Source organism: Budorcas taxicolor, chromosome 25, assembly GCF_023091745.1.
Source record: "Budorcas taxicolor isolate Tak-1 chromosome 25, Takin1.1, whole genome shotgun sequence".
In the NCBI taxonomy this organism is placed as follows: domain Eukaryota; kingdom Metazoa; phylum Chordata; class Mammalia; order Artiodactyla; family Bovidae; genus Budorcas; species Budorcas taxicolor.
This window is the reverse complement of record NC_068934.1, coordinates 39,303,580-39,355,887: the sequence shown is the minus strand read 5'-3', so window position 1 is coordinate 39,355,887 and position 52,308 is coordinate 39,303,580. Positions and strand designations below refer to the sequence as shown.

The following is a 52,308-nucleotide window of genomic DNA, read 5'->3' as shown; positions in this document are numbered from 1 at the left end:
AATTTGAGTAGAGGTGATATCTCACTTCCAAACTGAAGCATTAATTTCTGTTCCACTAGCAGATGTAATGACAGGAGCTGGAGCAGCCATGTTAGACCAGAAGTAAGTAGCACAGGTGGAAGATATGACAAGAAAGAAGTGGACCCTCATCTCTGTGGAGAGACCTGCACTAACATTATATGAAAGAGAGTTGAAATTGTATTGTATTTAAGATAATGTTATTTAGGGTTTTATTGCAGTCGTTGAAGCTGTAATCTAACCCTCATAATAGAATAACTGACCTTTGTGTTAGCCTTGTCTTGGCATGAGGGTCTGAACGAGACAATATCTACTGACGAATAATTACAAGTGAGTCAAGTGACAGCCCTGCCCTCTGGGAGCTGTGCTCTAGTGTGGGATTCAGAAACTGAAGCAAGAACAAAGCCACATGGCAGGACAGCTTCAAGATCCTGTAGGAACCCTTGGGAGGGGAACCTCAATCAGTCCTGATCTCAGGAGGTTGCTTGAAGCAGGGGTAATTCTCTATCTGTCTCTTCATAAATAGGCCATGGTGCCAAGTTTCATGTAAAAGTTATTTATTTCAAATTTCTTTCAGAGTGTTTTCCTTTTTGATCCAGTGCTTAAGACCTGGTTTGGGAAGATTGCAAATGCCCCAGGGCAACTAAGCCTGTGGGCCACAACTACTGGGTCTGAGTGCCCTAGAGCCTGTGATCTACATCAAGAGAAGCACAGGATTGAAAGGCCAGTGCACTGAAATTACAGAGTAGCCCCTGCTTGCTGCAAATATAGAAGCCCTGAGCAGCAATGAAGACCTTGTGCAGCCAAATTAAAAAAAAAAAAAAAAGAAAGAAAGAAATTCTCCCAGAGAAACCAGTGAGGTTTCAAGAGAAGCAGTACATGAAAAAGGATGAAACCAGTCTTGGTCTGATTTCATACAAGTCATGGAGAGGGAAGCTACAGCCTGTTTCCACAGGGAACTTTGGATATAAGTTGTGCCTCAAATGTGTCCCAACCCAAGGCTAGGGAGCTGGGATTTCACTCTCCCGCTGGTGCCTCCCTCTCATCCTTCCACTAACACCCAGTTGATGTCTCCAAGCCCTTGTATTAGATTCTCCAAAGACAAATCAATGGTGCCACTAGAGGCAAAGGACACGAAAGCTCAGGAAAATATAACCTCAGAAAATGTCTAGATTTCTACACCTGTTCTGCCATATCCAGCATCATATCTGAAATCCTGAGAGTCTAAAGAACTCCATGGGTCTCTACAGGCAACCATTTGAAAAAAATCAGCTTTTAATCTATATAGGAGTATAGTTCAATTACAGCATTGTATTCATATTAGTTGTAAGAGAAATTAATTCCCTTTTACATAGACATGTATCCATTCTTTCCTAGATTCTTTTCCTATACAGGATATTACAGACTATTGAGCAGAATTCCTGTGCTGCTCAGTAGGTCTTTGTTTATTATCTATTAAATAAAATACTATACATATATTCATATCAATCTCTCAATTTATTCCCCTCCCACCTTTCTACTTAGGTAACTATAATTATTTTTTTGATGGAGGGAAGTGTCTAGGCACTCTTTGGATCAGGGTCTGTGCTTGTGAGAGTGCAGTGGCTAGGGAAAGCAAGCCTACAGAGACTCATTTGAGATGATGCTAAATGTTGAGAAGGACCTGACCATGAAAAAGCTGGGAGAAAAACATTCTAGATGTGGGAAGTAAGCCTGGCTAAGGACCAAGGTAACCAAGTTTAATAAGTGGCTACCCTTCCACTGCCAATCTTCCTTCCATGCTTGGAACTTGGCCTACATGTCAATGACTATGACCTCATCCCATGTTTCAGTTGTGAGTTAGCAGCAATGAGCCATGTCAGCCTTCCGAAGAAGGGATTACCTGGGGTTATCATGAGGTTGCATATGCTCTGGACTCAGGGACGTGTCCACAAACTGGTTATCACCAGGAGCATCAGGTGCCAGGCGCACCACCGATGCCTCTGACTATTTCCATGTACTTGTTCTCAGGAGTAGAAATGCCAAGGAACTGGTAGAGCAAAGAAACAAGTAATGACTCTTGTTTCATCTTGCCCTGTGTGATTCCCACAGCCCTTTGACCACACTGCTCTCTGACCAAAAACTCTTTCCTCTTTTGCTTCCTCAAAGGTGGCTTGTGAATTACATCAGCACCTGACTGTGAAGCCTGGTGTCTGGAACTCAACTCACAAGCAGCTGGGACCCAGAGATGTCCAGCCTTCTCCCGAGTTTCTGTACTTTTTCTCCAACCAGATTCATAAAGCAAAGTCCCTAAAAAAACATAAGGGTGATCCTAATTCTCTCAAGGCCTTTGAATCTCCAAGGTGTATTTGGAGTATCAAAGAGGGAACACATTTCCTTGCATCCAGGCTAGTTTCAGACCTCAGCCTCCCTCAGCCAGGGCTTCCCTGAGGAAACATAAGACACTTATCTAAGTTACCAGAAGGCTGAGAAGAGAATGCTTCTCACTGTGAATGCAGGTTCATGTTATCCAGTCACCCAAAGGTCTGTGTTGTCTGAATGAGGAGCAAAAGCTCTGGGGATTCTGAGTTGGGAGTGAGTCAGTCACCACCTGCACGACTGCCTCCTGGGGTCACTACAGCTGGGGCTCCCCCACTGTGCCTGGAACCCAGAAGAAACAGCCTGCAGTATTGCTTTCTTGCTGCTACAAGAAGGCAGGTCTGCTGACAAAATCAGAACCAAACTTGAGGGGCAACAGGAAAGGAACTTCCACTCTGGTGCTTGCAGATATCTGAGAGCTATCCAACAGTGGATGCAATGGAGTTTTCTCTCATCTTTCCCTTCCTGGAAGACTCCTAGTCTGAGAACCAGAGTTCCTGGATCCCAAGTCTTCACTAACATACCTGCAGCTTTAGAGTGAGTCACACACACCAGGGTTCAGTTTCCCACCTCTTGGATGAGGGAGACTGGACTCACTCCAGAACACTTGTTCCAGACTGAAGCTCAGTGCCAATCGATGGGCAAGAGGCTAAGAGGTGCATTTTGCTGAGGAAGCTGAGGCTGCCTCTGGTGGGCAGGGGGCTGTAACTGTCTGATGATGTTCTTGTGTTCTGGGCTCAGGCCTGGGAGTGGTAGACCACTTGGCACACAGCTGCTGTGAGACCAAGGACCTTAGAGGCCTTGCCCCCTCCAACTTACCATCATTTCTGTTCTGTGGGATGAGATCAGGTAGTTATAAGTCAGAAGTTACCAATGGGGAAGCTTGTAGATTCCTCAGCAGAAACCAAAAATAGGCTAACGAATCATCTCTCCTAAAAAACTCTGTGAACAAGATATGCCAGGACTCTTAGACAAATTTTGTATTATTTTAAATACTATTTAAAGTAGGTCATCTTGTGGATGACCTGCCATTTGCTCTCTGGCTTGAGATGATACCCATAGTTAGAGTGGAATCCAAGGCCTCCTGGGGGAGGCTGTCCATCTCCCCGTGACTCAGTAGCAGTGAGTACAGCTCTATTCCCTCCACATCTGGAGCAGGAATTAAAGCAGGAAGGATGTGACCTCCAAGTTTAACAGGAAGACTCAGATTGGTCTGGTCCTCTGGTAGGCACTATTCTTTTCCCAGTGCTTCTTCTTTCCCTCCTGGGTCCTGTGCAAGCTGCCCACCTCCTGGTTATTGGGTTGTGAATTTCTCCTCTCTTCTCTGGCAAATATCTATGCAGTCTCACTTGTGGCTTCCTCTCTACCCAGGCCCTATCCCTCACCTGCAGATAGCAATAAAGAAGGTAAAACCATGGAGGGGTCTGCCCAGATTATTCTTTCTAAAAATGCCTGCATTCCTTCTCCTTCCCGACCCTGTCCTGAATCATCAAGATCTTCAACTAGATGACTCAGTAACTTAGCAGGGGAGTGGTGATGCAGATAGGGTTGGAGGTAAGGTTGTCAGGTATGGGGGGGATGGTTTTCAGATGACAAGAGAAGAGCTGGAGTAAGGAGCATGTGGTCTTCCAACCACTCACTCATCAGGGACCTGCCTGAATCTGCTATCTTGGGCCCCTCAGGGTATCACTAAAACAGAAACATCATTCTATAAACTTCTCACTACAAAATGATTTCAAACATAACAAATATAAGAAAGAAGAGTTTCATGAACCCTATATTTCATCATTCAGCATCAATAACTACAAAACTAACCTCTTAGTCCCACAGGTTGTCATAGACAGGAGATTAAGCAACATCAAAGTGATGGCCAATAGAGTTCCCGGGGAAGGCATTCTTGACTTGAATCAGGTCTTTCTCTTCTTGCTATGTTCTCATTTGTAGTGGGGAAAAGGAAGGAGGAAGAAGGAGAATAAGAGAGAAAAAGAGGGAGAGGATAATGAGGGACTACCATCAAAACCCCATGTCAACCTGGATACCTCCCCAAAGCCCTACTTCCTAATACCATCACATTGGGAGTTGAGGGTGGACACAATGCAGTCCATAGCAGCTATGCAGATCTGTTTTTAGATCAAGACAGACCTTATTTCATTATCTCTTTTACTCCTTATTCATTTTTCCTTAAGTGTTTTATGGAGGAGATGAACATTTCACAAAATATACATAATGAGTATTTGGGATAAAATGATAGGATGTGAAAAAAAAATGCTCTTTTGCTCTCAATAAAATTAACATCTAATATCCAGTCCACGTACAAATTTCTCTGATTCTCAAAAAGCAGTTTTCACAGTTTATTGAAAGGAAGTAGTCATATGTTGCACTTGGTTGTTCTCCTTTAAAACTAAATAACTGTTCCTCTCCCAATTTTAATGCCATTTATTTGTTCAGAAACTGGGAGGAAGCAGGGTGGTTTGTCTTACAGAATGTCCCACTATTGGGTTTAGAGCACAGTGGGTCAGGACCAGTACCAGTCCGTGGTCTATTAGGAACCAGACCTCCACAGCAGGAGGTGAGCTGCAGGCCAGTGAGTGAGGCTTCATTTGTATTATAGCTGCTCCCCAACACTCTCTCATCACCCCCAGAAGTGACAGTCTAGCTTGTTTTCCTGGAACTGTTTGCAGTTATATAACATATGCTTAATAGGAAAAGAAATAGCATAAATATTGATGATTATTTTCCTACTCAGTGCTCAGAATGGTGAGTAGGTGCCCTAACAATCTATCACAGTGAAAATTAGATGTTGCCTATTAACATTTGGACATATTTGGCCAGCGTAAAATTCAATATTAAAACACTAAGATCATGGGATCCAGCCCCATCCTTCATGGCAAATAGAAGGAGAAAAGGTGGAAGCACTGACAAATTTCTTCATCTTAGCCTCTAAAAGCACTGTGGATGCTGCCTGCAGCCATGAAATCAGAGAATGTTTGCTTCTTGGCAGGAAAGCTATGAGAAACATAAACAGTGTGTTGAGAAGCAGAAACATCATTCTGCCCAACAAACTGGTAGATGTTTGGCCTTTTCATTTGGATTCCTAAACTTTCTCTCCAGTCCACATTGGTCTTTGAAGTCCCTCACTTTTCTGGTCCTTCATGTTTCCCAAGATTATTTTGTGCATTTCTTTACTTGGTCCTGAAATCAGTCATCTCTTTAAGAATCCAAGCATCGTCTGATGGGAAATGTATTTAGAAGCTACATATTAGACCTCAGAATAGTCACTGTTATCAAGTTGTCATTCCTTCTAAGCTTTACAGTTATTAGAGGAGGAAGTATGCATTTTCCTTAAAAAATAAAATTAAAATGAATATAATTAGTTGGTACAAACTTATGCTTTCAGTTTAAGATTTAAAACAGCAGGGTTTGAATTAAACTTCTTTATGTTATGTGGGAACCTCTTCTTCTAGCCATTCAAAGGCTTACTTCAACAGAACATTAGTTTTAATTATTGTCCTGCTTTTACCTGTTAACATGCATATGATTCTGTCACAGTAACAGAAGTTATGAGGAACAATAAGTTGTTGAATATAGTTTCAGATTTCTTTCCTGTTTTTCTTTGGTTTTGTTTTGGATGGGCAATATTTTTGTTTTTTGTTAGAAGATATTCGACTCTGAATGTAGTCATAATTATGAATTTCAAAGACACTTAAGTAATGTGTTGTTATGGGCAGCTAGTGGATGGAGGAGCCTGGTAGGCTGCAGTCCATGGGGTCGCTAAGAGTCAGGCACGACTTCACTTTCACTTTCACTTTTCACTTTCATGCATTGGAGAAGGAAATGGCAACCCACGCCAGTGTTCTTTCCTGGAGAATCCCAAGGATGGGGGAGCCTGGTGGGCTGATGTCTATGGGGTCGCACAGACTCAGACACGACTAAAGTGACTTAGCAGCAGCAGCAGCAGTCACCAACTTGATGCAATTAGATTTATCAGTCTCTTTGTTCTCAATTTGTTCAGTTCAGTTCAGTCCTTTCAGTCGTGTCCGTCTCTTTGGATCATCCTGGACTGCAGCATGCCAGGCTTCTCTATCCATCACCAACTCCCGGAGCTTACTCAAGCTCATGTCCATCGACTTGGTGATGCTACTGATCCATCTCATCCTGTCTTGCCCTTCTCTTTCTGCCTTCAATCTTTCCTAACCTCAGGGTCTTTTCCAATGAGTCAGTTCTTCACATCATATGGGCAAATAATTGGAGCTTCAGCTTCAGCATCAATCCTTCTAGTGAATATTCAGGACTGGTTTTATTTAGCATGGACTGGTTTGATCTCCTTGCAGTCCAAGGGACTCTCAAGAGTCTTCTCCAACACCATAGTTCAAAGTGCATATATGTGTGTCATTTGTTAGGAATATCATATTTCCCTGGTTGGGATTTAACCACCAGAGCTGAATTTAAACAACATGCAAATATGAGGGTTAAGTCACCGTGCCCCATCTAAACACACCTGACAATTGGAGAGGCTCCTGTTGTGCTCAAGGGACAGGCATGGATAGATGTCTTGCAGGAATAGGCCTTGGGAGTCCTGGATGAGTCATTAAACCGATTGTCTTTACTTTGGCTGCCACAGTAGTTTTGTCTTCTTTGATTGGGAAGACATTTCTAAATTATTTTTTTGTATGTTTGGTTTGGCAGACAAAATTTTTCATGACATAGACTCTATGGGGAAATTATATCAGAAATATATCCATTTATCTTTAGCAGTTACATTTTCTTGGTTTGTATGTCCCTGATGATCTTTCTTTATAAGTGGGAAGGAAACACACATGTTCAGTGTGCATTCAGTCTCTTTTAAAATCAACCAACATGAATTAAATTCCTCTCTGTCCCCACTGCACTCCCAACTCTAGGCAAGAAATAAATACCTGCAGAGACTCAAGGCTGATTCCAGCCAATCACTGTGCAGATTTCGTTCCCACTGTTTTCGGTGGAAAAAAAAATTAGTTGCTAACATTAAAATCAGTAGATTGTAGATAAATATCCAAACTTCCGATTCTCTCGAAAACATGGTCAATTGGCCTGCTTTCCAGCATGGGTGAAGTGGAGGAAAGGCTGCTCCCAGTGGTAAGACCTGTGTGGCCCAGGATTAAACATGGCCACCTAGTCCTAGTATCATATCTCCTGCCTCCAGGGACCATGACTTTGTGAGAACTAGACTGCTAGCTCTCTTAAGATAAAGACCACTTTTGTCTTCATCAGCTTTGACTTTGAAGGCTTTAACCCAGAACCTAGCACAGAGTTCTTCCTTGTACATTTGTGTGTGATATAAAATTCCTTGTGGATGCATATGGCATTTCTTTCAATGCTGAAACCATGCAATTTAAGTATTGCTCTGCCCTAAATCTTTGATGCAGACAGGCATCATAGGTGCCCCTGATGTCTGCCATTAGACCCACTACCTAAAGCCAGTGTGTCCCTGGGCTGTCCCTGAAGTCTTCGCTTTGCCATTTGATAACTTATCCTCCTAGCAATCCCCTCTCCAATGAAGATAGCAATGCATATCTCATGAAGTGCCTAGGAAGATGACACAAAACCACGAATGTCGAGCGTGGCCCTTGGTATCCATTTTTATGATGTTCTTAGTCGTTTGTTTTTTTTTTTTCTCCAAGTAGGCAAGGTTTCCCATCTTCTTAGATGTCCATACAGATCAGTTTGATTTTCCAGCCAAACTTCAAGGAAGAGATTACAGTTCAATTCTCTGTATTCTGAGAAGCTTCAAAGTACACTCACCAAGGACACTGATGAAGGTAAAGATTTTATCAAGACCTTTGTGTTTTTTCAGACCTATTATTGGCCTAAAGGGCTAAACTTGGGCATATCAGAGCATATATAACTAAGGGCTCCTGGTCACCACTACATGCTAAGAACCCGAACATTCCTGAGTACTTGGAGCCAGGAAAGAAGCGTGAAGTGGCTTGTGCTCCTCAGGCTGGTGGCCTTCTCAGATTGCATAGTCATGTAAGTATGGAGACTGTAAGCCACATCATATTCATTTCTGTGATTTTTCTTTTCATCTGATTATTCTATTCATCAGTTTTAGAAGGGAATGGAATATTTCCCTGACAATCTTAAAGTTCAAACCTTACTTATTGAAAAGTACTTTGCTATAGGAACTGTGGGTCCCAAGGGTCTTGATGTCGATTTGCATAGCTGCACAACTCTTGGGGTCCAGTCATGTCATGACCTATTGAAATTGGAACTCCTTGCAATTTTCAGAGCACAGTCAATGCAGATGTAGGTGTGCTCCTGTGGAATAGCACTTTTCTACCTTTTATTTAGCATGTCCTCTTTGTTCTCTCTCTACTTCAGTGTGTATATGTCTATGTCTGCATCTCTGTATCACTGTCATTTATCTCTCCATCTCTTTGGAAGGCTCTGAGTGTTTTTCTCTCTGTGTTGTTTCTTTTAATTTTTCATTTGACTCATCCTTCCTTCTTGAGCCTCTACATTTCCCTAACTTGTTCCCTATCTCCTGGATTCTTTTTTCAACTATCTCTTCTCTTTCAACTTGGAGAAAGGTTGGGAGAGTTATTTATACACTGTTTTATATATGACAAGCAGTGTGACCACAGCCAATTCACAAGCCTCTTGTATTTCAATTCCTCCCTTGTAAAAGAGGACAGGAATTCCCCTTCTGCCTCCTTCCCTGAGCTTCTATGAAAAGGATACAGTGGGATGGCAACAGCAGTGCTAACGGCTGTCATTGTTGAGACCTCCTATTTATCAGGCACCTTATATCCACCACTTCACTATCCCCAAAGTATTCTATTTGGAGGGTTTGAATCATTACATTCCACCATTTTACTGAAGGGACACTGAGACCTCACATGTTCATATGGCCTACCCAGCATTACAGAATAGAATCTTTATTCAAACCTATGTCTTTGCCATGGAATATGAATAAAATTCTGATAATAAGGTGACTCATGAAAATGATTGGAAAATACACAGTGCCATTACAATGACAGTTATACCTTAACACTGACAGTTAATTGTAGCTGCTTCTTTGTTTTCTTTGTCAAAAGCTCGATGAAGGAATACCTCTAACAAAAGTGAAGACCATGAGAAAAACCCTCAGTGAAAAAAACATGCTGAACAATTTCGTGAAGGAACATACTTACAGACTGTCCCAGATTTCTTCTCGTGTCTCAAATATAACTATTCACCCCCTGAGGAACATCATGGATGTGAGTGTTTTGGAAAGATGGTGCTCCACAGCGCCCCCTGGTGCTCTAGCCTAGCACTGGGGTCATCTCGAGGTGAAGGGTGGGATGTTGGGGCTGGGGCTCCAGGAGGTTTCTGCAGGAGGTAGAAACCCTGGGCAACAGAGGCCCCATCCAAAGGAGAAGGCTCTATCATCCTCACCTCTTGATCTTGGTGACTGGGTCCAGAAATTACTAGGTGGCAGGTAAATATCAATTTCTGTGTCAAAGATGTGTCATTAGTTTGATGGAGATAGTTCCTTCTGAGGAGAAGGCAACGACGACCCACTTCAGTCTTCTTGCCTGGAAAAACCCAAGGATGGAGGAGCCTGGTAGGCTGCAGTCCATGGGGTCACTAAGAGTCGGACACGACTGAGCGACTTCACTTTCCCTTTTTACTTTCCTGAATTGGAGAAGGAAATGGCAACCCGCTCCAGTGTTCTTGCCTGAAGAATCCCTAGGACAGGGGAGCCTAGAGCTCCTGTCTATGGCATTGCACAGAATCGGACATGACTGAAGCGACTTAGCAGCAGCAGCAGCAGCAGATCCTTCTGAACTAAGGGAGTCACTCAGTTACAGATGAAGAGTGAATCATCTCTGATGAAAAGGTAGAACCAACTGCAAAGCAACTGTGAATCCCCAGGCAGAGGAATTCAGTTTCCACAGATGCAAGAACCACAGCAGTGAAAAGTTATGGAACCTGTATTCCGTGTAAGGCCATCAGAATCTATCAAAGTGCTTACTGTTTTTAGATTAGAAAAGGGCTTATTTTGTCTTCAAGGATGCCCATGCCAGCCTGAGAGATAGGCAAAGAGTAAATACATGTCAAATGAAAGGGTCACCTGTGTGGTGTTGATTGGATGTGGTCTGAGTTTGGAGGGAGTGGCTGGGGTTGATCAAGAAGGACCTCCTGGAGAAGAGGGTGCTGTGGCTGGGTTTGAAGACACTACAGAGTTCTCAAATGAAGGCACCAGGACTTCCCTGGGTGCCCAGCGGTCCTGGAGGCCCAGTGGATATGCCTCTGGGCTTGCCATGAAGGAGGTATCACTTCAAAGCCTGGTCAGAGAATCAATATCTTGCATGCAATGTAGCACAGGAAAAATATATCACATGCAGACACCACTGTGATCAAAGGCTGTGAGCTGCACAGTGGTGAGAAAGTGATCTCAAGAGATATGTGACACCTAAAGGGAGGCAGCAGTGTGGGAATAGAGGGTAGCCAGTTCTACACTAACCCACTCCCTTCTTCTCCCTGTAGATGCTGTACATGGGTAACATCACCATTGGAACACCTCAGGAATTCCAGGTTGTCTTTGACACAGGCTCATCTGACTTGTGGGTGCCCTCCTTATTTTGCCCCAGTCCAGCCTGTTGGGAGTATAGACACCCCCTACCCAGACCATCTTTCAATTACCCTGATGCCCTGTTTTCCACCCTTAGCACCCGATGACACTCATCTCTTGTGTCTGCAGCTACACAAGTTAGGTTCACACATTAAAAGTCTTCCACCTTCCTGCCTACCCAAAAGACCTTCAGCATCGTCAATCGATCTGGGAGCATAAAGGGATTTCTTGCTTATGACACTGTTCGGGTAATCTGTAAACAGAAGCTGAGTCAGGACTGGCTTTGGAGTGACCTGTGCTTGCAAAACAGATGCAGGACCATCTGGCAGGACCCTTCCTAGCCTAACTCCCATAGATATTGGCTATCTTACGCACAGGATCATGTGTCTGGGGAGGCAGTGCCCATGGTGACACATGAGTAAACAGATTAGCTAACCCAGAGAGTGGTTTGAGGTGTGGGCTTGCAGCTCCTCTGCCCATGAGCACTTCAAGGTTCATTTTGCTAGGAGCGAGAAGAGGGGAAAAAAGCACCCCCTTTTATATTCACAGACTGTTCCAGGCACTTTCAGGTAATAATTGCTTTAATCTGCAACAACCCCACACAGCACGTGGTCTGATTAGCTCATGAGACATATGAGGAAACTGAGGTACAGACAGCAAGGGCCTTGCTGAGGGCATGCATACGATATGTGGTGGAGCTTGGCTGGCTTTTCAAGAATGCACTTGCTGTGGGATGTTTGGGACATGATAAAACTGATCTGGGCACTCTGGGGGCAGTCAAGGGCTTCAAGTATTCAAAGTGGGAAACTGGAGGCCAGAGATGTCAGAGACCTTGATAAATGAGTTCTCACTCTAGGAGACCTTTGAGAGTCTAATAAAACCTATGACCTGCCTCTCCAAAGTACTTGAATAGTTCCCCTCTCTCTCTTTCTCTTTCATACACACTCAAAGAAATACATACATATCCCCAAAAGTGAATTTCCCAGGCAATAATTTCATAGAACCATGCAAGTAAGATTGGGTTTTGAGCTTCTATCTTCCCTGACAGATGCAGAATCCACAGTTCCTTACATACAGAGAATGCAGTCCATTCCTGTCATTACATCATGCCAAAGAGAAGGCTATCTTGCTCTCGACTCATTTTGTCCACAAGGTAGGACCAATGGGTCATGGCCTGACTCTTGGTTGCCCCACCTGGACAGAAGACACAAGGCCAATTTGACTCACTCAGGTGGTGTTTTTCAGAGGGGCAGATGTTTTAAAATTCACAGCCTCACACAAATAGAACCCCAATTCCCCTCCAACCTTGTTCTAACTGTCTGAGGTCCACCAAAGACAAAGCCCAGCCTCAATTCTTCTTTGAGGATGTAATGGCAATGCACCCCAGCCCAGTCCTAGCACCACTTCATATATCTGTAAGTGGGACCACTCTTCTCTCCCACAGATTGGGGACCTTGTAAGCACTGACCAGCCGTTCAGTCTAAGCCTGGCGGAATCCGGGTTTGAGGGTATACCTTTTGATGGTGTCTTGGGCTTGAACTACCCCAACATATCCTTCACTGGAGCCATCCCCATCTTTGACAAGCTGAAGAATCAAGGTGCCATTTCTGAGCCTGTTTTTGCCTTCTACTTGAGCAAGTAAGTCAGAGATGGACAATCCCTTTCTCCAAATTAGCTGTGAGATGCTTTCAGTTGCATGAAAATTATAGAACACTTGATAATGAAGTATTCTGAGAGACAATCTAACCCAGGATAACTATGGCCCCAGGGCCCTACCTGGCACCACCACTTGTTTTTATGAATAATGTTTTATTGGAATACATACCTGCTCCTGGGCTCAAGACTAGTGACTTGGTCTAGGGGGCTGAGTGAGGAGGAAGACTAAAGGAAGACAACACAAAAGAAGTTGGAGGGAAAAGCAATAGGATTTTCTTATGAATTTGATAAGGAAGGAAAGAGAAGGATGTTGGATATCTTTCCTTCCTCATTAGCATTCCACTAGGAGCCCAGGACCAGCTACCCACTTTGCAGGAGCCAGTGAAAAATAAAAGTGTGGGACACAAAACAAAATGTGGGATCCCTTGTTCAATAAACAGTATTCATTTTAAGACAGGGAGAACAGAGGTGGCATCCCTTCTGAGTGTGGGACCCTTTAACAGTAGAGGTCACAGGCCAGTGGAGCTAACTCTGGGTGACCTGAACCCACATCCTTAGCACTCTCATGCTTTGATTTTCCTGAAAAATGACAAGCTGGACAAGGGGAAAGCAAACACTCTTCAGCACCCTGTCATCTGAGGGTTTCTGAGCACACAGGTAGCAGGAGGTCATGGGCCTCTTCAAAAGACATAGTGGGTGGAGCCCAGCCATGTGATTCAGCTTCTAACCTCCTCTGTGCCACTCATTAGCCAGTAACTGACCTCATTCTGGTTCTCAATCGTTCCTAGTCTTGATTTCTGCATCTGTAAATGGAGACTTTATTAGGGCCTTGATGGGTAGACAAGCACAAACCCAAGCTTTCCAATAGTGCTGTTGTTACTGTCCTCCACAGATCTCCCGCTCTTTTCTCTCTACCGATGCAGTGGAAAGGCAGCATGGTGATTTTTGTTGGGGTGGACAAGCCTACTACCAGGGAGTGCTCAACTGAGTACCATTGATCCAAGCGGGAGACTGGCCTGTACACGTGGACCGGTAAGCCTCTCCCTCTGAGGGTCAGCCCAACTGATGCTCCACATCTGTACATGGACATAGGCAGACACACACAAATGGATTCTCAGACACATAGTGACATAGACATATACACCACCCGCAACGACACAGACAGACACACAGACACATGGAAACACACAAGCAAACACATATAAACAGAGACACATATAAACATGCATGGCTAGTCAGAGACACAAAAGCACAATTAGAGTCACATACAAACACATATATAAACAAACACATAAACACATAGATATGCAAACAGCCATGGGTTCATAGTCCCCAGGCTTTCTGACCAGGGCTCTGACCAGGGTACTAAACGGGTCCAGAGAGGTCTGTGCAGCTGGGAGAGGGCTGCACCCACTGCCCTGTGAGGTGTGGAGCGTGGTTAGAGGACTCTACAGTGTGCTGAACAGAGGATCAGGGAGGATTACACCAAACTGAACAGAGTTATAAGATGACCAACTGTCCAGGGCTACCTGGGACCAAGGAAGTTCTCAGTACAGAAAAATGTCAGTTTAAAGAAAGGGAAATTCCTAAGCAAATGGGGAAAACTGGTCTTCTTAGGGAGCAGCTACCCAGAAGTGGAGAGAGGATGGCTGAGTCTAAAGACTTCAAAGCAACTACAAAAAAAAGACACCCCATGTACCTGGGCACATAGTGGGGCAGGGGCTAGAACAGAGAATCAGGAATGGGGGATCCAGCAGTGACCTGAGGACAAGAGGCATAATTGACAGGATTCTGTGTGATACCCTCAGACAAAAACTGACCTGTCCTTTGGAGTTTCTGTGGGCTAGTCATGTATTTCCTGGCCAGGGTGTCAGGGTCTGAGCTGGTTGTAGGAGCAGTGCTGGCAGACACCCTTTCTCAGAGGAGCCCCTCTCTTCCTCAACTATGAGAGTCTACTGTCCCTGCGAATCTCCTGCTTCATTCCGTGGTTGACCCATGATTTGTTTCCCACTAGATACAGCTCTCTGGATGTTTCACATTCATTATTTTCACATTCTTCATTCATTCACTAAACAGACAAGCATTGGGCACCCACCGTGTACCAGGCACTTTAGGGAGGCAACGAAAATAAAACTCGCCCTCACATCCAAGAAGGCAGATGCACGAGAAATGACACACAATGCTGTCTAGTGCATTGTGACTTTGGTGCACGCTCATGACACACACACATAGTCAATTTCACAATTGACTATGTGTGTGTGTCATTTCTCGTGCATCTGCCTTCTTGGATGTGAAGGCGAAATAGTGAATTGTGACTTTTGTACATGCTAGACATGAGAGGCACCCCACTCCAGTACTCTTGCCTGGAAAATCCCATGGACGGAGGAGCCTGGTAGGCTGCAGTCCATGGGGTCGCAAAGAGTTGGACACGACTGAGTGACGTCACTTTCATTTTTCACTTTCATGCATTGGAGAAAGTAATGGCAACCCACTTCAGTATTCTTGCCTGGAGAATCCCAGGGACGGGGGAGCCTGATGGGCTGCTGTCTATGGGGTCACACAGAGTCAGACACAATTGAAGTAACTTAGCAGCAGCAGCATACATGAGAAAGGGTCAACAGAAAGTGACCAAGACAGGAGACTGATAAACACCAGGGAAAGACTTCCCTGAATCAATGATAATTAAGCTGGAATCTGGAAGATGAGAAGAAATTTGCTAGTCAAAGGGGAGGGGACCTTTCTAGGAAGGAAGACCAGCTTGTGTAAGATACAAAATATCCTGGTGTATTCAAGTACTGCATTCAAGGATGTCAAGGAAGGTGCCATGTGGAGAGCAAAGGAAAAGAGTCAGCACAGAAGATGAAGGGCTGTTTAGGAGACAGTCGGGAAGGGGGCAGCTCTGGGGAGACTCAGAGCAGCCTTGATGCCTGCTTTGTCACACTGTCTCTCAGCAGCTCCATGAAAAGAAAGGTTATTGCTTGTTCTGGTGGCTGCGAGGCCCTTGTGGACATCACTGACCCTTGGCCCAAGAAAACTAGTCAGTAATATCCAGAAGCTCATTGGCACCACACCATAGCGTTCCGAGTGAAGGGTCATGCCCCACGGTCACTCCCAGTTTCCACACACAAGAAGGATCTCCAGGGCTAAGCTCTCTCCCTTTCTCTCTAACTACACTATGTTTCATGTTTTGCGTTCAATAACTTTCTCTCTATTATCTTCACTATCAACGGCATCAGATACCCAGTGCTAGCTTGAGCCTACATCCTCAAGGTGAGGGGAGAACCCTGAGGGATGGTTCTCAAATAGGAACTTGCAGGAACCCTTGTGCAGCAGCTTCTAGGAGGGCGCCCTCTGCAGGCTATCTTGCACTATTGCAGATGCTGCTGAGCCCTGTGGCTGGGCCAGAGCCTGCCACAAAACCAACCACTTGAGAGTAAAAGGCTGTCTGGGACACTAATCATCCTGAAATAAATGTGGAGACGCCACACCATGCTGGCATGGTGGGAGTCACAAGGAGAGGGGAACACTATGGTGCTCAGTCCTCAAAGAGCTTCAATTCAATATGAACCCTCAGATGAATGAACACGAAAGTCAGCTCCAGCGGGCACTGAAATAGGCCATACGAAAAGGAGAATGACTGGGGACACTCCCAGTGTGCTCTCCCACCATAGGGATAAACGGTTTCCCTTCCCTTCTCGCAGTTTTCCTGGTTTGGATGATAAATTTTACATGGTCACCCTAGTTCTCAGATGCATCTTCCCCTAGCTCTGGACAGTTGTCCCCTTTGTGAGTTGGGGTACCTGACCCCTCTGTGGGAAGCCTGGATGCTAATGTGAATAAAGACTGCCCAGTGACTGCTCAGCCCCGGCACAGGGTGGAGGCTTCATGTCAGCTCCCTAGGGGAGTTCAGAGCTGGCTGATTGGCTCAAAGAAGACTTTGAGGAAGGAAGGGAATTTCAGGAATTATAAAACTGCAAACTTATGGAGCCATGTGTAGAGTTGCTTGGTTCTGGGCAAAACTGCACTGTATTCCATGCAAATGGCATCCCAAGGTGCTCTGCACTGGGGCACTGGGGACTTACTGGGGGTTATGAGGACTATGGACTAACTGGTGGGGATGGGGAACCAGTGTAAGTTATCCAACCAAGCTGGAGTGGCCAAAGAGGGTGAGTGTGGGATGAAGGAGGCTTCTCAGAGTTCCTGAGTTAAGTTTTCAAGAACATGTTGTGGGCACTGCTCTATTTAAGATGGACAACCAACAACGAGTTGCTTTGTAGCACAGAGAGCTCTGCTCAGTTATATGACAACCTGGATTGGAGGGGTATCTTTGGGACCAGCATATCGGGATACATACAGTTGAGGACCTTTACTGTCCACATGAAACTCAGAATATTGTTAATCAGTTATACTCCAATACAAAATAAAGTTTTTAAAATAAAGTTCAGACTGTGGGGACGCAGGAGGAGAACCAGCATTGTCTGCAGAGAAAACAGGGAGCGGGAGTCAGAAGTACTGGAGTTTCAGCTTTAGCATCATTACTTCCAAAGAAATACCAGGGTTGATCTCCTTCACAATGGACTGGTTGGATCTCCTTGCAGTCCAGGGGACTTTCAAGAGGCTTCTCCAACACCACAGTTCAGAAGCATCAATTCTTCGGCGCTAAGCCTTCTTCACAGTCCAACTCTCACATCCATACATGACCACAGGAAAAACCATAGCCTTGACTAGATGGACCTTAGTCGGCAAAGTAATGTCTCTGCTTTTGAATATGTTATCTAGGTTGGTCATAACTTTTCTTCCAAGGAGTAAGTGTCTTTTAATTTCATGGCTGTAGTCACCATCTGCAGTGATTCTGGAGCCCAAAAAAATAATGTCTGACACTGTTTCTACTGTTTCCCCATCTATTTCCCATGAAGTGATGGGACCGGATGCCATGATCTTCATTTTCAGAATGTTGAGCTTTAGGCCAACTTTTTTGCTCTCCTCTTTTACTTTCATAAAGAGGCTTTTTAGCTCCTCTTCACTTTCTGCCATAAGGGTGGTGTCATCTGCATATCTGAGGTTTTTGATATTTCTCCCGGCAATCTTGATTCCAGCTTGTGTTTCTTCCACTCCAGTGTTTCTCATGATGTACTCTGCCTCATTCTTTAGTAATTTTAAACAGCTCAGCTGGAATTTCATCACCTTCCCTAGCTTTTCTTGTAGTAATGCTTCCTAAAGCCCACTTGACTTCATACTCCAGTATATCTGGCTTTATGTAAGTGACCTCAGCATCATTCCTATCCCAGTCATTATGACAATTTTTGTATAGTTCTTCTGTGCATTCTTGCCACTTCTTCTTAATCTCATCTGCTTCTGTTAGGTCTTTGACTTTTCTGTCCTTTATTGTGCCCATATTTGCATGAAGTATTTCTCTGGTATCTCCAGTTTTCTTGAACAGATCTATACTGTTTACAATTATATTGTTTTCCTTTAATTATTTCACTTTTCACTTATGAAGACGTTCTTATCTCACCTTGCTATTCTCTGGAAGTTTGCATTCCACTGGGTATATCTTTCCCTTTCTCCTTTGCCTTTCACTTCTCTTATTTTCTCAGCTATTTTTAAGGCCTCCTCAGGCAACCACTTTGCCTCCTCACATTTGTTTTTCTTGAGGATGGTTTTGATGACCACCTCCCATTCAATGTTACAAGGCTCCATCCATAGTTCTTCATTCTAACAGACCTAATCCCTTGAATCCAGTTTTCATCTCCACTATATAACCATATTGGATTTGATTTAGGTCATAGCTGAATGTTCTAGTGGTTTTCCTTACTTTCTTCTATTTAAACATGAATATTGTTTGCTTCTGCCTAAGCATTTCTTCCAGATCTCCACCCACCACTCCCAGTGGGTGTGGAGCAAAAACACACAATTTGAGGACTGTTACCCTGGGTTTGTGCTTGGCTTTTCATGTGCTTAGCTGTGTGAGCTTGATCAAGTCTCTTAACCTCAGTTTTCTCATCTGGAAAATGAACACCATGGTGATAATTCCACCTTTTAGGTCGCATGTGTGCCTGCAAAGAGCAAATGGCCCTGAGAGGGCTTTCTGGGTTTCTGAATCTGCAACAAATATGAATTATTCTGCCACCTGGGGAGAAGGAAATCTTCTGTTTCGAGGTTATGGCTGTCATCCCCATGGCTAAATATTGATTCAAGCCAAATAACATCCATTTCTGAACCCTGACCCAGAACTCTGACTGAGCCGATGCTTCTGTTTTCTGGGCTTACACAAGAGCTAATGATTACTTGCTCAAATTACTCCCTTCTTCACCCTTACCAGTCAGCCTTTCCTTGTCAACTACTCCCCTGAAATCACACTGCAAGGAAAATCGTAAAGACTCTTGCTCTCTTGTCGGTTTCCCACATGTCCAGCATAGCAACAAGTAGCTGTTGTGGCTACATGTCATAGCAACAACTATGGCTACTTGTATGGTCCAATCTCAGCCTGTTAAATGAATCTTTCCCCATTTGGCCCTTCATGTTTAAACTACCTACAGTTGCCTTAGTAACTTGCCAGGATCCAGTTTGAGGAACTCCGCCCATGGCAAAAGTCATGAGGAAGGAGGCTCGGCATATGCAAAGGAGGGATTAAGCCTCAGGAGGCCCCCTGTTCCCAAGCATCTACCCCCAAAACCCGAGTCTGCTTACTTTACTGCTTTATGCTCTCACCTACACCTCTGACTTTATGGGGGGCTGTCCCCCACCACCTCTCTCGGAAAAGGAGATTACTTCGGGTTCCAGCTAATAAAATTCCTGGGCTTGACAAGAGTGTTTCAGTTCACAAACTCCTCTGAAAGTTCTCTAGCCTGCCTGACAGGCTCGTTCAGCCACATGTGATTTTTCACAGCCTCCCAACCATTAGAGGCATGAGATGCTTTAAACTTTCTAAATACAGATTCTTTTGAGAAGCTAGAAAATTATTAGTGTAGTATAGTGGGTTGATTAGGAATTATATTGGTGAAGGGTTTTTCATTTGTTGGGCGAATATTTGCTGCTAAGTCTCCATATCCCCTGGCCTAATATACATATATAACTAGCATATAGGAGAAATAGATATTAACCTTTGATATTAATCATGTTAAACCTTAGGCTAAGTAAATTCCTTTCTTCATTATAACCCCCTCACCCTCACCCTATAGGAATGCAACTTTATCTGGTACCTTCGGAGGGTGGCGCTTGGTTTAAGAAAAATCACCCCTGGAAAATAGGTTTTCTGGTTGACTGACCGTTATCAGAAAGAAAGGGTCATAAAATGTTAGCAGACCTCTTGGCCAGAAGATGATGTAAAGCCACCTAAGACCTTTAGTATACATTTATATGAAACACCTGATTTTGATAAAGGTCAGGACTGCTGACCCCCGCATGACTTTGTAATTTCCATTTGTCTCTATGTGTAACAAAAGGTATATAAGCAAACCTGGAAAATAAAGAAAACAGATCAGTTCCTGGAAAGACTGGTCTCCTCTTGTAGTTCTTTCTCTCATTTTCAAGCTGAATTCCCATCTGGAGCATGGATGCCCACCAAGCCTGCTAATTATGCCTGGGCTTCTAAGATCTGACGGGGGAGGGCTTTGTTTCTCCACTTCTTCGGGAAAAGGGAAAGATGCCTGTGGCCTCCGTAAGTAGTGCAAACCTCTTGTCTCGAGGTTTTATTGGTATTCCACATAAACCAAGTTATTCAGCCTCTTTTCTCCACTAATTTTCCTACTACACTATTCTTTCCTAATCTCTCTTTATATCTCTGAGTAAATAAGTCTTTCCTCGCCGACTCCATCTCCCCTTCGAATTCCCTGGATCCACTGAGTCTGGACGCCAGCAAGTGGCGCCCAGAACAGGCTTTTCAAAGGTAGGTCCCTCAAAGCAATTACGGTTATCAGCCGTATTGACCGCCCCTCCCCCCCCACCCCCCCACCCCCCCCCCCCCACCCCCCCCCCCCCCCCCCGGCGCAGTATTGAGTTTTACGGATGGATAGGATCCCACTCAGGGTGCTGCAGACCCCCCTGTAGGATAGACAGGGTGAGTAGGAGTGAGAAGTGTTTTAAAGGTTGAAGGGAACCTGCTTTTTTAGTGTTGAAAAGAAAGACCCCCCTTGCCAAAGGTAAAAACTTTTACAAGGCAGACTTTTCTATAACACTTAAACTTTCTGACATGGGTAACAGTGAGTCAAAGGAAAGAGAGCTCTTTACAGGAGTAACTTTGCAGTTATTAAGTAAGAGAGGAATTAAACTTACAAAATCCAATATTCAGTCATTTTTTTTCATTTGTACAAGAACAATGCCCTTGGTTTCCAGAAAAGGGCACTGCTAATTTAGATACTTGAGTGAACCTAGGAAAACAGCTAAAAACTTATCATACTTTGCATGAGCTTGTAAATGCTTTTGCTTTGTGGAATATGATTAGAAATGTTCTGGCCCCCCATCATGAGGCTGTTAGATAGCCTATGGGAGGGGCTATAGCGGTGGATGGTGTTGGGTCTCCACCTTCTATGCAGATCATATTTTTTGCCATTGATGAACAAAAGGAGGGAGACTGTGCTCTACCTCCTGAAGGAAAGGGCTTACAGGACGCTGCAGCTGGGCGCCCTGGCGAGCCCCCAAGATGAAAGGTTGTTGTTGAATTACGAGGCTGGGATTCTTGGTCCCCAGAGAAGAATTCAATCTGGAGCCAGAGACGAGGCTTGATCGCTCAGAGATTCTGTGTAATAAAGTTTTATTAAAGTATAAAGGAGACAGAGAAAGCTTCTGACATAGGCATCAGAAGAGGGCAGAAAGAGTACACCCCTGCTAGTCTTCTGCTGGATGTTATATAGTCACAAGCAGCCTGTTAATGAAAGAAAGGAATGTCTCAAAACTTAGAATGGCACCAGGCCCCTGACCCATAAGATGTATTTCAGGATAATCTTGCACCAAATGGTTTATCTTGGGCCATAAAATGATTAACTTGAATCTTGAAGAAGGGCAGATCACCATATAAATAGTTTCATTTACATAGATTAGAGGAACAATATCAGAGTATAACATACTGGTTTATCAAGTAGGTTCTGAGCCCAAAAGGCGGAACTGACTTGAAGACAGAGTTTGAAGTAAATGCATAGTACATTAGCATAGCTTAAGATAAACATTTCCATAAGAAAAAGGCATTCGTTAACTTCAGGTGAAGCCAGGTGTCATTATGGCAACACAGAATTTTAAGAGAAACCTTCTTTTAAATTTGTATAGAGAAGGAAAAAATATTGCTAGTTTGTTTCCTCCTGCCGCTTAAGAGAGATTAAAATGTCTGACACTTGCAGGCTATTTCCTCCGTTAAGAGACCCCTGGCTTTCCTGCCTGTTACCCTCTCATTCCCCCCTTTTCTTTTAGGAGAATTATGTTGCCTAGGGAAAAGGGGCATTGTTTTCATTCCATAACTGCTTCTGAGCTGAGAAGGGGTGTTGTCCCTAAATTGGCGAGGCAACATCTTCTCCTAATCCTCATATTGAGGATATCTGATCCAGGGGCCCCAAATAGCAGTTGGAGGCAGCTGCAGCAGTAGCAGGAGTTTGAGCAACCATTTGTAACTTGAAAGCTTTCATGTGGCTAGAAACAAATCTAGTTATACAGTTACAGATGCAGGGAGCAAACAGTAAAACAAAACACTCAGAATTATTGTAATTAAGATAGTTGTCCATCATGGGGAACTAGTTAACGTCTCCCAAAGTGAGGCAATTGAGGCTTCAGGAGTATCCATGGCCCCAATCATCTTGTTTATGTGTTTAGTAAAATGAGTAACATTTGTGCTCATATCAGGTATATATGTACAGCATTGGGTATGAATAATATGAAAAGGATCCTCACGACCCAGATAATCACGATGGTGTGATCACTCATCTAGAGCACGACATCCTGGAATGTGAAGTCAAGTGGGCCTTAGAAAGCATCACTAGGAACAAAGCTAGTGGAGGTGATGGAATTCCAGTTGAGCTGTTTCAAATCCTGAAAGATGATGCTGTGAAAGTGCTGCACTCAATATGCCAGCAAGTTTGGAAAACTCAGCAGTGGCCACAGGACTGGAAAAGGTCAGTTTTCGATATTCTTTTCCTAGAGCTTTAGATACCCCCTGAGGTACAGCAGCTTTAAAGGCGGAGCCATTGTCACTCTGAAGGCTTCATGGCAGCCCAAACCTGGGGATAATTTAATGGATTAAAATCTTTATAACCTCCTTAGCATATTCACTACGACAGGGAAAAGCCTCAATCCATCCAGTAAAAGTATGTACCTAAATTTGTAAGCAAGAATATCCATTAGCTTTTGGAATATGAGTAAAATTAATTTCCCAGTCTTCTCCAGGATACTTCCCACTTCGTTATAATCCAGATTTTGTTAGCTTTTCAGTCTTTGGGTTATTTTTCTGACAAAACTCACACCTTTTGATAATTTTTTTTTTTTTTAAGTTTTCATTACATTTTTACCTTCATACAAACGAGAAACCATTTGGTAAGTACTCTATGCACCCAAATGAAAACTCTGATGCAAACCGTTAAGAATTTTCCATTGAGCATTTTCAGGAATTATTAATCGACTATCCTCAGACTGTAACCATCTTTTATCAGTAATCTGTGTTCCTCTTTTTTTATATCTTTCTAATTTTTTCTCAGTATATTTTGGTTTTTCCTGTTCCACAGGACCTGTCCAGATCAAAGTCGTCTGCAGTGAAGGGGTTTCCTCAAGTGCCACTTTTCTGGCTTGACAGTCAGCCAGCTGATTAGGCTACTTTACTTCCATGCCTGCTGTGCCCTTTGCAATGCATAACAGCTACTTCTTTAGGACAATATATAGCAGCTAAAAGTCTCTTGATCTCTCTGAAATGCTTAATAGGTTCTCTCCTTGCTGTTTTAAACTGTCTTTCTTTCCCTATTGCAGCATGAGCATGTAAAGTCAAATAAGCATACTTAGAATCAGTGTAAATATTTATCCGCTGCCCTTTGCTTAACTCTGGAGCTCGGGTCAGAGCCACAAGCTCTGCTAACTGAGCACTGGTTCCTTGGGGGAGAGATTTTGCTTCCAAAACCTGTTCAGCCTTCACCACGGCATAACCTGCTTTATGCTTTCCATCCCGAACAAAAGAACTGCCATCTGTAAATATTTCCATGTCAGGATTGTCTAATGGGGTATCCATTAGATCTTCCCGAGCTGCATAGTTTAAAGTTAGGAATTGAGAACAATCGTGATCAGGTGTTTCATTTTCCTTCTCAGGAAGGAAAGTGGTAGGATTTAAATTTCCATAGATTTTAAGTTTAGTGACTGGTCCTTCTAACAACAATGACTGATATTTAAGAAGCCTACTGTCTGTCATCCAAATATTAACCTTAGAATTTAAGATTCCACTCACATCATGAGAAGTCAGTACAGTAAGGTTTCATCCATTAATTATTTTTAAAGCTTCAGGTGCTAATAAAGCTGCTGCCCCAATTACTCTTAGGCAGTGGGGCCACCCACGTGAAATTACATCTAATTCTCTGCTTAGATAAGCAATAGGTTGCTGGTGAGGCCCTCGGGGTTGGGTCAAAACTCCTAAGGCCATACCTTTCCTTTCAGTGACAAACAAATTAAATTCTGACCCTGTGGGCAAGCTCAGGGCTGGAGCTTGCAGGAGAGCAGTCTGAAGAACCTTAAAAGGCTTTTGAGTTTCTGGAGACCAAACCAGTTTGTCAGTTTGGGCCTGCCGAGTTTCAGCTATAAGTTTATATAAAGGCCAGGCAAGTTCCCCATAACCTGGAATCCAAATGTGACAGTAACCTGTGATTCCCCAAAATCCTCTCAGTTGTCTCAAAGTCATTGATAGGGGTGATTTAGTATAGGTTTAATTCTCTCAGGGCCTATGGCCCTAGTCCGTTCTGATATGTTTAGGCCCAGATATCTAACTGATTGTTGACCAAGCTGAGCCTTGTCTCTTGATGCCTTGTAACCACAGCCTGCCAGAAAGTTTAAGAAATCTTCTGAGGCTCACGAACAAGCTTCCCCTGTCTCAGCACAGAGCAAAATATCATCTACATATTGTAACACCACTGCTTCAGAGCTATTAAAATTTTGTAGATCTCGTGACAAACTTTGTCCAAATAAGTGAGTATCCAAAATCCCTGGGGCAAAACTGTCCAGGTTAATTGAGAAGCTGGCTGCGTAGGTTCTTCAAAGCCAAATAGAAATTGACTTTCCTCTGCCAAAGGCACTGAATAGAAGCATCTTTTAAATCAATTACTGAGAAATATTTGGCTTGTTCAGGAATTTCAGACAATAGAGTATACGGATTGTACCACCATACAGCCACATTTGTTATACGTAAATCTTGAACTAGTTTCCATTTACCATTTGATTTTTTTATACCCAAAATAGGAGTGTTACAAGGACTGTTAAAGGGAATTAATAGTTCCTGTTCCTTTAAATTTTCAATGATGGGTTTTAATCCTTCCTTAACCTCATGTTTGAGTGGATACTGCTTCTTATGTGGAAATAAGTTTGAGTCTTTGAGCTTGAAAACTACAGGAATAGCATTTTGTGCTCGCCCCACAGATTTTCCGTCAGCCCATACTCTAGGATTTACATTTTGTTGAACTAGAGGGAGAGAAAGGGAGGGCTCCATATTCATGAAAAGAGAGGCACCCCAAAAGGGGTGAGGGAGATTCTGGCATGATCAGAAACTCATATGAAAATAGCAGAGAATCCCAGTTGTAAGATAAAGAATAACTTAAATAATGCCCTTTGGCTCATCCAGACAGTCCCATTATGGAAGTGGATCAGGAAGAAAGTGGGCCTAGGGGCTTCAGTAAACCCAGAGTAAGTTGCCCCAATATCTAAAAGCAAATCGATGGATTGGCCCCCCACAATTATTAATACCCAGAGTTCCTCAGGTGTAATTAGGACGGGAGCTTGTGTGGGGACCCCCGGGCACCTTCATTCCTGATTCTCTTGGGAGTCCGACCCCGGTGACCTACGCCTCTTAGGGCAGTCTCTCTTCCAGTGTGGTCATTTGCAGACCTGACATGGAGCCAGGGGCGGCTTAGATGCCTGAGGGCAATCCCGTTTGAGGTGACCCTCCTTTCCACAGTAATAGCAAGCTCATCCCTTTTCACCTGGGTCCCTCTGGGCATTTTTCTCTGGCTGTTTAAGAGCATTTTTCATAGCTATTGCAAAGGCTTCCGCCTTTTCCTTTGTCTTTTTTTGCATTTCTTTCTTTCCCTCATGTTCCCTACCATAATAGACTATCTGAGCCAGTTGTAACAGAGTATCTAAAGACTGATTTGGTTCATACGCCCGTTTTTGTAGCTTAAGGCGGACATCTGGAGCTGACTGAGTGAGAAATCTATCTTTTAAGATCACTTTTCCCTTGTTCCTTACAGAACCAGTCTAATTGTAAAACAGTATCATACTTAAGAGACCCTCCAACCTGCCACCGTTCGCTGTCCTCCAATGGATACTGTGGCCGTGCAGTATCACATAGGAAGACTAGGTGTGTCTTCTTTAAGCCCTGGGAGTAAAATCTATCCCAGTTTTTCAGGATACAGTTCAAAGGAGTGAGGCTGGAATTGTTAGCTCCCATCTGTAAGAGAGAAAAAAAGCGACCAGTGCCATTTTCCTACTGGAGGCGTCCTTCCCTGCTCTAGATGGGGGTGTAGAGAGATTTTACAGCAAAAGCTTTTCCTTCCTGGTCGGACTTAGTCTGTCCCTTACCGACGCAGGCACTGTTCTCGACCCTCCCGGTTCACTGAGATGGGGTGGGGATGTACGAGGGGTAGACCTGATAGCATCTCTACCTGATATCCAGCTCTTCACCTTTAACCTTGCTTGCCTCTGGTGCCACCTGCGGTGCAATCAGTGTAACCTTCGGAATGCTTCCCAAGCTAAGACCGCTGGGGGCGGGGGGCGGAAACATTCATCACCTGAGTGCCTGTGCACAACTCTGAGTATATTCCTGACCACAATAAGACCAATATGAACATGAAGCTGAGATGTCCTTTTCAAGCATCACCACACCAGTATGAGAGCCTCCTCTGGTCCACTAAGAGCCAGCGTTACCAAAGGAAAAATTTCCATTGCAGTCCCAATCTGAATAACCTTTAACCTCTGAGATGTTCTTGGGGCTAGAGCTCCATCTAGCTTCTGAACTTTTGATTCCTAGAGAGGCTAGCTGCTTTCTTGACTACCATTCAAAGTTTGGGACCTAAGCCACAGTACACAGTAACAGTATAGATCATAAGTCCCTTGAAAGTCTATGATCCGATAGTTTAGGTTAGTATTTCGAGTTATGAAATGGTCAGAGAGACCGAAAAGTTTGACCGAGAAAGGAGAGTTTGGTCCACACGCTTTGCCCATTTCTGGTCGGCTCCCAAAGGAGTCATTGGGTGCCTCTTGGCACTGGCAGGTCGGTATAAACCCCCGACAGGTTTCTGCCATAAGCTTATGAGATCACCATGGAACCTCAGAGCAGGGCTCCTCATTTGCTTCGTGCAGGGCATGTCATTCATTCACACGAGCACACCGTAGAGTTAGTAAAGCACAGCAGAAAACGTGTTCGCTAAGAGAACAAAGAACTAGAGCTCCAAGCATCATTACCTTGTCCTGAAGGATCCCGGACGAACCCCCAAGATGAAAGGTTGTTGTTGAATCATGAGGCTGGGATTCTTGGTCCCCGGAGTAGAAGAATTCAATCCGGGTCCAGAGATGAGGCTTGATCGCTCAGAGCTTTTCTGTAATAAAGTTTTATTAAAGTATAAAGGAGATAGAGAAAGCTTCTGACATAGGCATCAGAAGGGGGCAGAAAGAGTACCCCCTACTAGTCTTCAGCTGGATGTTATATAGTCACAAGCAGCCTGTTAATGAAAGAAAGGAATGCCTCAGAACTCAGAATGGCACGAGGCCCCTGACCCACAAGAAGTATTTTGGGATAATCTTACACCAAATGGTTTATCTTGGGCCATAAAATGATTAACTTGAATCTTGAAGAAGGGCAGATCATCATATAAATAGTTTCATTTACATAGATTAGAGGAACAATATCAGAGTACCAGTGCACCAGCCCCAAGCATCCAGTGTCATGCATTGAACCTGGGCTGGTGACTCGTTTCATATATGATGTTATACGTGTTTCAATGCCATTCTCCCAAATTATCCCACCCTCTTCCTCTCCCACAGAGTCCAAAAGACTGTTCTATACATCTGTGTCTCTTTTGCTGTCTCGCATACATGGTTATCGTTACCATTTTTCTAAATTCCATATATATGTGTTAGTATACTGTATTGGTGTTTTTCTTTCTGGCTTACTTCACTCTGTATAATAGGTTCCAGTTTCATCCACCTCATTAGAACTGATTCAAATGTATTCTTTTTAATGGCTGAGTAATACTCCATTGTGTATATGTACCATTGCTTTCTTATCCATTTGTCTGCTGATGGACTGCTAGGTTGCTTCCTGAAGTATTTTAGGGACAAGATTAACATTTCAGAAAAATGTACATAACGAGTATTCATGGTAGAATGATAGGATATGAGAAAAAAAAATGCTCTTTTTTCCCCAATAAAATGAACATTTAATATCCAATCCATGTACAAATTCCCCTGATTCTCAAAAAGCAGATGTCTTTTCACAGTTTATTGAAAGAATGTACTCATATGTTGCACTTGCGTTGTCCCCTTTAAGACTAAATAACTGTTCCTCTCCCAATTTTAATGATATTTATTTATTCAGAAACAGGGAGGAAGCAGGGTGGTTTTTCCTACAGAATGTCCCACTATTGGGTTTAGAGCAGGAGTCCACAATATCAGCATAGTGTGTCAGGACCAGTACTAGTCCTTGGTCTGTTAGGAACTAGACCTCCACAGTAGGAGGTGAGCTGCAGGTCAGTGAGTGAGGCTTCATCTGTATTATAGCTGCTCTCCATCACTCTCTCATCACCCCCAGAAGGGACAGCCTAGCTGGTTTTCCTGGAACTGTTTGTAGTTACATTACCTATGCTTAATAGAAACAAAAATAGCATAAATATTGATGATTATTTTTCTTTCTCAGTGCTCAGAATGGTGAGTTAGTGCCCTAGCAGTCTATCACAGTGACAAATTAGATGTTGCCTATTAACATTTGGACATGTTCGGCCAGCTTAAAATTCAATATTAAAAAACTGAGATCCTGGGGTCAAGCCCCATCTTTCATGGCAAATAGAAGGAGAAAAGGTGGAAGCAGTGGCAGATATCTTCATCTTAGCTCCTAAAATCACTGTGGATGCCCCTGCAGCCATGAAATCAGAAGGCATTTGCTTCTTGGCAGGAATGCTATGAGAAACATAAACAGTGTGTTGAGAAGCAGAAACATCATTCTGCCCAAGAAACTCATAGATGTTTGGCCTTTTTGTTTGGATTCCTAAACTTTCTGTCCAGGCCCCGCAGGTCTTTGGAGTCCCTCAGCTTTCTAGTCCTTCAAGATTCCCAAGATTATTTTGAGCATTTCTTTACCCAGTTCTGAAATCAGCCATCTCTTTAAGATCGTCTGATGAGAAATGTTTTTAGAAGCTAGATGTTAGATCTCAGAATAGTCACTGTTATCAAGTTGTCATTACCTCTAGTCTTTACAGTGGTTGGAGGAGGAAGTACACATTTTCATTAAAATTTAAAATAAAAAGGAATATAATTAGTTGGTAGAAACTTTTGCTTTCAGTTCAAGATTTAAGACAGCAGGGTTTCAATTAAACTTGTATATGTTATGTGTGAACCTCTTTTTCTAGCCACTGAAAGCCATAATTCAGAACATTAGTTTTAATTATTGTCTTGCTTTTACCTGTTAACATCTATATGATTCTGTCACAATAACAGAAACAATACGAGGAACAGTACATTGTGGAATTATTGGTCGCCACAGCTGCGATGGTGGTGCAGATACATGGTGGCTGCAATGGCAGTGCAGAAGCACGGGAGAGAGGAACTACCTCACGTCCAAATATGGGGTGGCATCCGAGAGGAGCTACCTTACTTCCAAGGTAAAGGGCAGCCGCTGCACTTGGCTGTAGGAGCCATGAAGAGATACCCCATGTCCAAGGTACGAGAAACCCAAATAAGATGGTAGGCACTGAGAGAGGGCATCAGAGGGCAGACAGACTGAAACCACAGTCACAGGGGACTAGTAAATCTGTCACATGGACCACAGCTTTGTCTAACTCAGTGAAACTAAGCCATGCCATGTGGGGCAACCTAAGATGGATGGGTCATGGTGGAGAGATCTGACAGAATGTGGTTCACTGGCTAAGGGAATGGTAAACCACTTCAGTATTCTTGTCTTGAGAACCGCATGAACAGTATGGTAATGCAAAAAGATAGGACACTGAAAGATGAACTTCCCAGGTCAGTAGGTGCCCAATATGCTACTGGAGATCAGTGGAGAAATAACTTCAGAAAGAATGAAGGGATGGGCCCAAGGCAAAACAACACCCAGTTGTGGATGGGACTGATGATAGAAGCAAGATTTGATGTTGTAGAAAGCAATATTGCATAGGAACCTAGATTGTTAGGTCCATGAATCGAGGCAAATTGGAAGTGGTCAAACTGCAGATGACAAGAGTGAACATAGGCATTCTAGGAATCAGCGAACTAAGATGGACTGGATGGGTGAATTTAACTCAGATGACTATTATATCTACTACTGTGGGAAAGAATCCCTTAGAAGAAATGGAGTAGACATCAGAGTCAACAAAAGAGTCTGAAATGCAGTACTTGGATGCAATCTCAAAAACGACAGTATGATCTCTGTTCATTTCCAAGGCAAGCCATTCAATATCATGGTAATCCAAGTCTATGCCTCGATCAGTAACACTGAAGAAGTTTAACAGTTCTATGAACACCTAGAAGACCTTCTAGAAAACACTCCAAAAATATGTCATTTTCGTTATAGGGGACTGGAATGCCAAAGTAGGAGTCAAGAAATGCCAGGAGTAACACACAAATTTGGCCTTGGAGTACAGAATGAAGCAGGACAAAGGCTAATAGAGTTCTGCCAAGAGAACGTACTGGTCATAGCAAACACCCTCTTCCAACAACACAAGAGAAGACTCTACACATGGACATCACCAGATGGTCGACACCAAAATCAGGTTGATTATATTCTTTGCAGCCATAGATAGAGAAGTTCTATACAGTCAGCAAAAACAAAACTGGGAGCTGACAGTGGTTCAGATCATGAACACCTTATTGCCAAATTCAGACTGAAATTGAAGAAAGTGGAGAACACAGGTATGACCTAAATCAATCTCCTTAGGACTATACAGTGGAAGCGAGAAAAATATTTAAGGGACTAGATCTAATAGACAGAGTGCCTGGTGAACGATGGACAGAATTTCATTACATTGTACATGAGACAGGAATCAAGACCATCCCCAAGAAAAAGAAATGCAAAAAAGCAAAATGGCTGTCTGAGGAGGCTTTATGGATAGCTTTGAAAGAAGAGCAGCAAAAAGCAAAGGAGAAAAGGAAAGTTATACCCATTTGAATGCAGAGATCCAAAGAATAGCAAAGAGAGATAAGAAATCCTTCCTCACCAATCAATGCAAGGAAATAGAGGAAAACAACAGAATGGGAAAGACTAGAGATTTCTTCAAGAAGATTAGAGACACCAAGGGAATATTTCATGCAAAGATGAGCTCAATAAAGGACAGAAATGGTATGGACCTAACAGAAGCAAAAGATATTAAGGAGAGGTGGCAAGAATACACAGAGGAACTGTACAAAAAAAGATCTTCACTATCCAAATAATCACGATGGTGTGATCACTCACCTAGAGCCAGACATCCTGGAATGTGAAGTCAAATGGGCCTTAGGAAGCATCACTATGAACAAAGCTAGTGGAGGTGATGGAATTCCAGTTGAGCTATTTCAAATCCTAAAAGACGATGCTGTGAAAGTGCTGCACTGGATATGCCAGCAGATTTGGAAAACTCAGCAGTGGCCACAGGACTGGAAAAAGTCAGTTTTCATTCCAATCCCAAAGAAAGGCAGTGTCAAAGAACAGTCAAACTACAGCACAATTACACTCATCTCACATGCTAGTAAAGTAATGCTTAAAATTCTCCAAGCCAGGTTTCAGCAATACCTGAACAATGAAATTCCAGATAATCAAGCTGGTTTTAGAAAATTCAGAGGAACCAGAGATCGTATTACCAACATTATATAGATTATCGAAACAGCAAGAGAATTCCAGAAAAACACCTACTTCTGCTTTACTGACTATGCCCAAGCCTGTGACTGTGTGGATGACAATAAACTGTAGAAAATTCTGAAAGTGATGGGAATACCAGACCACCTGACCTGTCTCTTGATAAACCTGTATGCAGGTCAGGAAGTGACAGTTAGGAAAGTACATGGAACAACAGACTGGTTGCAAATAGGAAAGGAGAACGTCAAGGCTGTATATTGGTACCCTGCTAATTTAACTTATATGCAGAGTGCATCATGAAAACGCTGGGCTGGAGGAAGCACCGGCTGGAATCAAGATTTCTGGGAGAACTATCAACAGCTTCAGATATGCAGATGACACCACACTATTGCAGAAAGTGAAGAAGAATAAAGAACCTCTTGATGAAGGTGAAAGAAGAGAGTGAAAAAGTTGTCTTAAAGCTCAGCATTTAGAAAAGTAACATGATGGTATCCAGTCCCATCACTTCATGGCCAATAGATGGGGAAACAGTGGAGACAGTGGTTGACTTCATTTTTCTGGGCTCCAAAATCACTACAGATGGTGACTGCAGCCATGAAATTAAAAGAGGCTTGCATCTTGGAAGGAAAGTTGAGACCAATGTAGACAGCATATTGAAAAGCAGAGACATTGCTATGTCAACAAAGGTCCATGTAGTCAAGGCTATGGTTTTTCCAGTGGTCATGTATAGATGTGAGAGTTGGACTAAAAAGAAAGCTGAGCCCCGAAGAATTGATGCTTCTGAACGGTGGTGTTGGAGAATACTCTTGAGTGTCCCTTGCACTGCAAGAAGATCCAACCAGTCCATCCTAAAGGAAATCAGTCCTGAATGTTCACTGGTAGGACTGATTCTGAAGCTGAAACTTCAACGCTTTGGCCACCTGATGTGAAGAGCTGACTTATTTCAAAAGACCCTGATGTTGGGAAAGATTGAGGGCAGGAGGAGAGGGATGACAGAGGATGCAATGGTTACATGGCATCACCAACTCGATGGACATGAGTATGTGTGGACTCTGGGAGTTGGTGATGGACAAGGAAGCCTAACATGTTGCTGTTCATGGGCTCACAAAGAGTTGGGCAAGACTGGGCAACTGAAGTGAACTGAAGTTGTTGAATATAGTGTCAGATTTCTTTCCTTTTTTACTTTTGGTTTTCTTTGGTTTTGTTTTTGATGGGCAGTATTTTTGTTTTTTCTTAGAAGATATTCCACTCTGAATGTAGAGTCATAAGTCTGAATTTTAAAGCCACTTAAGTAACGTGTTGTTATAGGTAGTTAATCAACAACCTGATGAAATTAGATTTATTAGTCTTTGTTCTCAATTTGTTCAGTTCAGTTCATTCCTTCAGTTGTGTCCGTCTCTTTGAATGCCATAGACTGCAGCATGTCAGGCTTCCCTACCCATCACCAACTCCCAGAGCTTTCTCAAGCTCATGCCCATTGATTTGGTGATGTCATCCAAACATCTCATCCTTTCTTCTGCTTCTGCTCCTGCCTTCAATCTTTCCTAACATCTGGGTCTTTTCCAATTTGTCAGCATGTTTAGTATGCATTCAGTCCCTTTTTATTTTATTTTTTTTTAATTTTTATTTTTACTTTATTTTACTTTACAATACTATATTGGTTTTGCCATACATTGACATAAATCCACCACAGGTGTACATGCGTTCTCAAACATGAACCCCCCTCCCACCTCCCTGCTCATAACATCTTTCTGGGTCATCCCCATGTACATTTGAATCAGTCCCTTTTTAAATCAACCATCATGAATTAAATTCCTCTCTGTCCGTACTACACTCCCAAGGTAGGCCAGAAACAAAAAATTGCAGAGACTGAAGGATGATTCCAGCACATCACTCTGGATATTTCGTTCCCACTTTTTTTTTTTTTTTGGTGGGGGGATTAGTTGCTAACATTAAAATCAGTAAATTGTGCATAAATATCCAAACTTCCAATTCTCTTGAAAACATGGCCAACTGGCCTTCTTTCCAGCATGGGTGAAGTGGAGGAAAGGCTGCTCCCAGTGGTAAGGCCTGTGCTGCCCAAATTTCAACATGGCCACCTAGTCCTAGTATCATATCTCCTGCCTCCTGGGGCCATGAGTTGTGACAACTAGACTTCTAGCTCTCTTAAGATAAAGACTACTTTTGCCTTGATCAACTTTGTCTTTGAAGCCTTTAACCCAGAACCTAGCACACAGTTCTTCCTTGTACACTTGTTGGATGTTATAAAATACCTTGTGGATGCATATGACATTTCTTCCAATACTGAAACCATGCAACTGAAGTACAATTCTACCCTAAATCTTTGATGCAGCCTGGCATCATAGGTGTCCCTGATGTCTGCCATTAGACCCACTACTAAAGCCAGTTGTATGTCCCTAGGCTGCCCCTGGAGTCTTCACTTTGCCATTTGACAATTTATCCTCCTAGCAATCTCCTCTCCAATGATGAAAGCAATGCATATCTCATGAAGTGCCTAGGAAGATGATATGAAACCATGAATGTCTAGCATGGCCCCTAGTATCTATTTTCATGATGTTCTTAGCAGTTTTATCTTTAAGTAGGCAAGGTTCTCTGTCTTCTTAGCTGTCCATGCAGATTAGTTTGATTTTCCAGCCAAACTTCAAGGAAGAGACTGCAGTTCAATTCTCTGTATTCTGAGAAGTTTCAAAGGTTACTCGTCAAGGACACTGATGTAGGTAAAGATTTTATCAAGAGCTTTGTGTGTTTGTTTGTTTGTTTGTTTGTTTTTTCCGTATCTTTTAGTGGCCTAAAGGGGAAAAATTGGGTAGGTCAGTTCATATATAACTAGGATCTCCCGGTCACCACTACATGCTAAGAACCCAAACTTCCTTGAGTACTTGGAACCAGGGAAAAAACACGAACTGGCTTGTGTTCCTCGGGCTGGTGGCCTTCTCAGAGTGCATAGTCAAGTAAGTATGGGGACTGTAAGCCACATCATATTCCTTTCTCGGATTTTTCTTTTCATCTGATTATTCTTCCACCCATCAGGTTTAGAAGGAAATTGAATACTTCCCTAAGAGTCTTAAACCTCAAATCTTACTTATTGATAAGTAACTTGCTATAGGAAATGTGGATTCCAAAGTTCTGGTTGGGTTGCACAAATCTTGGGGTCCAGTCATGTCATGACCTATTGAATTTGCAACTCCTTGCAACTGTTCAGTGCACAGTCTATGCAGATGTCTTTGTAGTCCTGTGGAATAGCACTTTTCTACATTTTATTCAACATGTCCTCTTTTTTCCCTGTCTACTTCAGTGTGTATATGCCCATGTCTGCATCTCTGTATCACTGTCATTTATCTCTCCATCTCTTTGGAAGTCACTGGGAGTCTATATCTCTTTGTGTTGTTTGCTTTTAATTTTTAATTTGACTCTTACTTCCTTCTGAAGCCTCTGAATTTCCCTTACTTGTTCCCTATATCTTGGATTCTTTTTTCAACTCTCTCTTCTCTTTCAACTTGGAGAAAGATACACTGTTTTATATACACTGTTTTATATCAGACAAGCAGTGTGACCACAGCTAATGCAGAAACATCTTGCATTTCAAATTGCTCCTTTGTAAAAAGGGACAAGAGTCCCTCTTCTACCTCCTTTCTTGAGGTTCTATGAGAACGAATGAGTGGGATGCAAACAATGCTAATGGCTGTCATTGTTGAGACTTCCTATTTATCAGAAACCTTATATCCATCATTTCACTTATCCCCAAGATATCCTATTTGGAGGATTTGTAATGTTACATTTCATCATTTTACCAAAGGGGAGACTGAGACACCTCATGGTCATATGGTTTACCCAAGATAGCAGAACAGAATCTGTATTCAAAGTTATGTCTTTGCCATGGTATATGGATAAAATTCTGATAATAATGTCACTCATAAAAATGATTGGAAAATATACAGGGCCATTACAAGGACAGTTATACCTTAACACTGACAGCTAGTTGTAGCATCTTCTTTGTTTTCTTTGTCAAATGTTCAGTGAAAGAATACCTCTAAGGAGAGTAGAGACCATGAGAAACACCTTCAGTGCAAAAAACATGCTGAACAATTTACTGAAAGAGCATGCTTACAGACTGTGCCAGATTTCATTTTGTAGCTCAAACTAACTATTCACCAGCTGAGGAACATCATCAGTTCAGTTCAGTCACTCAGTCGTGTCCGACTCTTTGCGACCCCATGAATCGCAGCACGCCAGGCCTCCCTGTCCATCACCAACTCCCGGAGTTCACTCAGACTCACGTCCATCGAGTCAGTGATGCTATCCAGCCATCTCATCCTCTGTCGTCCCCTTCTCCTCCTGCCCCCAATCCCTCCAGGCATCAGAGTCTTATCCAATGAGTCAACGCTTCGCATGAGGTGGCCAAAGTACTGGAGTTTCAGCTTTAGCACCATTCCTTCCAAAGAAATCCCAGGGCTGATCTCCTTCAGAATGGACTGTTTGGATCTCCTTGCAGTCCAAGGGACTCTCAAGGGTCTTCTCCAACACCACAGTTCAAAAGCATCAATTCTTCGGCACTCAGCCTTCTTCACAGTCCAACTCTCACATCCATACATGACCACTGGAAAAACCATAGCCTTGACTAGATGGACCTTTGTTGGCAAAGTAATGTCTCTGCTTTTCAATATGCTATCTAGGTTGGTCATAACTTTTCTTCCAAGGAGTAAGTGATGGCTGCAATCACCATCTGCAGTGATTTGGGGGCCCAAAAAAAAGAAAGTCTGACACTGTTTCCACTGTTTCCCCATCTATTTCCCATGAAATGATGGGACCAGATGCCATTATCTTCTTTCTCTGAATGTTGAGCTTTAAGTCAACTTTTTCACTCTTGTCTTTCACTTTCATCAAGAAGCCTTTAGTTCCTCTTCACTTTCTGCCATAAGGGTGGTGTCATCTGCATATCTGAGGTTACTGATATTTCTCCCGGCAGTTTTGATTTCAGCTTGTGTTTCTTCCAGCCCAACGTTTCTCATGATGTACTCTACATATTTTGTGAGGGTGGTACTCCACAGCGCCCCCTGGTGCTCCAGCTTAGCACTGGGGCTCATCTGGAGGTGCCAGGTAGGATGTTGGGGTTGGGGTTCCTCCAGGAAACAGAGACACTGGAAAACAGGGACCCCAAGCAGAGGAGAGAGCACTCTCATCCTCAACTGTTGGTCTTTGTGACTGGGCCTGGAAATTACCAGGTGGCAGGTAAATATCCATTTCTGTGTCAAAGATGTGTCATTAGTTTGAGGTCGACTGTTCCTTCTGAACTAAGTGAGCCACTCAGTTACAGATGAAGAGTGAACCATCACTGATCAAAAGGTAGAACCAACTGCAAAGCAATTGTGAATCCCGAGGCAGAGGAATTCAGTTTCCACAGATGCAAGTACAATAGCAGTAAAAAGTTACTGAACCTGTATTCTGTGTATGGCTGTAAGAATCACCATGGTTACTGTTTTTAGATTAGACGAAGGGCTTATTTTGTCTTCAAAAATGCCCATGCCAGCCTGAGAAATAGGCAAAGAGTAAATACATGTCAAATGAAAGGGTCACCTGTGTGGTGTTGATTGAATGTGGTCTGAGGTTAGAGGGAGTGGCTGGGGTTGATCAAGAAGGACCTGCTGGAGAAGTGGGTGCTAAGGCTGGGTTTGAAGAGACTACAGAGCTGCTCAAATGAAGGCACCAGAACTTCCCTGGGTGTCCAGCCATCCTGGAGGCCCAGTGGTTATGCCTCTGGGCTTCCCATGCAGGAGATACCACTTAAATGCCTGGTCATAGAGTCAATATCCTGCATGAAATGTAGCACAGGAAAAAATATATCAAATGCAGATATGTCTGTGACCAAAGTCTGTGAGCTTCACGGTTGTTAGAAAGTGATCTCAAGAGATATTTGACACCCAAAGGGAGGCATCTGTGTGGGAGTAGAGGGTAGCCGGTTCTGCACAAATCCACTCCCTCCTTTTCCCTGTAGATACTCTATGTGGGTAACATCACCATTGGAAGACCCCCTCAGGAATTTCAGGTTATATTTGACACAGGCTCATCTGACTTGTGGGTGCCCTCCATCTTTTGCACCAGTCCAGTCTGTTGTGAGTACAGATATCCCCTACCCAGACCAACCTTCACTTACCCTGCCTCCCTGTTTCGACCCTTGGCACCTGATGACACTCATCTTTTGTGTCTGCAACTACACAGGTTAGGTTCAAACATCTTCATTCGTCCACCTTCTGGCTTATCAATAAGACCTTCAGCATCACCTATGGATCTGGGGGCCTGAAAGGAGTTGTTGCTCATGACACAGTTTGGGTAACAGTGTAACAAATGCTGAGTCAGGCCTGGCTATTTAGTGACCACTGCTTGCAAAACAGATGCAGGACCATCTGGCAGGACCCTTCCTAGCCTAACTCCCATAGATATTGGCCATCTTATTCCCAGGATCATGTCTCTGGGGAAGCAGTGCCCATTGTGACACACGAGCAAACAAATTAGCTAACCCAGAGAGTGGCTTGAGGTTGGACATGCAGCTCCTCTGCCCATGAGCAGTTCACGGTTCATTTTGCTGGGAGTGAGAAAAAGGCATAAAAGCACCCATTTTTATATTCACAGATGTCCAGGCACTTTCAGGTGAAAACTGGTTTAATCCTGCAACAACCCCGCACAGCAGGTGGTCTGATTAGCTCATGTGACATATTGAGGAAACTGAGGTGCAGACAGCAAGGGCCTTGCTGAGGGCACACATGTGGTAAATGGTGGAGTTAGGCTGTGTTTTCAGGACTAAAGTTGTTGAGGGGTGTTTGGGGACAAGATAAAACTGATCTGGGGACTCTGAGGGCAGTCAAGGGCTTCAGGTATCCAGAATGGGAAACTGGAGGCCTGAGAATTCAAGGGGCCTGATAAATGAGTTCTCACTCTAGAGGACCCTTGAGAGTGTTATAAATCTATGGCCTGCCTCCTCCAACATATTTGAGTAGTTCCCCCCTCTCTCTCTCATACACACTCACAGAAATATACACGTATCCCAAAAAGTGAATTCCCCAGGAAGTAATTTCACAGAACCCTGCAAGCAAGATTGTGTTTTCAGCTTCTGTCTTCCTGGACAAATGCAGAATCCTGTCATTAGGTCACAGTGCTGCCAAAGAGAAGGCTATCTTGCTCTCTATTGTTTTGTCCATAAGGTGGCACCAATGGGACCAAACCTGATTCTTGGTTGCCCCACCTGTACAGAAGCCAGGAGGCCAATTTGACTCACTCAGGCGGTGTTTTTCAGAGGGGCAGATGTTATAAAATTCACAGCCTCTCTCAAATGGAACCCAACCCCCGCTCCCGCCAGCTTCATCTAACCGTCTGCCAGCCACCGAAGACAGAGCCCAGCCTGAATTCTTCTCTGAGAATCTAATGGCAATGCACCCTAGCCCAGTCCTGGCCCCACTTCATGTATCTGTAAGTGGGAACACTTTTCCCTCCCACAGATTGGGGACCTTGTAAGTACTGACAAGCCGTTTGTTCCAAGCATGGCGGAATATGGGTTTGAGGATATAACTTTTATGGTGTCTTTGGCTTGAACTACCCCAACATATCCTTCTCTGGAGCCATCCCCATATTTGACAAGCTGAAGAAACAAGGTGCCATTTCTGAGCCTGTTTTTTCCTTCTACTTGAGCAACTAAGTCTGAGATTTACAATACCTTTCTCCAAATTAGCTGTAAGATGCTTTTAGTTGCACAAAAATTAGAGAACACTTGATAAAGAAGTATCCTGAGAGATAATCTAACCCAGGAAAACTATGGCCCTAGGACCCTACCTGGCTTCACTTCTGGCTTTTATAAATAAAATTTTTATTGGAACACAACCTTTCTTCTGGGCTCAAGATCAGAAACTTGGTCTAGGTGGGTGAGTGAGGAGGAAGGCTAATGGAAGGCAAATGGGAACAAGTTAAAAGAAAAGGCATGAGGATTTGCTTATGAATTTGATAAGGAAAGAAGGAGAATAATGGTGGATATCTTTCCTTCCTCATTAGCATTTCACTGGGAGCCCAGGACCACCTACCCAATTTGTAGGAGCCAGTGAGAAATGAAAGGGTGGGGCATAAAAGTGTGGGACCCCTTGTTCAAGAAATATGAGGTATTTCAAGACAGGGAGAGTAGAGGTGGGGTCTCTTCTAAGTGTGGGGCCCTTTGGACAGTAGAGATCACAGGCCATCGGAGCCAACTCTGGGTGAGCTGAACCCACACCCTTAGAAGTCCAAGGCTTTGATTTTCCTGAAAAATGACAAGGTGGACAAGGGGAAAGCCAAAATGTTTCAGCACCCTTTCCTCTGATGGTGTCTGAGCACTCAGGGCACTGGAGGTCCAGGGGTTCTTCAGAAGACATAGTTGGGTGGAAATCAGACAAGTGATTCAACTTCTAACCTCCTCTGTTCCACTCATAATCCAGTAACAGACCTCAGTGTGGATCTCAATCTCTCCTAGATTCGATTTCTGCATCTGTACATGGGGATCTTATTAGGGCCTTGATGGGTGGACAAGCACAGCTCTCAGACAGTGCTGTTGTTACTGTCCTCCAAGGATCCACCCCTCTGTTCTCTCTACAGAGATGAGCGGGAGGGCAGTGTGGTGATGTTTGGTGGGGTAGACCACCACTACTACGAGGGAGAGCTCAACTGGGTACAATTGATCCAAGTGGGTGACTGGATTGTACACATGGACCAGTAAGCCTCTCCCTCTGAGGGTCAGCCCAAGTGATGCTCCCGCTAATGTACATGGACACAGGCAGACACACACAAATGCATTCTCAGACACACAGTCACACAGACATATACACCACCCACAACGACAGACAGACACACAGACACATGGAAACACATAAGCAGACACATGTAAACATACACATCAACACATTAAAACATGCATAGCTAGTCAGAGACCCACAAGCACACACAGAGACACATGCAAACACATATACAAACAAACATGCAAGCATATAAATACACAAACAAGCCATGGGTTCATAATCCCCAGGCATTCTGACCAGGGCTCTGACCAGGAACCTAAAAGACACCAGAGAGGACTGTGCAGATGGGAGAGGCCTGCACCCACTGCCCTTTGAGGTGGGAAGCATAGTTAGAGGACTCTATAGTGTGGTGAACAGAGACTCAGGGAGAATTTCCCCAGCTTGAACAGAGTTATGATAAGATGATCAACATTGCAGGGCTACCTAGGACATAGGAAGTTCTCAGTACAGATTAATGTCATTTTAAAACCAGGGACAGTCCTGAGAAAATGGGGAAAACTGGTCTTCTTAGGAAACAGCTACCCAGCAGTGAAGAGAGGTTGACTGAACTCTTAAGACATGAAAGAAACTAATAAAAAAGACACCCCACGTTCTTGGGCACACAGTGGGACAGGGGCTATAACAGAGAATCAGGAAGCTGGGATCCAGGAGTGACCTGAGGACAAGAGGCATAATTGATAAGATTCTGTGTGATACCCTAAGACAAAAGCTGACCATTCCTTTGGAGTTTCTGTGGGCTAGTCATGTATTTCCTGGCCAGGGTCTCAGGGTCTCAGCTGGTTGTAGGAGCAGTGCTGGGAGACACCCTGTCCCAGAGGAACCCCTCTCCCCACTTACTATGAGAATCTTCTGCCCCTGCAAATCTCCATCTTCACTCTTTGTGTGACCCATTATTTGTTCCCCACCAGATACAGCTCTCTGGACGTTTCTTAATGTTTTCTCAGTCTTCATTCACACATTGAACAGACAAGCATTGGGCATCCACTGTGTGCCAGGCACTTTAGGAAGGCAAGGATAATAAAACTCGCCCTCACATCTAAGAAGTCAGATGTACATGAAGTGACTCGCCCACATAGTGAATTGTGACATTGTTACATGCTAGACATGAGGACGTGAAGGCAACGGCAACCCACTCCAGTACTCTTGCCTGGAAATTCCCAGGGATGGCGGAGCTTTGTGGTCTGTCTCTATGAGGTTGCACAGAGTCGGACATGACTGAAGTGAGTTAGCAGTAGTAGCACCAGCAGACATGAGGAAGGGTCTATAGAGAGTGACCAAGACAGGAGACTGATAAACACCGGGGGAAAGACTTTCTAAAAACAATACAATTAAGGTGGAATCTGGAAGATGAGAAGAAATTTGCTAGTCAAAGGGGACTGGAGTCTTTTAGGAAGGAATGCCAGCTTGTGTCAAGGTACAAAATATCCTAGTATATTCCAGTATTGCATTTGAGGATGTCAAAAAAGGTTCTGTATTGAGAGCAAAGGAAAAAAGGGCGAGAGACGAAGGGCTGTTTAGGAGACAGTCGGGAAGGTGACAACTCTGGGGAGACTCACAGTGACCTTGATGCCCGCTTTCTTCTACTATCTCTCAGCATCTCCATGAAAAGAAAGGTTATTGCTTATTCTAGTGGCTGCGAGGCCATTGTTGACACCAGAGCAGCATTTATCGAAGGCCTAGGAACCCTGGCCAATTACATGCAGAAGCTCATCAGCACCACTCCACGGGGTTCCCAGGTGAAGGGTCATGTCCCAGGGTCACTCCCAGTCTCCACACACAACAAGGATCTCATGGACAACCTCTCTCTCTAACAGCACTACGTTTCATGTTCTGCGATCAATACCCTGCCCTCTATTATCTTCACCATCAATGGCATCAACTACCCAGTGCCAGGTCGAGCCTACATCCTTAAGGTGAGGGGACAATACTGAGGGTTGGTTCTCAAACTGGAGCTTGCAGGAACCCTTGGGCTGCTTCTGGGAGGAGGGCGCCCTCTGGAGGCCATGCCACACCATTGCAGATGCTGCTGAGCCCTGTGGCTGGGCCAGTGCCTCCCACAAAACCAATCATTTGAGAGTAAAGGGCAGTGTGGGACGCTGATCTTTCTGAAATGACGTGGAGAAGCCACACAATATGGCATGGTGGGAGTAAGGGAGAGGGGAACACTAAGGTCCTCAGTCCTCAAAGAGCTTCAATTCAATCTGAACTCGTAGGTGCATGAGCATGAAATTCAGCACTAGCAGTCCCTGAAATAGCACATGTTACAAGGAAAATGGCTGGGGACAGTCCCAGTGTGCTCTCCCAGCATAAGTTAACAGTCTCCCTTCCCTTCTCAATGTTTTCCTGCTTTGGATGATAAATTACATGGTCAACCTAGTACTTAGCTGAATCTTTCCCTTGCTCTTGCCAGGTGCCTCCTTTGTGAGTTGGGGTACCCGACCCCTCTGTGGGGAGGTTGGATGCTAATGTGATTAAAGGGTGCACAATGACTTCTCAGCCCCTGCACAGAGTGGAGGCTTCATGTCAGCTCCCAGCGGGAGGTCAGAGCAGGCTGATGGGCTCAAAGAAGGCTTTGAGGAAGAGAGGGAATTTCAGGAATTCTAAAACCACAAACTCATTGAGCCATATGGAGGGTTCCTTGGTTCTGGGCAAAACTGTACTGGATTCCATGCAAATGGCATGTCAAGGTGGTCTGCACTGGGGTACTGGGGACTTACTAGGGGTGATGAGGGCTATGGACTGACCAGTAGGAATGGGGAACCAGAGTAAGTTACCCACCCAAGCCTGGAGTTGCTAAAGAGGGTGAGTCTGGGCTGAGGGAGGCTTCTCAGAGTTTCTGAGTTTAGTCTTCAATAAAGTATCGTGGGTACTGCTCTATTTAAGATGGAATACCAACAATGAGTTGCTGTGTAGCACAGGGAACTCCACTCAGTGATAAGACTGCCAGGATGGGAGGGGTGTCTTTGGGACCAAGATATACAGATACGTATGGTTGAGTCCCTTTACTGTCCACCTGAAACTCAGAATATTGTTAAACAGCTATACTCCAATACAAAATAAAGTTTTTAAAGAAAGTACAGATTGTGGGGAGGCAGGAGGAGAACCAGCATTCTCTGCAGAGAAAACAAGGAGCAGGAGTGAGAAGAAAAGAAACAGGGAGTGAGGAGAGATATGGACACACTTGTTCTTTTCTAAATAATTATATTGAAGTGTGGCTGATCTTCATTATTGCGTTAAGTTCTGCTGCACAGCAGTGTGACTCAGTTATACATATAAATATATATATTTTCTTATTCTTTTTCATGTGATTTATCACTGAATATTGAATATAGTTCCTGATGCTCTACAGTAGGACTTTGTTGTTTTTCATTCCTCTGTTTCCCCAACTCCCAGTCCTCCACTCACCATGCCCTTCCTCATGGCAACCTCATATCTTGGCCCTCTTTGGTTTTCAATGAACTCTCTTATCCCCTGCTGCTGAGAAAACCCCTTGATTCTTACCAAAAGAGGGAAATAAAACAAAGATTTGTGCTGGGTCTGGATATTGGGAGGCATCACAGGTAAGGGCTCATGCTGATTGGTGTGTGTCTCTGACTCCCCCAGGATGATGAGGCCACTGCCATACCACCTTTCAAGAGAACAGAGTGAGTCCATCTACAGAGACCTGGATCCTGGGTGACGTCTTCCGGAGGCTGTATTTCTCAGTCTTTGATCGAAGAAATGACAGGATTGGCCTGGCACCGGCAGTGTAATTGCTTGGAGTGGTTCAGGAATCAGTAAGGTCACTCCTAACACACACCCACTCACACTTTGGGTACTTTGCTCAGGAACTCGTGAACTGTATTTGGTGGTCTTCACACCCTAGTCTCAGTAAAGAATAAAGGGTTTCACTCTTAGTGGTGCTGAAACAAATGGTTGCCTCTGTTTGTGTCTGGGAGTAAAGGATTTAGAACCAAGTCTGAATCAAAATTGAGAGGATTCCTACTCCACTGGCTTCAAGGAAAAGGGAGACTCATTGAAATGATTCTGGGAATCCAGGACACAAGAATCAGAGCAAATACAAAGATCTCTGTACTGGACCCAAGAAATCAGAAGTCATCAATTCTCTTTCACCCTCGATCTTTCCTTTTGGTTTTCTTTAATGGTCTTAGCCTCACAACTTTCTTTCTTAAGGCTTCTACACCTAGTGAGGGATTCCAAGCTACCTGCCCTAGGGTTTTAAATCCCGAAGGCATCATCTACTAAAGAAAGAAGTTTGCAGACATCAGAATTCAAGGGTATTCTCTGGATGTTCCACCTCAGATCACGTGTACAGCCCCAGATCAGCCATCATGGCAGGGACATGTGGTCTTATGACTGGCTTTATATGGTCTTTGGCCCTGACCCAGCAGCACACATGATTGTCAATTTCCTCCAGAACTACATGACTGAAGCTGGGGAGAGGCAATCCCAAGGATAGCGACTGGCGGATGGTCTAGGCCATGGAAGAGTTTGTGATGACCCACCAACTGCATCATCTGCTCATTCAGAGGAATTATAAGGGGTAATGAAATAGACTCTTCATCCCATCTCAGATGATCTTATCACTGGGCTTCTCCTCCAGGGGATTTTGGGTGAGGTACTTCATGAAGAGCTGGTTCCCTCTTATTCCCACACCCTAGTCACCAGCTCTCTGCCATATATGCCTGCTTTGTCCTTTCCAGTGTGACTTGGTAAGTGGTGGCCCCAGTGGATCCCTGAGCCATCCTCCAGGGCCCAGAATGCTCCTTCCTTGGCCTCCAATGCTGCTGGGGAGAATGCAACACATGTATTGGGAGACCCAGTGTACACAGAGCCTTCAGTCTTTCTGAGCTTCCTCCAGGGGTGGAGCTACAAACTATTTGCTTGGAGCTGCCATGGTTAGCAGAGAAGGCAATGGCAACCCACTCCAGTACTGTTGATAGAGAATCCCGTGGATGGAGAAGCCTGGTAGGCTACAATCCACGGGGTTGCTACGAGTTGGACACAAATGAGCAACTTCACTTTCACTTTTCACTTTCATGCATTGGAGAAGGAAATGGCAACCCACTCCATTATTCTTGCCTGGAGAATCCCAGGGACAGGGGAGCCTGCTGGGCTGCCATCTATGAGGTCGCACAGAGTCGCACACCACTGACGTGACTTAGCAGCAGCAGCAGCCATGGTTAGGCACTTTTACAGTTGAAGCATCTGTTCTTTCCACCTGGAGGCCGTCAGTAGATGCCTCAGCTGAGACAGCAGGGGTCACAGGTTGATTTCCTTTCAGATTGACTGGTTTGATCTCCTTGTTGTATAAGGGACTCTCAAGAATCTTCTCAATGACCACAGTCCAAAAGCTCAATTATTTGGCATTCACCCTTTCTTATGGTCCAGATCACATATCTGTGCATGATTACTGGAAACATCATAGCTTTGACACTACAGACCTCTGTAGCAAAGTGAGTCTCTGCTTTTAATAAACTGTCCAGGTTTTTCATAGCTTTTCTTCCTTCCAAGGAGCAAGTGTCTTTTAATTTTGTGGCTGCAGTCAAGGTTCATAGTGGTTTTGGAGCCCAAGAAAAAAAATCTGCCACTGTTTCCACTTTTCCCTCATCTATATGCCATGAAGTGTTGTGACAGGATGCCATGAATGTTGAATATACTTTTGTGAATAGTTTTTTGAATGTTGAGTTTTGAGCCAGTTTTTGCATCTCCTCTCCTTATCAAGAAGCTCTTTAGTTCTTTGCTTTCTGCCATTAGGTAAGTGTCATCTTCATATCTGTAGATGTTGATATTTCTCCCAGCAATCTTTATTCCAGCTTGGGGTTTATGCAGTCCAGCGTATTGAATGATGTATCCTATATAGAAGTTAAATAACCAGAGTGAGAATGTACCCCTTGTCACACTTCTTTCCCAGTTTTAAATGTTTCAGTCTAACTGCCCCTTTTTGAACCTACATACAGACTTTTCAGGAGACAGGTAAGGTGATCTTGTACTCCCATTTCCTTAAGAATTTTCCAGTTTGTTGTGGTCCACACAGTGAACGGCTTTAGCATAGTCAGAGAAGCAGATGGAAATATTTTCTGGGATTCCCTTTCTTTCTCTATGATCCAATAGATGTTGGCAATTTGATCTCTGGTTCCTCAAACCAGTTTGTACATCTGGAAGTTCTCAGTTCATGTAGTATTGAAGCTTAGCATGAAGGATTTCGAGCATTACCTTGCAAGCAAGTGAGATGAGTGCAATTGCTTGATAGGTTTAACATTCTTTGGAATTGCCTTTCTTTTGGATTGGAATCAAAGCTGACCTTTTCCAGCACTGTGGCCACTGCTGAGTTTTCCAAATTTGCTGACATATTGAATGCAGCACTTTTACAGCTTCATTCTTTAGGATTTTTAAACAGCTCAGCTGGAATTTCATCACCTCTCCTATCATTGTTCATAGTGATGTTTCCTAAGGCCCACTTGACCTCATACCCCAGTATATCTGGCTTTACATGAGTGACCCAAGCATCATCCCTATCCCGGTTTTATGACTATTTTTGTAAAGTTCTTCTGTACATTCTTGCCACCTCTTCTTAATCTCATCTGCTTCTGTTAGGTCTTAGACATTTCTGTCCTTTATTGTGCCCATCCTTGCATTAACTCTTCCTCTGATAGCTCCAATTTACCTGAAGCAATCTATATTCTTTGCAGCTCTATTATTTTCCTCTAATTCTTGCACTCTTCACTTTTTAAGACTTTCTTGTACCCCCTTAATATTCTCTGGAAGTCTACATTCCATTGAGTATATCTTTCCCTTTCTTCATTGTCTTTCACTTCTCTTATTTTCTCAGCTGTTTTTAAGACCTCCTCAGGCAACCTCTTTTGCTTCTCACATTTGTTTTACTTGGGGATGGTTTTGCTGACCACCTCCCATACAATGTTACAAACTTCTGTCCATAGTTCTTCAGGCTTCCAGACCTAATCCCTTGAATCTATTTTTTATCTCCACTATAAAATCATAATGTATTTGAATTAGGTCATAGATGAATGATCTAGTGGTTTTCCTTACTTACTTCAATTTAAGCCTGAATACTGCTTGCTTCTGCCTAAGCATTGGTGCCAGATCACCACCCACCATTCCTAGTGGATGTAGAGTGAAAACACACAATTTGAGGACTGTTACCCTGGGTTTGTGCTTGGTTTTTCACATGCTTAGCTGTGTGACCTTGATCAAGTCCCTTAACCTCAGTTTCCTCATCTGGAAAATGGGCCCCATGATGATAATTCCACCTTCTATATTGCATGTGTGCCTGCAAAGAACAAGTGGCCCTTAGAGGGCTTTCTGGGTTCCTAAGTCCGCAACAAATATATATTATTCTGCCACCTGGGGAGAAGGAAATCTTCTGTTTAGAAGTTATGGCTGCCATCCCAAAGGCTAAATATTGATTTAAGCCAAATGACATCTCTCTCTGAACCATGACCCAGAACTCTGACTGAGCCAATGCATCTGTTTTCTGGGCTCCCACAAAAGCTAATGATTATTGGCTCAGATTACTCCCTTTCTCAGCCTTACCAGTCAGCTTTTCCTTGCCAACTACTTCTAGCCTGAAATCACACTGCAAGGAGAATTGTAAGGCTTTTGGTCTCTTCAGTTTCCCACATTTCCAGCATAGCAAGAAGTAGCTGTGATGGCTTCTTGTCACAGCAACAACTATGGCAACCTGTACAGTCCAAATCAGCCTGTTAAATGAAACTGCCCCTTCTGGCCCCTCATGTTTAAATTACCTACAGTTGCCTTAGAAACCTTCCTATACTTGCTGTTTAATGACCAAATATATGTGGACCTGATCTAGTTTATTTTCCCAAGCATGATTCCAACTATGCCATGAAATAACCAGACTTTTAGTCATCTAACTACCCACAGGAATTGACAAAAGCAAAGCACCCATCCTACATTTCTCTCTTGCCCCAAAACAATATTGAAGTGATCTGCTGAAACAATGTGATACATTGGCATGTACATGCCAGAAGAGACACTTTTTCTGGATTTGTTTTCCACCTACTGCAGAATGTTTACCTCAAGCCTCACCCTCTAGCAGCTGGTCACCTGGTTTTTGCAGATTCAGCGCACTCCAGAAGCCTTCGACATCCTTCAGTAAAATCTAGAGAACAAACTCAGTCAAAGCTCTCTCTCCTGCAGAAAACAGGTGTGTGTGTGTGCATGTTTTAGAAAACAATGTTTGGCAACACATTCAAAATCTTGTGCTCCTTGCCTTAGATTCAAGGACTTGTACCAGAGGATGGGAAGCCTCCCCTTCCACCTAAATCTTTCTCCACTCCAACCAGGACCAAGGTCTTCATTGGGCCCTGTGTTCTCATTGGTTTTGTTCAGTTGCTAAGTCATGTCTGATTCTTTGTGATTACATGTTTGGCATCAAAGCAGTCTTTCACTATTTTGCAGAGTTTCCTCAAGCTCATGTTCTTTGAGTAGGTGATGCTATCTCACATTCTCATCCTTTTATTCCCTCTCCTTCTGCCCACATTCTTTCCCAGCATTAGGTTCTCTTCCAATGAGCTGGGTCTTCATGTCAGATGGCCTGTGTTGGAGCTTCATCTTCAGCATCAGTCCTTCCATTGAATATTGCTCTACTGCTTCCAAAACAAAACTCATGCTTCCATTCACCTAACAATATTAAGCACTGATACAGTTTAGTAGAACAGGGATCTAGTCCCCTGGGAAATCCCAGCACTGCCGCCCTGCCTTTCTCTTGCCATCCTCTCCACCTGGCATAGAATTGCTTCCCTACAGCTTCTCCAGCTTGAAACTGCTTGCCAACCCATCACTGTCAGCTGTCCAGGAATTGTTCCTTCCTCCTTCCTTAAAGACTTCTGCCTGCTCCCTGATTATCCTCTGTACATCAGTTCAGTTCAGTCTGTCAGTCGTGTCCAACTCTTTGCTATATCATGGGGTGCAGCACGCCAGGCTTCCCTGTTCATCACTAACTCCCAGAGCTTGCTCAAACTCATGTTCATGAAGTTGATGATGCCACCCAACAGTTTCGTCTTCTGTCTTCCCCTTTGCCTCCTGCCTTTAATCTTTCCCAGCATTGGGGTCTTTTATAATGAGTTAGTTCTACCCATCAATTGGCCAAAGTAATGGAGGTTCAGCTTCAGCATCGGTCCTTCCAATGAATATTCAAGATTGATTTCCTTTAGAATGGACTGGTTGGATCTCCTTGCAGTCCAAGGGCCTCTCAAGAGTCTTGTCTGACACCACAGTGCAAAAGCATCAGTTATTTGGTTCTCAGCCTTCCTTATGGTCCAACTTTCACTTCCTCTCACGACTTCTGGAAAAACCGCAGATTTGACTACAGAGAACTTTGCTCAAAGTAAGGTCTCTGCTTTTTAGTATGCTGTCAAGGTGTTTCATAGCTTTTCTTCCACGGAGCAAGCGTCTTTGTTTCACAGCTGAAGTCAGTATCTGCAGTAATTTTGGAGCCCAGGGAAGTAAAGTCTGTCACTGTTTTTATTGTTTCTCCATGCATTTGCCATGAAATATTGGAACTGGATGCAGTGATCTTCTTTTTTTGATTTGTACATTCCTCACCAATACCATCCACAAGAAAATGAAATGCAAAAAGGCAAAATGGTTGTCTGAGGATGCCTTAGAAATAACTTAGAAAAGAAGAGAAGCAAAAGGCAAAAGAGAAAATAAACACCTACCAATCTGAATGCAGAGTTCCAAAGATAGCAAGAAGAGATTCAAAAAAGCCTTCCTAAGTGATCAGTGCAAAGATATAGAGGAAAACAATAGAATGGGAAAGATCAGAGATCTGCTCAAGAAAGTTAGAGGTAGGGAAGGATCATTTCATGCAAAGATGGGTAAATAAAAGACAGAAATGGAATGGGCCTAAGAGAAGCAGAATATATTAAGAAGAGGTTGAAAGAATATATAGAAGAACTATACCAAAAAAAAAAAAATTAATGACCCAGATAGCCACAATGGTGTGATCCCTCACTTAGAGCTAGACATCTTGAAATGTGAAGTCAAGAGGGCATTAAGAAGCATCACTACGAGCAAAACTAGTGGAGGTGATGGAATGGCAGTTGAGCTATTTCAAATCTTAAAAGATGATGCTGTTAAAGTACTGCACTCAGTATGCTAGCAAATTTGGAAAACTCAGCAGTGGCCACAGGAATGAAAAGGTCGTTTTCATTGCAATCCCAAAGAAAGGTGATTTCAAAGAATGTTCATCTCCCACACAGTTGCACTCATCTCACATGCTACCAAAGTAGTTTCTCCAAGCAAGTCTTCAACAGTACATGAACTGTGAAATTCCATATGTTCAAGCTAGATTTAGAAAAGGCAGAGGAACCAGAGATCAAATTGCCAACACCCATTGGATCTTCGAAAAAGCAAGAGAATTCCAGAAGTATACCTACTTCTGTTTTATTGACCGTGCAAAAGCCTTTGACTGTGTGGATTGCAACAAACTGTGGAAAACTTAAAGAGACTGGAATACCAGACCCTCTTATCTCCCTTCTGAGAAAATTGTATGCAGGTCAAGAAGCAAGTTAGAACTGAACATGGAACAGCAGACTGCTTCCAAATCAGGAAAGGAGTATGTCAAGGCTGACATACTCATATATATTGTCACCCTGCTTATGTAAATTTTACGCTGAGTACATCATGCAAAATGCCCAACTGGATGAAGCACAAGCTGGAATCACATTTGCTGGGAGAAATATCAATAACTTCAGATATACAGAAGACACCACCCTTATGGCAGAATGTGAAGAGGATCTAAAGAGCCTCTTGATGAAAGTGAATAAGGAGAGTGAAACATTTGGCTTAAACTCGACATCATGTCATGGCAAATAGATGGGGAAAAAATGGAAACAGGGAGAGACTTTATTTTGGGGGCTCCAAAATCACTACAGATGATTACTGCACCCATGAAATTAAAACATGCTTGCTTGTTTGAAGAGAAGCTATGAAAACCTAGCAGCATTTTTAAAAGCAGAGATATTACTTTGCAGAAAAAAAATTCACTATAATCAAAGCTATGATTTTTCCAGTTGTAATGTATGGATGTGACAGTTGGACCATAAAGAATGGTGACCAATGAAGAACTGATGGTTTTGAACTGTGGCTTTGGACAAGACTCTTGAGAGTCCCTTGGACTACAAGGAGATCCAACAAGTCAATGCTAAAGGAAATCAATCTTGAATATTCATTGGAAGGAGCAATGCTGAAGCTGAAGCTCCAATACTTTGGCCAACTGATGTGAAGAAATTACTCATTAGAAAAGGCCCTATTACTGGGAAAGATTGAAGGCAGGAGGAGAAGAGGATGATGGAGGATGAGAAGGCTGGATGGCATCACCGACTCGATGGACATAAGTTAGAGCAAGCTCGAGGAGTTGGTGAAGGACAGGGAAGCCTGGTGTGCTGCAGTTCATGGGGCTGCAGAGAGTCAGACATGACTGAGTGACTGAACTGAACTGAACATACCCCATAGCAAATGCTAGTGGTAATTGTCAAGCTTTGCCCACAAACCCGGGCTCCCCAAGGCCCCAGTACATATCCCTAATCAAGTCTGCACCCATGCACAGTGCCTAGCATCCACAGGCATTTAGTGAGTTCTGATTGCAGGGGGACCTC

General features: G+C 43.6%; 1 pseudogene; it reads left to right on the top strand.

The window, feature by feature from the left end:
* Positions 1–8,284: 8,284 nt before the first annotated feature.
* Positions 8,285–44,415, top strand: LOC128068500 (pregnancy-associated glycoprotein 1-like; annotated as a pseudogene).
* Positions 44,416–52,308: the final 7,893 nt, after the last annotated feature.